The sequence below is a fragment of the Acinonyx jubatus genome, chromosome D1 (assembly GCF_027475565.1).
Source record: "Acinonyx jubatus isolate Ajub_Pintada_27869175 chromosome D1, VMU_Ajub_asm_v1.0, whole genome shotgun sequence".
Taxonomy (NCBI): domain Eukaryota; kingdom Metazoa; phylum Chordata; class Mammalia; order Carnivora; family Felidae; genus Acinonyx; species Acinonyx jubatus.
The window spans coordinates 52,825,450-52,897,538 of record NC_069390.1 but is presented as its reverse complement, the minus strand read 5'-3'; the positions used below and the strand labels follow the sequence as shown (position 1 = coordinate 52,897,538).

Below are 72,089 nucleotides of genomic sequence, written 5' to 3'. Positions count from 1 at the left end.
GCACTGGCCAACTTCACCACAGCCATGTGCTCACAGTAGGCATGACTGATGACATATTTAGTATAACATGGTAGCCTTTTAATAAGAAGAGGACAGGGCAAAACCATAAGGATAGCTCGGGTCATACCAGCTAGACCCATTTTAATGACCGTTGGTGTTGTCAGGATGGTTGTATAACGCAATGGGATACAAATAGCTACATAGCGGTCAAAGGCCATGGCAACCAAGAGGGATGATTCAATTATGCAGAATGTGTGAATGAAATACAACTGCGTCAGGCAGGTGTCAAAGTCAATCCAATGTGCATCCATCCAGAAGATACCAAGCATCTTGGGGGCCGTGGAAGAGGCAAGAGCCATGTCATTCACTGCCAGCATACAAAGGAAGAAATACATAGGCTGGTGGAGGCTTGGTTCTAGTTTGATGGTGATGATGATTACACTGTTCCCCAGCAGGGCCAGGGCAAACAGGAGGCAGACGGGGATGCCAACCCAGCAGTGAAAAGCTTGCAAACCAGGAATACCAACCAGGAAAAAAGATGAGATGTAGCGATGTGTAGCATTGTCTGCCATGTTAGAACTGGAGACTTTGCATGCTCAGATACAAAATAGCCAGACTAATCCCTATGCACAGAAAGCAGGTTGACAGAATGATTGGTTCTGTGTATGGAGATTCCATGCATACTAAAATAGTGCATCTAAAGGGCTGACTTTTCTCTGAAACTTCTGTAAGCTGTTGGGTAAATCACTTCACCATTATCTTCATTTGCAAATAAGATCTAGTTAAGTTCTTTCTAAATTTTCTCTTCTCTGTCCAATTTTATTCTATTCTACTCTTTCATTTTTATTACCTACTAAGTATACAGGTAGTGACAAAATTTCTGCTTCTTTGTGCCTAGGATTTTTCTGTGTTTGTGATATAAACAGCTTTAAGAAAGGCAAAGAGCACTGTTCTTGGGAAATTTTCAATGACGTGTGGAAATGCATGCGGGAATACATAAGCACACACACACGTGTCCATATTTGCAGGTTATGTAAAAGGCATTTATAATTTTAATGATATGGTAGTCCACAGACAACTTAATCAAATAATCAGGAATGCATAACGAGAAATTCAAGCAGTTTAAATATAACCAGAATTCTTGGGAACATTAAAAAGTAATAAACTCTTATTCTCACCCCTGGTTAATGCTTTCTTATTTCAGAAAAGATCTTGAAGATAATCAGAAGGACAGGATATTAGAAGCATGTCTTGAAAGTGAGGACTATCAGCTGAATACAGTAGAAAAACACAAATCTGCCATTAGGGTTTTCACTGCATATTCTCCAGACATCAGGGTTTTTTGGTTTTTGCTTTTGTTTTTTGCAATGGCTATATTCCACAATTTTCTATATAATTCGAAAACAAGAACTTATATGACTGCATTTATCAGCCCATCCAAATTTATTCATATTTTAATGAATATGTTAATTCTATATTAACACTATATTAATAAGGAAAAAATGTTTTTACTGAGCCATCCAAGAAAAGTTAACTTTATTCAACATCTTATAAAGTACCATACTTAAGTTTTAAAAAGATTTACAAGGAAATTAATTTAACATTTTAAATTAGGGGAGAAAAGCTGTAAATCAGTTATGTGCCCTCCAATTTTTTTGGGGGGGGATTTATTTCTTCACTCTTTCAGATAATGTAAATATTTCTATCAACACACATCTTCAGTTAATAGGAATAATGTAAGTCCATTTGGTGTTCTGCCCCCTCTGACTCCTAGCCTTGACCTTGGGTTTGCAACCTGCCTAATGGCAATGAATAGCAAATCAACATCAATCCAGTCCTCCTGGTGTCAGCGCCACAAGCATCTTTTCATGATCCTTTCCTGATCTTGTCTTTTCATTCAGATAACTGCCCTTAACCTTCTTCTGACGATCTAATTTCCTCCCAATATCATAATTTTGGATGCACTTCCCAGTCTTCATAACATACCTTTTGAAATTTGTAATTGTCCTCAATGGCTGCTCCTGAACTCAACCGATATGAAAGGTCAATAAATATTAATAAATATTCCTATTGACAATGCCTCTATGTTTGAATTTCCACCTAATATCTGTGAGGGAAAAACTTTCTGGTTATAATATGCACATTCTCCTAGCAAGCGCATGCTACTCTGGACCTGAGTAAGTATCTGAGGTGTTTCTTTGTAAGGAAGTGAGAATTCAAATTTTAGTTAATTATTGTAAACATCTCAGAAGAATTTAGAATTTAAACATACAAACACCCAGATTTAGTGGATTGCCACATCGGATGTGAGGCCCACAACTTCAGGTAGAGATAAGATACCCTGGGGCAAGAAACTGTGAGTATCGAACATTTAAACTATAAAAAGTAAGTTTAATAAAAAGAGTACTTAATACCTTTACAGGTTTGTCCATGTTCCATGATTTTTCCTCCTTAGTGTAGAACCAAAAATTCAAAAGGACGGTTGGCAGAGAACTAAGTATGCAGCAATCAAAATAATACACCTAGAAATATAGACATGATTTCTAGCTAGAAAAAATTACATAAAATAAAAAAATAAGCTTAATTGCTTTGTGATACGTACATACTTACTAACCAGAGTAGGTCTACAGGCATCAGTAAATTTACTTATAAGACAATGCTAAGAGAAAGATGTTAAGTTGTTTCAATTTATAGACAGCCAGGCTCCCTTCAGGGCACTAGAATGTGTAACACAGGGAACCACAGAGAACAAACTCCAAGTACATGTCAGCCTATTCTGAATGAACTCAGCAAGGTTGTTCATTACCTTATATTTAGCAGATTGCCACGGAGGTCAGAAAGTCCCCACACCCTCCTAGTTTCCTGTTCTGTTTTTGTATCTGTTTCTGAAACATACAGATACAATGTTCCTTCTGCCAGCTGGGTTCTGGCATTTTACCTGCATCTGGGTTAGTTAGCAGAATCCATTGCCTTCCATCTGCCATTCCAGAGAGGATAGTGGTAGTGGCCATGTAATGCTTTCTGTATGATCTGTCATATATATAAATATGTCCCACACAACATTCACTATTTTCCTGAAAGCTCCCCTACCATCTGTCTGTATCTCATTTGCTGGTAACAGCAACCACACAGTCGTTGAAGCCAAAAATCTCAGAGTTATCCTTGACCCTTTGCCATTTGTAACCTTAATAGTACAATCAAGCAGCTATTACATCTTGACGAATTTAATTATTTGATACCTATCAAATACGGCATGTGCCATCATCTCCATCTCCTTTAGCTGTGACATTCATTAACTTCCATGTAGTCTGTGACCTGGCCTTCTAATTATTCTTCCTATTTCAGGTTTTTCCTTAGTCCATCTTCTCACATGATCAGCTATCTTTCAAAAGTTAGATATGATTAGTTTGCTCCAAATCTCATCTTTGAAAGCATCATCTTATTTTAAAAAATGTTAACTCAGTTTGTCACTTGTGTTTACCTTTTTCAAGCCCCCAATCTTGCCACTGCTTCGCTTCAATGTGTTCCAGAACTTCTAGTAGTTCTGGGATCATACTATACAGTTTTTACTTTTTTATGACTTTAAACTGACCGTACCCTTGGATTTGACTAATTTTTCCCTTATTAGCTTGATAAGCTTTTATCTATCTTTTTAATTCCTGCTGAACATTCTCTGATTCTCTGAAGTGTTTGCTATCTACTTCAAACAGTTAATCACTTATCCTATGCAATACTCCTATATCTTTCACACACATTGATGAGCACAAGTGCTACATCTTTTGGTAGCTATTCATTTACATAATTGTTCTAAGTACTCCACTATCACATGAGACACGAAATAAAAGGACCACATATTAAGGACTTGGTGTCCCCAGTGTTTTTGCTCACTTCCTGACACAGTGGAAGCAACTAGACTGTCAGTGATTTGACATTAACTGAGATATTCTTTCTGCCAGATAATGTCACATTATAATAGCGTAAAGGTGGTTTTGAATCATGGGAGCACCTTATGTTCTATGTTGGCAAATGGGAAAACTGGTGGTTCTAGACTTTCTAAATATCCCTTCATCAACAAATACAGTCCTCCTCCAGCCTAATCAAAGATAGTACATTCTTTTAGTTTTCATCAATACTGTGCTTCCTTTCAAAAAGCAGCATAGAGTGGAAGTGTAACATCACGTCCAAAGGACCCCTATGTGTTAAATCTTAAATGGGTACAGAAGGAATTATTTTGAGACATGGAGAATAGCATTTCATAATTGTTTTTAGTGACAGACATAAATTCAAAACCTACTTTTTTTTCTCTTCATAAAGGAATATATATATATACATATATAGAGAGTGTATTATGCGTATTACATGTATTATGTGTATATATATATGTATATATATGTATATAATCTGCATTTTGCTTTCATTCTTTCCAGAAACTACCATTATTCAAAATTTGTGACCATTCAAGGAACAAATGTATTAAAATAGTTGAAAGCAACATATATGTGCCAAACCTATATTTTCAGCACCTTAAATGGGGGTAAGGGCTTGAGGGAAAAAACTTACGTGTATTTTGGAAGATAACAAAACCAATTTATCTTTTCCAGCAACAAAAGCCAAAGAAAAGAATGAAACTCAAGTCTTCATCCCATAAAATTCTATCCCATTTTCTATCTTAAAAAAAAAAAAAGAGGTGGGGAAAAAATAAAAAGGTGTTTTTCTTACGTAGGTGATTCTCTTAAATTGTCGTGATCTGGAGTGTTCATGAGACTCACCCTTGCACTGCTGTATTTCATTTCATGCACTTTCATACCTCCTACTCCAAACAAAGTTCATCATCAGAACTGATGTCTAACTGGATCTCACCCATATTCACTGACTTTGCCATATGGCTTGTGTTTTATGTTTCTACTTGCATTGCTGCTATATTAATAGATGAATTTGAAATATATATGCATAGACCCTTTCTAACCCACTGGCCATTCATCATTCCCAGTTTCCTTCCTCCAAAGACAAACTCACTACACTATATGTCATCCCACATGCATTTATCATCATCTACAACTGGATCTCCCCTGAAAACTTAAATTCCAAAAAAACTGCATCTATTCCTCTCTCATACTCTAGCACACAACATTAATTCTTGCTCTCTAGATAAAAAGATTTTGTGACACATCACTTCAAACTTTTATTCATCAGCATACCCAAATATCTCATTCCATTTGCTTTTTCAGGGACCAAGAACAGGCTATCCCAAGATGGGCCACTTTGGCATGAAGACTACCCTGAGCTGAGGATTATCAAGACCCTACAGGCTCAAGAGAGCCTTCTGTCCCTCCATTAAGTACCTACAACAATCTAAACTGGGAGCCTCTCCCAGAATATGGGTTATTAACAGAGAAGGATTTTATCTGAGCTATCTGTATGGCAGGGCAAATATCTAATTACCAAACATCTGTTCTTTTTCTTATTGTCCTGTGAACTGCATCCTTCCCTCTGAAGTCCCAGACCCCTAAGACCTTCTCTTTAGTTCAAGGTAGCTTTTAGACCTCATTGTACCTGACTGTCTCTGGAATTTCCATGTCTGTATGGATTCCCTGTATGCACACTATTATATTTGGTTTTCTCCTGTTAATCTGTCTCATGTCAATTTGATACTTATTCCAGCTAAAAGGACTCTTGAAGGGGACAGGAATCCTTCCTCCTGGACACTTTCCTTCTCATCCATTTTGCCATTCTCCCACTTTGTTTCCAACTCTTTTGCCTGAGATATGGAGCACTACTGGGGGAAATTATAGCTGTAGGGATTAGTATTACTTAAACTGTATCTCAGTTTTCTAAACTCTAAAATGTGGGTAGTAAAAATATATTTCATTTTATTGTGTTGTTTTGAGGAGTATATAACCTAATTATAGGAAATGTTTAGTCAGCCACCTGGCGCATAGTAATCACCTAACAAGTGCTAGCTAATATTATGAGAAATGCTATTCAAAGAATAGCATTCCACAGGTAGAAACTCTGACTATGACACTCAATAGGTATTTGATTTCCACCTCATAAAAACTATGCCTTTGTTTCTTTAACAGTGTGACAGAATAACAATAGGAAGCACTCATTCAACTGGTTTCTACAAGAATTGAACAAGACTATTCACATAATAAGACCATATTAACATAATTGAAAACTGGCATTTAGAAAAGTGGCTGGAACATAGTCAACACTCACAAATGTTACCTATTAATAAGTTTAATTGACTTACACTTGCTGTGTTGTCCTTGTACCAGATTGGATACTTGCTGCTTAGAAGGGAAAAGTGTTAAGGATTATAAATTTCCTGAGAATTCCTATTCGACTTGCAAACACTCTTAAATTATATTCACTTCCACCACTCCCATCCAAAGACATCAAAGACATGAGAGAAGGAATCCTTCTCCATGTCCTTGGTTAATGATCCACTCATCTATCCTCCAAACCAGTAATCTGCTCTTAGACAGATTCACTAAACCGATAACCTGTGTCCTCTTAAATTTGAACTTCCTCACCACTGTATCCTCTTAGTTCGTTGCATTAACTTTAAAACTCACTAATGTTTTGCTGTTCTCCATTTACTTCAGCTGATTTCTGACACATTTCTTGGAAGAAAATGGAAAATTCCTTATTTCTTAACATTAGTGTGGTGCCCCCTACAGATAAGAAAACTGCTTTTGCAAAGTTGGTTAACAATCACTTAAAAATGAATGAGACTATCCCTGACTTGTTTGTGACCACTTATTTTCATGTTCATCTCTTTCATGAGACTGTGAGCATCATACAAATAAAGATACTGAAACTCAGTAAACTACTAATAAATTCTGAGTGCAAACAGTATGTTTTCGTACCTCCTCAGCAGTCTTAAGTAGTTCCCATATTTTTGTCCTGTAATTCCTGCCTCTGACCCACTAGAGATGGCCAATAGCTCCATAGTCATCTACTACTTCTGCTCTTCACTTTCTTCAACTGCTTTCTGAAAATATAATCCTTTAACATTGTGACCACCATGAGTTACACAACCAGAAACCAGTATGTAGTAGGAGGTTCTTAGACCCTTGCGTAAAAAGAAAAAAGAATTAGTACTTTTTTAACATTGGAGAATATTCCCCCCTTATTCTCTAGTACCAGATCACATTACTCCTCCTGTCTCTTGGAAACATGTATTGTGATTTCTCTGCCTAAATACCTTCTTTTCCCGTTTGACTGCCACCTGCTTGATCTAAAATAATACCGCATATAATGACATGAATTCTTGTTCTCTGCAAATCTTCAAATGATGATTTGCCATTGCCATGTCCAGACAAAACCACTTACCTAGGAATGGTTAAAAGGTATGACAGTGGTGACTTCAGGGGCACTGAGGCCTCTGCGGGCAAGATGGTATCCATGGCTGCCTTGCAATGGGTTATTACGATGTTCAAGGGTCTCATAAGGTTTCGGAAAGCCAAGAAGTCCTCTGATTATATACACAGGAGACATCAAGATGGAGGGAAAATAAGACAGGCCAGAACTATACACAGACATATTAACACTAGGGCAGACATAGAACACTGGGACTCCCCAGAGTTCATGTGTGGATAAAGCTCATATGTTTCTATTTTGTCTCTACAGAGACAGGCTTAAAATGCCCAGTGTCCCTGGACTGTTAATCAAATGATTAGTCCATATAGAATGTTGTAAGAAGACCAAGAAATAAAAATGACCTTAGTGTAGACAGTCTGACAATTCCTATTGACTCGGGAAATAATAAGGTCTGAATTGGTTATGATCCAGGCTATTTCAAGATCCCCATTTTATTATTCTTTTCTCTTGTTCCATTTACTGTGACATGATATCCATATATGTGGTTACTTTGTAATTCTTCTCACCATGTTCATGGGTCCTCATACACACTCACAGACTCGGGTGTATTCTCTGTTCTCTTATCAGTTTTTCACAAATTATATTTTCATTGCTCGGGATTTTAAGCCTCTGATATTTTCTGGTTTAATATGGTAAAAAATGATACTTCAAATATTCATAGATTTCAGACACTGCATTTCTTCTATTCCTAATGCAGCTGAGCATCCTTGCCTATGCTGGAGGGTCACCGTAATGTCATTTGTGTTTTTTTTCTCATGTTAAGTAGTTGTTTTCACTTATTGACTAATTTTATTGTTCCTTTTGAGTTTTTCTTGTTGATTTTCAGGTTCTTCTTACATATTCTAACCTAAAACTAGTGATAAATTCTGCCAATGACTTCTAATTGGGTTTTATGTGTTAACATCGTCCATAATGCCTTTACCTGAAAAAGAAAATCCTTCACTTCAATGTAAAGTCATCCAAATTTTGCCTATTTTTTAAATAGTTCACCCTGATTTTAACATTTTCCCCACCTTTTCCCTTGGACTTTAACCCCTAAGATCTATTTTTGAACTCATTTCATGCTTAATCTCTGAAAATCTAGAATAATGACCCTATACCTAAGTGTTGGCTGCTCACCCTCCTTCTTTCCCCACTTGGATTCTGAATGGTGTCTCACTCCTGGCTTTTTTCAGCCTGGCACATTTCACCCTCTGAACACTAGTTTTATCATTTTCCTTAAAAATTCACCGCAATTCATTCTTTCTTTCCATTTCTTGTTCTTGTTCTTTTCTATTTGTGAGCCAGTGCCATTAACTTCAAAATAACCTTGAAAGTGCATAAAAGTAATTATCTTTCATATTCTCCACAACATTCATATCATCTTGTCCATCTATCCCGGTGTGGTTATCCCTCCTGTGAATAATATGAATGTGCTCTGAAATGAAACTAACAGGTCTCTGGGCAATGTTAATAAATTTTATTGCAAGAAAACAATCAACAAAACTAAAAGACAACCCTTGGAGTGGGAGCAGATATTTGCAAATGGCATCTGATAAAATCCATAAAGAATTTATCAAACTTAACACTCAAAAAACAAATAATCCAGTGAAGAAATGGGCAGAAGACATGATAGACATTTCCCCAAAGAAGACAGACAGATAGCTAACAGACACATGAAAAGATGCTCAATATCACCGATCATTAGGGATATAGAAATCAAAACTGGTAAGATACTACCTCACACCTGTCAGAATGGCTAAAATTAACAACAAAAGAAACAACAGATGTTGGTCAGGATGTGGAAAAAAGGTGAACCCTCTTACACTGTTGGTAGGAATGCAAACTGGTGCAGCCACTCTGGAAAACAGTACAGACGTTTCTCAAAAAGTTAATAATAGAACTACCCTACGACCCAGCAAATGCACTATCAGGTATTTACCCAAAGGATACAAAAGTACTGATTCAAAAGGGCACATGCACCCCAATGTTTATAGCAGCGCTATCAACAATAGCCAAATTATGGAAATAGCCCAAATGTCCATCAGCTGAATGGATAAAGAAGATGTGAGATATATATAGATATAGGTATAGATATAGATATATGATTATTACAATATATTATTATAATTATATATATACATATATTATATATATATATATATAATGGAATATTAGCCATAAAAATGAAATCTTTGACATCTACAACCACATGGATGGAGGTAGAGTGTATTATGCTAAGCAAAACAAGTCAGTCAGAGAAAGGCAAATGTCATATGATTTCTCTCACATGTAGAATTTAAGAAACAAAACAGATGAACACAGAGGAAGGAGAAAAAGGAGAGGGAGGCAAACCATAAGTGACTCTTAACTATAGAGAAAAAACTGAGGGTTGCTTGGAGGAGAGGTAGGCAGGGGATGAGGTAGATGGGTGATGGGTATTAAGGAGGGCACTTGTGATGAGCGCTGGGTGTTACCTGTAAGTGATGAGTCACTAAATTCTACTCCTGAAAACAATTTTACACTATATGCTAACTAAGTAGAATTTTAATAAAAACTTTAAGAAAAAAAAGAAAACATATGTACTTCAGTTGCATAAAGATGTAGTTTCTAGTCTATTTAAATATAAAGACATGCTTTGGGTAAGTTTTTTTATCGACTCACATAAGGAATAATTTTGCTTTCAGTAATTGTATATCGAAAAAACACATTATGAAAAATACAGTGGTAACAACGTAATAATGAATGAGCTGCATATTATCAATCATAGCATTTATATACCTTGAAAAACACTTATATGCATGTAAAATTGTATTCAAACAATCTGCAAAAGATGCTTGATAAATGCTTGGACTTATGCATCATTTGCAGTGAGTTTATTGCTCTCTAGGCCTCAGGAGTCCATAGGTTGGGAACCACTGTTATAATGGATTTTTTTTGTCTTCTTGATCTCTGCCTTTCATCACCCCCCAAATTTTATTTTCCTCCTTCTACTTAATTATCAATAAGTCTATTTTGGCACTGTATTAAATAAATAAATAAATAAATAAATAAATAAATAAATAAATATTATAGCAAAATAAATGTGATAGCCTAATTTTATGCCCATAGAACCAAAATCATTTTGAATAAGTGATACGTGGTCTTCGGGTTTGAGAGGAATCAAGATGTTCTGTGACAATTATTGCTCTAAATGAAAGAAATTGGTCTTGATTTTAATTATATCTGAGTTTGGTTTTACATAAGTTACCATATAACTCTACTAGGTTATGTTGCAAGCCACGCGGAGCTAGTATATTTCTTGACAGACATTTAGACCAAAATCAGCTTCTTCCATTTAGCTCACATGGACATAACTTTAATTAATGAAAATGGAGACTCACGTTTGCATCCAAAGACATATGAGCTAATCATATCTAAATACCCTGTGGTGTTTACCATGACAGAACATTTTGTCTCAATTTTTAAAGCTATTCTGTGACCAGTGTTCACTTGCCACAAATAAAGTGTTGACTATACCAGGGGCTCTTGGGTGACTCAGTCGGTCAAATGTCCAACTCTTGATTTCCACTCAGGTCATGATCTCACAGTTGGTGAGTTTGAGCCGTAGGTCAAGTTCTATGCTGAAAATGTGGAGCCTGACTAGGAATCCCTCTCTCTCTCTTTCTCTGTCTCTCTCTCTCTCAAAATAAATAAATATTCAAAAAAATTTTTTAATAAAAAATAAAAATATAGAGTGTTGGATGTCTTAGACCCCAGAGGTAAATTTACTCCAAAAAATTATTCCATCAATTATTTACTAAAATTAAATATAAGCTAAGTTTCTTGAGAAATCTTATTGACAATGATTAACCTTAAATTTATTCAGCCAAGATTTAGTGATGTGTGGAACTGTTTCTGTAACAAACTAAAGCCTTATTCTGATTTCTTTCTGTTGTTCCATTTTGTCATCATGGAAATATAGAATATATTTAGAACAAGCATAGTGAATTTTAGAGTTCATTTAATTAAAACTTTTTGTTAATATTTTGGGAAATAACATGGAATGGCTCTTCAATACATTAAAATAAAGAGTATATCTTGACAATTTTATTGTCATAAAATTAATAAATATTAGCTACTGAAACACAAAGGTATACAAGTTATAGAATAGCATTTATTTTAACAGCTCCCCATCTACCCTAAATAAGAGATTTTGGTGTTCAAATATGTGATATTTATCTCCAAAAATCTTTTGCTGACTTACACTCATATTAAAAGCATAAACGAGCTTCTGTATCTTAACAAGTTCGGCAACACTAGATCCTGATAACTGTAATTTATTTTTCCAGTAGTGTATCAAATATTAAATTGTATTTGACCTATTATTTTAAATGTTGTAGTCATTTAATTTAATTTATTTATTTGTATTTAATTTTATTTTTTATTTTTTAAAATTTACATCCAAATTAGTTAGCATATAGCGAAACAATGATTTCAGGAGTAGATTCCTTAATGCCCCTTACCCATTTAGCCCATCCCCCCTCCCAAAACCCTTCCAGCAACCCTGTTTGTTCTCCATATTCAAGAGTCTCTTCTGTTTTGTCCCCCACCCTGTTTTTATATTATTTTTGTTTCCCTTCCCTGATGTTCATCTGTTTTGTCTCTTAATGTCCTCATATGAGAGAAGTCATATGATTTTTGTCTTTTGTCTGACTGACTAATTTCACTTAGCATAATACCCTCCAGTTCTATCCACGAAGTTGCAAATGGCAAGATTTCATTCTTTTGGATTGCCGAGTAATACCCTATTGCCCTATTGTGTGTGTGTGTGTGTGTATATATATATATATATATATATATATATATATATATATATATACCACATTTTCTTAATCCATTCATCCATCGATGGACATTGGGGCTCTTTCCATACTTTGGCTATTGTTGATAGTGCTGCTATAAACATGGGGGTGTCCCTTTGAAACAGCACATCTGTATCCCTTGGATAAATGCTTAGTAGTGCAATTTCTGGGTGGTAGGGTGGTTCTATTTTTAGTTTTTTGAGGAACCTTCATACTGTTTTCCAGAGAGGCTGCACCAGCTTGCATTCCCACCAACAATGCAAAAGAGATCATTGTTCTCTGCATCCTCACCAACATCTGTTGTTGCCTTAGTTGTTAATGTGAGCCATTCTGACAGGTGTGAGGTGATATCTCATTGTGGTTTTGATTTGTATTTCTTTGATGATGAGTGATGTTGAGCATTTTTTCATGTGCTGGTTGGCCATCTGGATGTCTTCCTTGGAGAAGTGTCTATTCATGTCTTTTGCCCATTTCTTCACTGGATTATTTGTTTTTGGGTGTTGAGTTTCATAAGTGCTTTATAGATTTTGGATACTAACCCTTTAACTGATATGTCATTTGCAAATATCTTCCCCCATTCTGTCAGTTGTCTTTTAGTTTTGCTGATTGTTTCCTTCGCTGTGCGGAAGCTTTTTATTTTGATGAGGTCCCAGTAGTTCATTTTGGCATTTGTTTCCCTTGCCTTGGGAGACGTGTTGAGTAAGAAGTTGCTGTGGGCAAGATCAAAGAGGTTTTTGCCTGCTTTCTCCTTGAGAATTTTGATGGCTTCCTGTCTTACATTTAGGTCTTTCATCCATTTTGAGTTTATTTTTGTGAATGGGGTAAGAAAGTGGTCCAGGTTCATTCTTCTGCATGTTGCTGTCCAGTTTTCCCAGCACCACTTGCTGGAGAGACTGTCTTTATTCCACTGGATATTCTTTCCTGCTTTGTCAAAGATAGGTTGGCCATACATTTGTGGGTCTATTTCTGAGTTCTCTATTCTGTTCCAGTGATCTGAGTGTCTGCTCTTTTGCTAGTACCATACTGTCTTGATGATTACAGCTTGGTAGTATAGCTTGAAGTCTGGGATTGTGATGCCTCCTGCTTTGGTTTTCTTTTTCAAGATCGCTTTGGCTATTCGGGGTCTTTTCTGGTTCCATACAAATTTTAGGATTATTTGTTCTAGCTCTGTGAAGAATGCTGGTGTTACTTTGGTAGGGATTGCATTGAATACGTAAATTGCTTTTGGTAGTATCAATAGTTTAACAATATTTGTTCTTCCTATCCAGGAACATCGAATCATTTTCCATTTTTTTGTGTCTTCTTCAATCTCTTTCATAAGCTTTCTATAGTTTTCAGTGTGTAGATATTTCACCTCTTTGGTTAGATTTATTCCTAGGTATTTTAAGTTTTTTTGTGCAACTGTAAATGGGATTGATTCCTTGATTTCTCTTTCTGTCGCTTCATTGTGGGTGTATAGGAATGCAACCGATTTCTGTGCATTGATTTGATATCTTTCAACTTTGCTGAATTCATGAATCAATTCCAGAAGTTTTTTTGTAGAATCTTTTGGGTTTTCCATATAGAGTATCATGTCATCTGCAAAGACTGAAAGTTTGACCTCCTCCTGGACGATTCGGATGCCTTTTATTTCTTTGTGTTGTCTGATTGCAGAGGCTAAGACTTCCAATACTATGTTGAATAACAGTGGTGAGAGTGGACATCCCTGTCTCGTTCCTGACCTTAGGGAGAAAGCTCTCAGTTTTTCCCATTGAGGATGATATTGGTGTTGGGTCGCTCATATATGGCTTTTATGATCTGGAGGTATGCTCCTTCTATCCCTACTTTTTTGAGGGTTTTTATGAAGAAAGGATGCTGTATTTTGTCAAATGCTTACTCTGCATCTATTGAGAGGATCATATGGTTCTTGTCCTTTTTTTTATAGATGTGATGAATCATGTTAATTGTTTTGCAGATATTGAACCAGCCCTGCATCCCAGGTATAAATCCCACTTGGTCGTGGTGAATAATTTTTTTAATGTGTTGTTGGAGCCAGTTGGCTAATATCTTGTTAAGGATTTTTGCATCCATATTCATGAGGGAAATTGGTCTATTGTTCTCCTTTTTAGTGGGGTCTCTGTCTGGTTTTGGAACCCAGGTAATGCTGCCCTCAGACAAAGAGTTTGGAGGTTTTCTTTCCATTTCTATTTTTTGGAACAGCTTCAAGAGAATAGGTGTTAACTCTTCCTTAAATGTTTGGTAGAATTCCCCTGGAAAGCCATCTGGCCCTGGACTCTTGTTTTTTGGCAGATTTTTGATTACTAATTCGATTTCCGTACTGGTTATGGATCTGTTCAAATTTTCTATTTCTTCCTGTTTCAGTTTTGGTAATGTATATGTTTCTAGGAATTTGTCCATTTCTTCCAGATTACCCATTTTATTGGCATATAATTGTCTTAATATTCTCTTATTATTGTTTTTATTTCTGTTGTGTTGGTTGTGATCTCTCCTCTTTCATTCCTGATTTTATTTGAGTTCTTTCCTTTTTCTTCTTGATCAAACTGGCTAATGGTTTATCAATTTTGTTAATTCTTTCAAACAACCAGCTTCTGGTTTCATTAATTTGTTCTACTGTTTTTTTTTGTTTCAATAGCATTAATTTCTGCTCCAATCTTTATTATTTCCTGTCTTCTGCTGGTTTGGGGTTTTATTTGCTGTTCTTTTTCTAGCTCCTTAAGGCGTAAGGTTACGTTGTATATTTGAGATATTTCTTCCTTCTTTAGGAAGGCCTGGATTGCTATATACTTTCCTCTTATGACTGCCTTTGCTACATCCCAGAGGTTTGGGGTTGTGGTGTTATCGTTTTCAGTGACTTCCTTATACTTTTTAATTTCCTCTTTAACTGCTTGCTTAGCCCATTCATTCTTTAGTAGGATGTTCTTCAGTCTCCAAGTATTTGTTACCTTTCCAAATGCTTTCTTGTGGTTGATTTCGAGGTTCATAGTGCTGTAGTCTGAAAATATGCATGGTATGATCGATCTTTTTGTACTTACTTAGGGTTGATTTGTGTCTCAGTATATAGTCTATTCTGGAGAATGTTCCATGTGCACAGGAGAAGAATGTATATTCTGCTGCTTTAGGATGAAATGTTCTGAATATATCTGTTAAGTCCATCTGGTCTAGTGTGTCATTCAAAGCCGATGTTTCCTTGTTGATTTTTTGATTAGATGATTTGTCCATTGCAGTGAGTGGGATGTTGAAGTCTCCTAATATTAAAGTATTACTACTGATGACTTTCTTTATGTTTGTGATTAATTGATTTATATATTTGGGTGTTCTCACATTTGGCACATAAATGTTTACAATTGTTAGGTGTTCTTGGTCTATAGACCTCTTGATTATGATATAATGCCCTTCTGCATCCCTTGATGCAATCTTTATTTTAAAGTCTAGATTGTCTGATATTAGTATGGCTACTCTGGCTTTCTTTTGCTGACCATTAGCATGATAGATGGTTCTCCGTCCCCTTATTTTCAATCTGAAGGTGTCTTTAGGTCTAAAGTGGGTCTCTTGTAAACAGCCTATAGATGGGTCTTGTTTTCTTATCTATTCTGTCACCTTATGTCTTTTGATTGGAGCATTGAGTCCATTGATGTTTAGAGTGAGTACTGAAAGATATGAATTTATTGCCATTATGATCCTTGTAGAGTTGGAGTTTCTGGTGGTGTTCTCTGGTCTCTAATCGTTGTTGCTTTTGGTATATAAATATATATACATATATATATATATTTTCTTCATCTTTTCTCCTCTCAGAGAGTCCCCCTTAAAATTTCTTGCAGGGCTACTTTAGTGGTCACAAACTCCTTTAATTTTTGTTTGTCTGTGAACTTATCTCCTTCTATTTTGAATGACAGCTTGCTGGATAAAGAATTCTTGGCTGCATATTTTTCTGATTCAGCACACTGAATATATGTTGCAACTCCTTCCTGGCCTGCCAAGTTTCTGTGGATAGGTCTGCTGTAAACCTGATCTGTCTTCCCTTGTAGGTTAAGGACTTTTTCCCCCCCTTGTTGCTTTTATGATTCTCTCCTTGCCTGAGTATTTTGTGAATTTGACTATGATATGCCTTGTTGATGGACGGTTTTTGTTGAGTCTCATGGGGGTCCTCTGTGCTTCCTGGATTTTGATGTCTGTGTCTTTCCCCAGGTTAGGAAAGTTTTCTGCTATGATTTTCTCACATAACCCTACTAACCCTATTTGTCTCTCTTCCTCTTCTGGGACCCCTATGATTCTGATGTTGTTCCTTTTGAATGAGTCACTGATTTCTCTAATTCTTAAATCGTGCTCTTTTGCCTTAATCTCCCTCTTTTTTTCTGCTTCATTATTCTCTATAAGTTTGTCCTCTATATCTCTGATTCTCTGTTCTGCCTCATCCATCCTTGCTGCTGCTGCATCCATCCATAATTGCAGTTCAGTTATAGTATTTTTAATTTCATTCTGGCTATTTTTTACTTCTTCTATCTCTGCAGAAAGGGATTCTAATCTATTTTTGACTCCAGCTAGTATTCTTATTTTCATGATTCTAAATTCTGGTTCAGACATCTTGCTTGTATCTGTGTTGGTTAAATCCCTGGCTGTTGTTTCTTCGTGCTCTTTCTTTTGGGGTGAATTCCTTCGTTTTGTCATTTTGAAGGGACAAAAGGAATTAATGAGGTAGAAAAATTGAAATAAAAAAGTAAAATTAAAAAAGTACTGAAATTAAAAATTAAAAACAAACACACACAAAAATTGAATAGATGATGCTAGATCCTAGGTGTGTTTTGGTGTGGGTGTTGAATGTGGTATGACAGATTAGAGAAAAAAAAGGGTGGGGGGAAGAAAATCGTTTGAGAATTTGAAAAAATGAATACACTGACATAGACTAAAATGAGATGATGGGGTAAAATAGAATTTGAAAAAATATACACAAAAGTAAAGAATGTAGTTGAAAAAAATTAAAGAAAAATATTTTTGATAAAAATAAATATGATTTTTTAATTTTCTGTATTTAAAAAAAAGAAAAGAAATGAAAAGAGAAAAAAAAGATTAAAAAAGAAAAGAAAAAAATTGTTTGAAAATTTGAAAAAGTGAATACACTGTAGTAGAGTAAAATAAAATGAAGGAAGTAAAATCGAATTTGAAAAAATTTACATAGCAGCAAAAAATATAGTAAAAAATTAAAGAAAATATTCTTAATAGAAATTGAAAGTAAAAATGAATTTTTTCTCTCTCTGCATTCAAGAAAAAGAAAAGAAATGAAAAAGAGAAACAAAGAAAAATAAGGAAATTGTTTGAGAATTTGAAAAGGTGAGTACACCGAAGTGGACTAAAATAAAATGATGGAAGTAAAGTAGAATTTGAAAAAAATTACACAAAAGTAAAAAGTATAGTAATAAAAATTAAATAAATATATTTTTAATAAATATGAAAATAAAAATGAATTTTTTCTCTTTATTCAAGAAAAAGAAAAGAAGTGTAAAAGAGAAAAAGGAAAAAGAAAGAAAATTGAATAGATGAACCTGTTAACAGATTGAGTAGGACTGAAATTGCTTCGTTTTCCCCTAGAAGTCAGTCCATGTAGCGCTTTATAGTCCATAAATTAAGCTGGTGGTGAGTCTTGTGTTCTTGAAGAGCAATGTTGGCCTAGTTGGGCCGGGCTCAGTGTAACGGCTCTGCGCTCCACTAGGTGGCGCAGCTAGCCTGCTGGTGTGGGTTGTTGTGGTGCTCCTTGGTGCGCATGCGCATAGGCTGGAGCGTTGAAAAATGGCTCCACCCAGCCACACAGTCTGTTCTCCCAGATCAGCAATCGCACACCAGTGTTCCGTCTTCAGCTCTCATCCACTCCCTGCTTTTTCACTCTCTGTGACCAGGCCCCAAGCAGTACCTCTCTCCCAAGTTTTGTCTCAGATGCAGCTATTTTCCCCGGCCCCTTACTTCCTAAGGACTGCGGCTTTGACCCACTCCGCCCCTCTATGGGAGGGTCTCACCCAGCAATGGCCGAATATCCGCTGCACCCAGGAATGCCTGCTGGATGCTTTTGTTGCTGGTGCCCCAAGACTGTGGCGAGGTGCCAGCCCACCCCAGAAAATGTTCGGGAGACAGTGTAGCAGCAGCACTTCAGGGATTATGGAAAATCACAACACGCATCTGGCACCAGGTTTCACCCTTAATGACCTTGTTATAGCACCAGCGAATGTGGCCATTTTCTGGGGTTTGCTGAGACCAGGTGACTTCAACAGTCTCTACCAAATGTCCTTCCAGGAGTGGAACAGCTTTTCCCTGTGTGGCCTCAGAACCTGCCAGCTCCCACTCTGTTCCTGGGGATTCGCCCTTCCCACCAGAGCACCGCCAGGTATTGAGCTGTGGAGTTGCAGCCTTGTGCTTCCCTAGTTTACAGTCTTAATAGAGTTTAAACCCTCTTCTTTCTCCTTTCTCCCTTTTTAGTTTAGTCCCTGCAGATGATTCCAATTTTCTGCTTTCTCTCCAAGTGCTTTTGGGGAGGGGTGATTTTCCCATATTCTTTCCCCCTCCCCAGTCTCTGTCCTCTCTCTGCCCGAAAAAGAGGTTCCCTACCTTTTGGGGCTTCTTGCTCCTCAAGTTCAGCTCTCCACTCCATGTACCTGCTGAATTCTGTGGTTCAGGTTGTACAGATTGTTGTGTTAATCCTCCAATCAATTTTCTGGGTGTGTAGGATGGTTCAGTATTGGTCTGGCTGTATTTTATGGACACGAGACACAAAAAGCTTCCATGCTGTTCCGCCATCTTGGCTCCTCCCTCATATTTCTTATTGTATAAAATTTGTTGCTTTATATGTATTTTATTAATTATAGAAACTACTCCCAAGCATTACTTGAAGTGTTTTTTTTTTATTTGTTTTTATTTATTTATTTTTTTTTTGAGGGAGAGTGTGTGTATATGTGAGTAGAGTAAGGGACAGACAGAGAAAGAGAGAGAATCCCAAACAGGAAACACGCTCAGCGCAGAGCCCTATGCAAGGCTCAATCCCAAGGAACCTTAAGATCATGACCTGAGCCGAAATCACGAACGGGATACTCATCCAACTGAGCCACCCAGGGGCTCCTTAATTCTTTTATCTCTCTGACTTTTAATCTTCCCTAAGAAGCTTTAAAATATTTGTTAAGTTAAAAATATTGCCATTTGTTTAGTCACAGTGCAACTATGGAAATGTTTTAGGAGAATAGATACAGTTACATAAAGAATATATTTCTATTTCAGGTGTATGCCGTTACAAGCCCCATCAGAGTGTTAATGATTTCTACATGTGTTTATGTGCATTTATATCTACAGGTGCTGCATTTGTGAATGGGATTTGTCATTCTAGTTTGCTTTCTATTGTATTTCTGAATGTAAATAAATGGAAGGCTTATTTTTAGGGTGTGTTATTTGCTAAATGCTTATAATTTCAACAAATTGTTAGAAAAAAATATTGAATATCACATTTAGAATAAGTTTGAAGTAAATGAGAACATTGCCTTCTTCCATTTCATATGAACATTTAAATTAATGTCTGAATTCATTTCTTTGACTAATAAAGGAATACAATTAAATTATCATCCTATAGTGAAAATTCTTTATTTTTTCCATACTTTAAAGAAAATTGTGACATAATCTATGAAAAATCTGTTTTATACACATTGTTGTCTTAAACTCTCTCTCTTCGATTAGTAGTTGAAAGGAAAAAATGTATTCCCTATTCTATTTGGATTGGTGATTCTGTTCATGTTTATAAAGTCAAGAGGCATGTTTTGAACCAGATTCCTTTAGAGTATAGCCTCATTTACATTATAAAAATAACTTCCATGTTTTTAGTCATTTTACTATTTTTCCTTATTTTCAAGTTGTTGTGAACTTTTACCTTTTGATATACATGTAAATGCATGTTAGTTGGAAGTAGGAACAAAGGCCAATATGATATGCAAACCTGATGTCCTATTACCCTGGAAGATTGACAGTTATTTTTATTATCAGTCCACTATGTCATTAATGATTTGTTCAAATCTTGAGTTTCCAAAATAGTAAGGACTTCAAAGGAATTACTAACAAACATACATTTTCCCTAAGTAGAGATTTTCACCAATTCTTCCATCTCTATACATTTTCTGAGACTGAAATTTAACAGCTATCAATTTATACATTTATGTATTTTATCTTTTTTTTTTTAAAAAAACAGCTCTTAGTTTTATTGACAATTTCCACATTTCCATTTATTTTAAATCTCCATTTCATTTATTTCTAGTATGGCCTTTTTTCTTTCTTTCTCTTTGCCATCTTTGGGCTTAGTTTGTTCTGTTTCTAATTCCTTGAGATGAAAAGTGAGGTTTTTAAAAATGTTTTATTATTTATTTTTGAAGAAGAGACAGAGCGAGACAGAGTGTGAGCTGGGGAGGGGCAGAGAGAGAGAGGGAGACACAGAATCTGAAGTGGGCTCCAGGCTCTGAGCTGTCAGAAAAGAGCCAGACACAGGGCTTGAACTCACAAGCTCTGAGATCATGGCCTGAGCGAAAGTCAGATGCTTAACTGACTGAGCCCCCCAGCACCCCAGAAGAGTGAGGGGTTTTATTTGAAATATTTCTTGTTTCTTAATGTTGGCATTTATGGCTATAGACTTCCTCTTAAAACTGCTATTGAATCATTGCATATGGGTTTTTTATCTTTATTTATTTTGACAGAGAAAGAGAGAGAGAGAGCAAGAGAGCATCAGCACAAGTGGAGGAGCAGAGAGAGAGGGAGAAAGAGAATCCCAAGCAGGTCCAGCACTGTCAGCGCAGAGCCAGATGCAGGGCTCCATTCCATGAACCTTGAGATCGTGACCTGAGCTGAAATCAAAAGTTGATGGCTCAACCAAATAAGCCACACAGATGCCCTTTATTGTCCCATTTAATTTTACTTTTAATTTTTAAATGTTTATTTTTGAAAGGGAGAGAGAAAAAGCACAGGTGGATAGGGACAGAGAGAGAGAAGGAGACACAGAATAAATAGGCTCCAGGCTCTGAACTGTCAGCACAGAGCCCAACGCAGGGCTTGATCCCACGAGCCATGAGATCATGACCTGAGCCAAAGTCAGATGCTTAACCGACTGAGCCACCCAGGCATCCCAATTGTCCCCATTTTAGATGCGAAAATTGATATAAGGTTAAGTATGTTGCCCAAGGACACAGTACTCACAGGAGTTGGAGAAGGGTTTTCAACCCAGAAAGTCTGGCTTTGTAAGCACATTATTTATCTCTGTGGTCTACTGCCTATGAAAAGATATAATCCTTAAGTAATTCTAGAAATTAAATTAATAACAGAAGTACTCTAATTCTGAGAGTTAAATAATGCTAAGATTCCTAGTACATAGTAAATGCAAAAAAAAAAATGCTCGGTAACATTACTGTTATGAAAATAGAGACTCTAATTCAAGCAGTTTAAAAGGATTATCAACCGTATACAAATCTGTTATGACTTACAAAACAACGTTTCATTTGCCAGCACACAAACTCTTTGAATACTGATGGCATGAGTTCAAATAAAAAGAGAAAAGTTATACTGAAATGAAGGGAAATAAAATGAAATTTTATGTCAATAAGAATAACCTGTCTTATTTAGGATGTATGTGCCGTCCTTCAAAAAAAACATGTAAAGACCAGTGAGGGAGGAAGCAAACTACTACATGTTTCTGGAACTGTCTGTCCAGTACTCATTTCAAAATCTCCCTGAATGAAGGAATTATTTTTATAAACTTGCACTTGTAAGAATATTCAAAATTTAGTGGAGTGGAACATCTGCTCTACAGATACTTCCCATGGGTTTTCTCTCACTCTCCCAAAGAAGCACAGCCCCTATATGTTGCATCATTCACTCTCAGAACCTCCCAGGGTTTGGGATTTACTCCAGTGATTCCTAGACCTACATAAATCTTGCTTCTTCTGGAATATCCATGCCACCGTGACAAAGAGAAAAGAACCAGATCCATTTTCAAGATTGGCAAGACCATCTCTGCTGTGAGCGATAGTTATTCTTTATTAAGTCCATGAAATATCCAAGTACAAATGGACAACATGACTGAGAGATGACTTCTATAAATGACTGAGTGTCTTATGTAATAAGCAGAGGTGAATCTTACACGCTACGGCAGTGAATTGCAATTCATTTCATGAAGTTTTAAAGGCAAACACTCGAATGTGTTTTCCTTTTCTATTTGGTGTACTTAAACTTCATTATAATACCTTCACAAGCCGGGTATTTTCTCTGTTATTTGTAGTGTGTGAAGCACTGAGGTAGAAAGTGACAGTGAGATTATGGATATGGACACAATTCCTCTGATGGGGTCAGTGAACGAATAAGAAGGTTTCATATGGAGGCATAGTCTCTGTTTCAGAGCAAATGAAGCTTCTTATAAAATACAAGCATTGGTATTACGTGTAATGAGTTCTTGTGCTAAGTGCGATCATTCCTTTCACAGCTGTTACTTCAAACTTTATATTAAGGCAGTGGAGAACACATATGATTCTTAATAAGCTGTTTAGTATATTTTTTTCCGAGAGGTATCCATCTTTAGAGATCCATGTCTATTCAACCTGATTCCAAAATCAGCAACTCCACCTTTCTCCTTACGGGTTTCCCTGGCCTGGAACAGGAATATCCTTGGCTCTCCATTCCTTTCTCCTGTATCTATGCTATGGTACTCTTAGGGAATTGCCTGGTGCTGCATGTGATCCGGACGGAGCCCAGCTTACACGAGCCCATGTTCTACTTCCTGGCCATGTTGGCCCTCACTGACCTGTGCATGGGGCTGTCCACAGTGCACACGGTGCTCGGGATCCTGTGGGGGATCAGCCAAGAGATTGGTCTCGATGCCTGCATTGCTCAAACCTTCTTTGTTCATGGTCTGTCATGCATGGAGTCTGGAGTCCTTCTTGCCATGGCCTTTGATCGCTTTACTGCCATCTGCAATCCTCTGAGATATACATCCATCCTCACCAATATGAGAATCATCACCATTGGTGTGGCCATTTTAGGGAGGAGTTTCCTGTTCATTACCGCTCCCATTGTCCGCCTAAAGTTCTTCCATTACTGCCATCCTCATATCCTCTCCCATTCCTTCTGCCTGCACCAAGACTTACTTCGGCTTGCCTGCTCCGACATCCGCTTCAACAGCTTCTATGCCTTAGCCCTGGTGATCTGCACACTCTTTTTGGATTCGGTGCTCATTCTCATCTCCTACATCTCGATCCTGCATTCAGTCTTGACTATTGCATCCCGGGACGAGCGGCTCAAGTCCTTGAAGACCTGTGTCTCCCACATCTGTGCTGTTCTGGTTTTCTATATCCCAATTATTGGTTTGACTATGGTGCACCGCTTTGGAAAGCACCTCTCTCCTGTGGTCCACGTCCTCATGGGCAATATCTATATCCTTTTCCCACCCTTGATGAACCCTATCATCTACAGTGTCAAAACCCAACAGATACGTAGCAGGATCCAGAGATGGATCACTAAACAAAACTGAGTACTAGAAGTTAGTGTGTTCTAAGGAAGGGAAGGTCGTATTCGCAAGAGGAATGACTGATAATGATTTGTAGCAGAAATAATAAATGTATATGTAGTATTTAACAGATTAAAGGCATATTTATAGTCATTTCTTAATTTAGTTTTCCAGAGCCGGAGAAATAAGCGGAGAAAGTGTTACTGATCTCATTTCCTAATTTTAAAATTAAGTATAACGTTAACCACACTGACTTGTGTTCCCCAGTGTATCAGTGAGCACTTGCCTGGGTAGTTACTAAGTTTACGGTACCATCCATGCTTTCTGAATTCTAGTTCAGCATGCGATTTTATTTTTCATAGAACTGGTATATCGGTACATTAACTTGTATAGGACAAGTGGCCTTTACATATTATTCCCATGTGTCACAAGTTGACTCTGTTGAGTTTGTTGAGAAGGAAAATTTTACTCTACCCTTCAAGGTTCTTCTAAATCAGTCTAATAATTACATTGGCATGAGACAGATTAACAGGAGAAAAAAACAAAATTTAATTAATGCACACAGAGGTCCATAGTAAAATTAAGACCAAAGGAAATGACCAAGACATGAAGTTTTATACATTTTAGACAAACATCCATCTGTGAGGAATTGACGGGACAAAGAAAACTTATGCTCAGGAGCTTCCATTAGTAAAGAATTCTAAATGTGGACTAGAATTTGGGCTGGGGTAATAAATTTGTAAAAATTACAAGATTTATTTACATAGGGTACTTTGGCCCTGATTCCCTATCTCTGATGATAAGGATGTCTCTTTACCTCTTGATGCAGAGAAGGTACCTTTCACATGGGAGATGTGCTTCCTGCTTTCTGGAGACAAAGAGTCAGCAGTCTTGCACTGGCTGTTTTTTAAATAAGTTTAATTCAGCGTAATCTTTATGGTATTGTGGCATACTTCGGGGCAGCCTTCCCTAGGTCCCTGTAAGATCATTCACACCTCTTCTATATATGTTGAAGCAAAAGTGCCTAGAAAGCCTGTTCTGTCTCACCTAATAGAATGCAGGATTGGTAGATTAGATTACACAGTTTAATGTAAAAGATTTGGTGAACAGTGACTGAATCAGCTATCATATCTCTACATAGTCTACAATGTACCCCCAATTCTATATAGTTTACAATACTCATGAGAGTTGCCAATTGACTTTAATCTTGGTGTCAGTGTACATGAAATTTTAAAGACAGATCAACCTCTTTATCTTTAAGGTAGGATGCGAAGGCACATATATATTAAATAGAACATCTGCACCTAAACTGGGGATAGAATTATGGTTGTGAGAATCTTTTGAATGTATATCCCATTTTTTACATAATGTTTGTATTTATTTTTGAGACAGAGTGAGAGATAGCATTGAGTGGGGGAAGGGCAGAGAGAGAGGGAGACACAGAATCCGAAACAGGCTCCAGGCTCAAAGCTGTCAGCACAGAGCCTGACACGGGGCTAGAACTCTCAACCATGAGATCATGATCTGAGCCGAAGTCAGACGCTCATCCAACTGAGCCACCCAGGTACTCCTGTATATCCCATTTCTATGTCTCACCCTCTTCATGGATAAAATTAGGAAATTCAAGTCAATAACAAAATGCAGATATTGTTATTTTTTGTTGTTTCTTGCTTTTTAAAAAACCTTGACCTCCTCCCAAATTAAAAATCAAAAAGTAAAAAAAAAAAAAAAAAAAGAATCCCATAGTATCAGTCTCAAGATTGTTTTTCAAATTTCTTTAAATATTGTCACCTCATCACAGCTATATGAAGCCATGACTGGGACAGCAGAGTTATTAGCAGAGACTAATTACAGTTAGGCTACAGAGATGGGAGGAAGCATATTGTTGCACATACACCTTCAGGTATATGAAGTTCCATCATCAATATTCTCATAAACAGAGAAAAAAATCAATTTTGAACACTAACGTTTGGTTTGGTACCTTTAATTTATCTTTTAGTGTTTTATTAGAAAAGTGATATGCTTTTTAGATTAGAAGATCTCACATTTATGTTTGTTACTCTTGCCTTTGAGAAGTGTCACTGTGTAAAGCCCACACATCTCTAGATCTCAGTCTATCTAAACACCTCTGTCCATGTCGGACTACTTTTCCCTGATGGCTCCTTTCTGTTAGGCTCTCTGTGACGGTACTTTGTTTCAGAATGCCTGCCTCTCCCAGCAGTCCTATTTCTCTCTGTGTAGCTCATTTCTGAAAGAAACTTCTGGCCAAACATTGGTAATTGATCTGTTCTAGTTACAGTGGGAAATAACAGACCTTATTTCTCCTCTTTGTTAGGGGGAGTTTGAGAAAAAGGATGGAGAGGAACCTTCACATTATTATATCAAATATAATCAATATTACAATATTGATTGATGAAGAAAATCTAAGTGATCCCTAGTATATATGCATTAAGGTTTACATTAAACAAAATTTTGGGGGCGCGTAGGTGACCTAGTTGGTTAAGCATCCATCTTTGACTCAGGTTATGAGCCCCTGGTTCAAGAGTTCGAGCCCCATATCAGGGTCTCTGCTGTCAGCTCAGAGCCCGCTTTGGATTCTCTGTCTTCTCTCTGCCCCTCCCCCCCACACAAAAAAAACAAAAATAATTTTTTTTAATTTTTATGCATATTAGAAGTCAGATTTTGGAGTAAGAATAATTTGAGTTGTCCAAGGGCAATAATATTATCCCCCTTAACATGACAATAAAATGGGTGTGGTGAACTTTACATTTTGCGTAAGTTGAGCTTTTATTTTTCCCCATGAATATGTCTAAGAAGAGAAGTTTTCCTATAGTCTTCTATAAAATTTCAGTGTCTTAACTCTAAAAACTGAGCAGAAATATGACAGACTATAGTTACCCCAAGTGAATAATAGTGAAAAGGAAAAGTTTCAATAAGTGTTTCATAAGGTCAGAGTTAACATTCCGTGCTTACATATTTATACTGTATTTTATTAAGTTGTACCTAAAATGATAACAGAATTAGAAGTTAGCTATTAATGCATTATATTTGTGTATGTGGATATATATCAACATATGTATGTTTGCATTTATATATATATGTGTGTATATTCAGATGATACTTATTATTTACAGATTCTGTATTTGGGAATTCACCTACTTGTTCAAATATATTTGAAACCCCAGAATCAATGCCCCCAGTGTTGTCACCATTAGTGGACATATGCGAGGCAGCAAAAAATTTGAGTTGCCTAACACATATGTCCTCAGCTGAGGTTGAACAGGCTTAAGCTCTGCCTTCTTGTTTCATCTCTAGTATGAATAAATGAGTATACATTTTTGTGGTCTATTTAATGCTCTATTTTACTCCTTTTTGTTGGTGCTGGTGATGGTGAAAATGGCCCCCAAGCATCCTACTGAAGTGCATCCAGTGTTCCTAAACCCAAGGCTGTGATCCATCTTGCGGAGGTGACAGTGTGTCAGATAAGCTCCCTGTAGGCAGAAGTTACAGTTGCCTGTGAGCTCAATGTTAATGAATCAAAAATACTGAACATCCAGAAAAAAGAAGAAGAGTTTTACCAATCTGTGCATGAGGTTGCTCCTCCAATTGCTAGGGCAACGTCTAGAGTGTGTGATGAAACTATGGAGAGAATGGAAAGTTGACTAAGTTTGTGAATTCATGGTATTATGATCAATTAAATAAAATGTAGTGGATGGCACTGTTGCAAGTGTGAAATCCAAAGGAATCTACAGATCCATTATCCAAGGTCAGAAAGGGTGAAATCCTTCTTGGTTAATGTTTATTACAGGGAAATGCCACATGAAATGTATTATTTGTAAGAAATGTGTATTGAATGTGTTTGATATATATTAAAATGTGTCTTTAAATTGAAACACACACACAGATTACGTATTAAATGGTTATTGAAAATGTGATCAGAGCTCAAAGCAACTTGATGCTTGTGTTTCTCCTAAAGAGAAATGGTTCAGAACTCAGTGACTTTACAGAACATAACTGCAGCAAATAATAAAAATAGACCGTATATATATTTATACTGTAATTCTATGTTTATTAATATATACACCAAAATTGCTTACACAGCTATGAAAATACATACATGCATGCAAAGTTTCATTACATCATTAATATGCTTCAAAAATATTCATTTAGAGAGAAATATTAATTGAATTGTAGTACTTCTACAACATTCAACGTCATTGGCATTTTAAAAATAGAAAAAGTCCAAAAGTTGTGATTTTAAAAGTTATCTGTGTTATTCATAAGTAGCTGAAAAACTATGCAGAAAAATATTCTTGATGTAATCTAATTTTTACTTAAAATAATTCTACATATATTCTGGTATAAAAAAGCCTGAATATCATACTTACTAACTAACTCTAATGAGAGAGTAGGGATAAAGGACGAAAAAAACATTTTAAATTGTTTGAGTTTTATACAATTAATGGTATTGTTTCAATTTAAAACATATATGTTTATCCAAGGAGAGAACTATAGGGATTTTTCATGGGGTATGGCATAATTTTAACTTGTCCACTAAATTTTCATACACGTAGGCATCACAAACAATTTTGTTTATATTAAAAGCCATACATAAATTTTGTGATTGGCAAAGTTTTCTAAGCATACCAAAAAAAGGTATTAAAAAGGGAAAAATAAGGTAAGTAAAACATATTTTGTGTACAATAAAATCTAAATTATTATTTAGCTCAAGAGGAGCAAGAAGGAGAATCTAAAGGCAACATTTCACTCGATGAACAAGTAAATAAAGTACGTAAAAAGAAATTAAAATGCATCAGAGACATCCTGAAGAAATAGAATTTCAGAGAGGAGTCTTTCCGAGGACAGAGAGAGCTCTTTCTGAAGCCACATCTGCCAAGAGCCATCTGCTATGTCTGGTCAAAAAGGACGATTCTCCTGGCATACAGCCAGTTTTGAGGGTCAGAAAACAGATTTTTGGAATTCTGGCAGAGCCTAAAAGAAAAAAGTAGAAAACCAAAGGATCTCTCTCCAGGTGACAATGGAGGAACAGAGACCTGAGACTGGCAATGTGTTAGGTTTCAGACAAGATATTTGCTAAACTCTGAAACTGCATGGGACTGGAAAGCCAAAAGAGTGGGCAGGGAACATTTGAACAAGACAGAGTTGTTTTCGGTACTCTTGTCTTCCTTGGCGCACAAAGATTACAGTGCAAGGTGTGGGTTGCACCCTAGCTCACAGTTGAAAGCCTGAACAGGCCAAGCCATAGGTGCAAAAGTGAAACCAGCTAATACAGTGGTACAACCAGCTTCCACTCAGTCCAAATTTTGATTAGGTCAAGGTAAAGATCCTATATGGGGCTTACCACAGAGCAAGATGTGCATTATCCCTGGAACAAAATATCACTTTACCTGGCTTTCATGATTTTTCTATATAATGTCAAACACCCAGTGAGAAACTGGTAGACATGGCAAGAGACAAGAACATGAGTTCAAAAACAAGGAGAAAAGCAGTAGAAACGGACCCCTCCACAGCTGTATTTATTGTAAATAGCAGTCAAGGATTTTTAAGGTAACAATGCTTAATATGTGCAAGGAAATAGAAGAACCAATGATAAATAATTTACTAATCCTTAAAAATGAAGAGTTGAAGAATTTTACCAGGAAATTAGAATATACCAGAAATTTAAATTAAAATAAAGAGAGAGAGAGAGAGAGAGAGAATGAATCAGATGAACATTAGAAAATGCTAAAGCACAGGAGTTAAACCTGATAATTCAGGAAAGCTGAATCAGAGAGCAGAAGACAGGATTACTGAGCTAAATGAGAGATTAGTAGAAAATAACAAACATGAGACTTTAGTGCCTTATTAGGGAAAGGAAGTGTTTCACGGTGATAAAAAGGTCAATCAACAAGGAAGATCTCTTTAAAAACTTCATGCATCAATAAATGGAAGTGCCTACCTACCCATAGCTTAAAAGTACGTAAATCAAAGACATCAGCAGCTGTAACAAGGGAAACAGACTAATCCACATTCATAATGGAACATTTTAACACTCTTCTATCAAAAACTGAAAACACAAGCAAATAAATCTAAGGATAGAAATGATAAAATGACATAAAATTAATAAACTTGATCACACACACACGTATAAATACAAAAAAATGGATAGATATAGATCCATAAATATGGGAATAGATATAGGTACAAGTAACACTTCGATCAACAGGTACAGGTGAACAAGAGTGACAGATTGGGTCATACATAAAGCTTTAATTTGTATTTTTAAATTAATTTTAGTGTTATATTAACAACTGTTTGAAAACAGTGGCTCAGTATTTCAGCTCAAGCGCAAGAAGAATGATGCAGATTCTCACAAGGAAAATGAAGATAAGCATGGTAACCAGAATAATCTCTACTGAGTACCTACCAGTTCCCAAACCCCATGTGAAGGGTCTTACATAAACGTATCCATTAAATTACAGTGACAATCATGTCTCTAGTTCCCAATAAATGTATGTTATTCTTCCTTATTTATACTTTAGGCAGCTGAATGTGTGATAGTAAATTGTACTCCAACGCCTGTAGTTAGGAACTGGCAAAATAAGAGTTTCGAACAAGGTCATTTTGACTCCAGAACTCAAGCACGTAACCAACTTCTTCAGCAGTTGTTTCTCTACCAAATTGAAATCTGCTTTTTGTATAAGATATTCTTGACAAATATTTGACTACCTGCCCTCATTTATGATGGACTTGCAAAATGCAGTTTCTCTATGAAATACTATTAGTATATGAGCATCTTAATGCAGAACAAAATGTACTTTGCTTTATAAAAAGAAAAACATACTTGGAAAACAAATATCGTGAGAATCCTAGCCTCCAGAATTTCTGTCCAGGTTTTTTAGGCCAAAGGGTTACTGTTGATTGAATCGGGAAAATAATTGAAAAGAGGTTTAGAATAATGTTGTCTCTAATCTAAATCTAAAACTTGTCTTCACGTTACTGAAAAAATAAATCACCAAATGCCAGAGCATTTCTCATGTTGCTTTTGTGCAAGTGAGAAATTAAATGAACACTTAAAAACAATAAATATAAGCCATGGTGTAAGCATGGCCTTAGTCCTAGATTTGTTGGAGCAAACATATTTGATGTCATGAGAAGCACCAAGTTGATTATAGCATGAATTACTTGATGAGGATAGGCTTTGTGAAGAAGGAGATATTTATAGATACTTATTTCAAACAAAGTTCAGGTTATATATAAGGAAGAGATATTCAAGGGATAAATTTTTACTGGACAAAGTAAACACTAAAGAAGATTTTAGAATAGTTGGAGAAAGAATGTAGTGGGACTTGTATATTATATAAAAGAATCTGATCTTGGAGCTCTAAGTACAAAAGAATCAGTGTGTCCCACTACAACCTGCAGAAGGATCTTTGATTTGTCTATTCCACACAGACCAGCTTCAGGTGGTAAGGAAAATCATGCATTCTGACTTTTCCTATAGCCAAGCATTTAGTTTTCCAGTATCTCATCTGATCTTCTATTTTCCTCAATTTCTTCTAATTTCCTTATAACTCCAAGTCAATATCCTATGGGATTTTTAACACAATCATTTATATGTTTATTAATTTATTCATAAAACATGATGATACTCCAAACTATTGACTGGACTTTCAGATCATATGGGCCCATTAGGTGAACAATTAAATCCATAGGAGGAAAACATGATGATACTCCAAACTACTGACTGGACTTTCAGATCATATGGGCCCATTAGGTGAGCCATTAAATCCATAGGAGGAAATATTTCCATCAAACGTCATGCCTGGTCTTTGGAACACAACATCTTTACTGCCTTATCTCGAATGTGTTTGGTCTTCACCCCATATACAAAGGGATTGAGGAAAGGTGGAACCAGTAGGTAAAGGTTAGACAAGATGATATGTACATATGATGGAATAGAAGATCCAGATCTGTGAGTGAAAAAGGAAAAAAAGGCAAGGAGATAGAATTGGAAGAAGATACATATGTGGGGAATACATGTATTAAAGGCCTTAAGACGTGCCTCTTTCTGGGACAGGTGAAAGACAGTGATAAATATTTGTACATAAGAGAGGGTGATTAAAAGGAAGTCCAGGCCACCAACAACAAAAGCTCCAAGGAGACCGTAGAATTTACTGATGGAAACGTCTTCAGTGGCAAGCTTCACAAGGGCCATGTGTTCACAGTAAGTGTGGGATATTAACTTGGTTCGGTAAAGTTTCAGACGACACTTTATGAGCAAAAGGCATGGGATTACCAAAAGGGCAGGCCGCAAGGTCACCCCAATTCCAATATGTGTGACCAGTTGTCGAGTGAATATGATAGCATGCCTCAGTGGATAACAGATTGCTACATAGCGGTCCAGAGCCATAGCCAAAAGGACTCCCGATTCAATACCTTGAAATGTGTGGATAAGCCACATCTGAAAGAGGCAAGCATCAAAATAGATCTCTGGCAAGTGGAACCAAAAAATTCCAAGCATCTTGGGGACAATGCTGGTGCTAAGTACAATGTCTGTGGCTCCCAACATGGCCAGAAAGAAATACATAGGTTCATGGAGACTGGGTTCAGATTTGATGATGATCAAAAGCAGAGAATTTCCCACCAAAGCAATGATGTACATAACACAGAATGGAATCCCAATCCAACACTGAATAGTTTCCAGACCAGGGATCCCAATGAAAGTCAGCACAGAGGGTATGAACATGGTGCCATTTGCAATAGGCATGGTTATTCAGAGGTCTCCTTAGCAAAGGGGAAAAGTTTGCCAAACTATGATGCTGTGTTCTCTGATATGTCTTGTTCTCATCCAGTCACAGAATTACTGAATGACAAAAATAGGAGAAACAACTACATCAGCTTATTTATCATTTTTAAATGAATGAGAAAATTTCGAAGGACAGGTTCACTCAGCAACATCATCCACCCATGCGCAGTGATATCCACAATGTGAAAACTGAGTATTTGCACACCATGCCTATGATGGGGTCAACGTGATCAGGCTGCTTAGTGGTGTTCTCCTTCCTCCCCCACTCCATCTTCGATTCCTTCTAACCTTGCCGCGGAAATTAGAAAAAAAAATTGAAACGATAACTTGAGACAGAGAAACATCAAAATCCGTGTGCCTTGAGCCTGACTTTTCTCTTGTTTTCTCTCTCCTCTCATTCCTCCATTCACTTTAGACTAGCAAAGCTGGGTATTTCTGCAGAACATACCAGCACTTCTTTGATTGCAGGTCCCTTTCTAAGGTTGTGACTCCGTTAATAAAATGATCTCTCCTCACCTTAAGCTTCCTTCTCACTGAAGAATTTGTCAATATGACATTGCTGTGGAACTCAGACTCCATCCAGACAGACATTGGCAGCTGCATAACTTTCAGTGGCAATTCTGATTCAGGACACAAGTGTTAAATATGAACCCTGTAGTTAGATAAGCACCCACAGCTCTTCACACTCTTTCTTCCACATATTAGAGAGGAAGGACAGTTTCAGTATATAAATAAATTAAAAGGGTTGAAGATTACCTGCTGTAAAAGAGAAACCTTGGCTGTCTCACCATGAGAGCAATGTGCAAGATGCTGAAATGATGTGAGGTAAGGTTGAGCGAACAAGTTTGGGAGCCCAGGTGTCCATATGGAGGCAATGTTGGCAGACACAATCCTTGTATATAAATTGGGGCTGCTTACCATTGAAGGGAAGAGAAAGTTCTAATATTTTACCTTCCACAGAAGCTGACACAAGACAAATATGAGGGGGTGGGGCTCTTTGAGAATTATCCCAGAGATTCCAAGGGAAATGACTGACAAACACATAGGTACATTCAGGTGGCAGTGCCTTGAGAGGCAGCAGAGACAGAAAGAGAAGCCTCCAAAACAGAATTCTCATTGCGGTAGAGGGACTGTTGCTGGGAACACTTCACACTTCCCAGTGACTGTATACCAGCAACGACCCATAGTTCAGTTGTGGGGCTGACAGGATTATGCGTGGATGAATTTTATTGTTTTAAAGTGTGAGCAGAAAGGTGGCTTCAGCGATTAGTTTCCTCAATCTAAGTCAAGCAACTAATTGCCTGACTTAGACAATGACTTGCACAAGTTGTCGCCTCCACACATAATCTGAGTTCTTCCCTGGTCCCCAACAACCCTAATTTCTCCTCAGAAATTTTAAACTTGGAATGATTTAGAGATTATTCTACCACATCACCCCCCAAAACCAGGGGGGTCCAGGCAGCTGACGATAAGTGTGCTGAGTCCTTTTCATGCCCGTCTATCTACTGTGCAACGCTCACTTTCAAAAAGACCTCCTCATATGAGGAGGTCTCCTCATATGACCACTGTCCCCCTATTATATCTTCAGATGTAACAGCACAACATTCAAATAACTCATGACCCGCTCTCCTTCTAGTAAAACATCTGTTGGTCTAACCATCTTGTCTGGTAGCATGCTGCTAACTTCCTCCACCTCCCAATTTCCTCGAGCAGATTCTCATTTTTATCATGACTGTTCTTGTATTGTGGTTCCTAAAACTTCAAAGTCATTCTCTATCAAAAACATATTTGCACTCTCTACTTTCATGGTTTGTAGTATCGCAAGTGGAGTCTAGACTCATTGACTGTACTTGTACTCATACTTCAAGACGTGTACTTTCATCCCCAGTTAAGCTCGCACTCATTCCTAACTACCCACTTACTTAGTATCCAGAAGCAGCAGTGGGAAGTGACTGGAGCAAGAGAAGTTGCTCTTTGCTGGTCCCAGCAGTGGAATATTTGTGTTTTCTACCATAATTTTCCTTGATGACCAAACTTCATAAGCTTCTTGCAAATACTAAGATATTTTTTACTCCCTATGGTAAAGGAGGAGGAGAACAGCTACCATTTCTCAAGACTAACCTCTTAGTCAAGTCCCAGGAGACGGATCTATTTAGTGCAGCCAGGAGAGGGCAATGTTGAAGTATCTTCTTTTGGTCAAACAAACAGTGCACTTGTGTTTCAAACTCCAGAGATTGGGATTCCTTGTGCTCACCTGGATGGCAGAGAAATGGAACACAAAATGGGGACTGCTTAGCACAGGACTCCACTTCTTGCCTGAGTGGAGTGGCCAGCTTTACCCATGGTTTTTGAGGAAAGGAAATTGGAAACAAAAGAAAGCATAGCCTCCTCTTATTTATTTCACTTATTTACTCTTGGCCATCCCATGGAGATTCAAAGGATTTCCAGACTCAGTTCAGTGATCCCAGGGAGGATAGTGTTTGGAATTTGTAGGGAGGAAGTTTGGAAGCTGTAAGGAGCTTATTGTATAGTAAACTCTCTTGTTCACCTGTCTGATTCCTGGGCTGTGCCATTTTTGTGTTCATCTCTAACTGAAAGCAATCCCTTCTTGCTCTCATTTCAAGCCTTTTGGAGTAAGTCCCTCATTCCTTGCATCATAGATCAGGCATATGTGAGTGTGACATATATCTCAACCCATGCGCTGGTACATGTGGTTGCCTGTTACCCTGGCATCTGCATCTAATTATCTGGAACCCTCAGTTAAAGGGAATCTCAAACTTTGGAGTGAAGCAGCTCCTCAGTGACTGCATGCAGCACCACTTTGGGGTCACATCTTCTTTATACTAACTTCAGAAGGTGATATATTCCCAAACGTGCAGCATGGGACAAGTGTGGTCTGGGAACAGGACTAAAAGGCACCCAAAATACCAAACAGATCCATGTGAGGACTGGGAGCATACCTGAAATCAGTTGGACCAGGCTATCGTGCTTCACATGGAAGTTCTCTCAATAAATGGACTGGGGTTCATTCAACAAAGAGGGCAGGAGGGATGGCATTGTGCTCTGAAAAACCATCTCTAGGGATAGCAAAAGGAGATTTAGATACCACTAAAATATAGGGCTCTCATTTCCTGAGAGGATCAAATACCTGAGAGGAGCAAAATTACCTTTGCTTGGAGTCTGAACCATATGCTAACTGGTGCAGACATTCCTGCACCAATTCCAATTAGAAATGAAATGAAATTCATTTCCAATTAGAAATGAAATGCCAGAGGCAAAATGTACATGAAATAATCCTGGCAGGTCATTTGAGCAGCATGTGGTGAGAAAGAGCCAACTTTGGGAAGGAAACAGCTTTGCCCCTTCTTAGCCAGGACCCAAATTCGGCCTATTTGTGCTTCTGGTCACTTATTTTAACTCTTCTGAGCCTCATTTCCATCATCTGCAAAATAAGAATAAAATCACAGCTCTTAGGTGACTTCGGGTGTGAACTATGGGACTTGGCACCACCCTTGCCCTGCCAGGCACACACCACCTGATGCTCCAGGGAGCTGAGCTGGTCTCCCCTCAGCCTTTCTCTCTTTCCCTCCCCAGCTGAATTTTGAGCTGGTCGGCAGTCAGCTGTTTTCCTCTAAATCAAAATATGCACATGTTATGTTTGTTGTTATAATTGTATGTGTCAATTAAATATTAGATAAACAACAAAAAGGAAAATCAGTCAATATAACTCCCCATGTAAACAAAATAAATAAGTCATGATATCATTTCAATAGCTGCAGAGAAAGCACATTAAAATAGTGAATATGCATGCAAAATAAAACCCTCCTCAAAATAGGAATAATAGAGAACTCATTAACCTAATTAAATGTATCCATGAAATACCTATAGTTCATACTGTATTGAAGACCATTAAACTAAAATTTCTCCATTAGATTGAGACACATGACAGGGTACCCACTGTCAATAGCTTTATTCAGCATTGTACACAAAGTCCTAATCATAATGATATTATCATCGTATTCTATTAGTTTTTATTTCTTTTTCAGAAATATCACATAGTTATCCTCTTTCTTTATCCTTTTTGTATATAATCTCTCAAAAATTCATATATTTGTCATTTTATCCTCTTTGAGGGATAACATCCTCATCAATTATTCCACAATAATTCCACAATAATGCCATAATAGGATGCAATTTCCTGAAATACCTAATGCTCTAATACAGGATTAAAATGAGTTACTTAAGTGTTTATTATGGCATTAAGCATCTCTTTTTGCCTGTCTGATGTGAACAAGTGTGTTTTATTCCTTCTGTCATGGTATTTGCCATTTCTTATTTTATATATTTCATGTTTACATAAATTTTATTAAACATTAAGAATATTATGACTCACACTTACTTATTTGATTCAACATGAATTTCCAAGAATATCCTCTACCTTTGCCTGTTGAATGCTAATGTCCCATCCAGTTTTGTAATTGTATGTTTTTTGAGTTATTTCTTTATTTGACTTTGTATAAGTCTGTAATTGGTGATTGAGAAGTTCTCTCTGTCTACTCATTTCTTTTGTTTTCTTTTCTTTTCTTGCCTGCTTTTTTTTTTTTTTTTTTTTTTTTTTAGAGAGAGAGAGAGAGTGTACAAGCAGGGGGAAGCACAGAGGGAGAGGGAGAGATAGAATCTTAAGCAGTCTCCATGCTGGCATGGAGTCTGATGTGGGCTCAATGTCACGATTCTGAGATCATGACCTGAGCTGAAATTGAGAGTTGAATGCTTAACCAACTGAGCCACCCAAGCACCCCCCCCAACTCATTTCTTTTTAATAGTCATCTTATTGGTTCCATCTTGAAGGTAGAATGAAGAAAATTAAACCAGATAACGTGTTGATGAAGCATCCTGAAAGAGGTTGAAAGTGTGTAGACACAGGAGCACCAAAGAGTAAAGATATGAAGTCACTATTTTGGGAGTCAGTTTCTCATATGCCAGTTTTGTGTTTGGTTCATACTTTATTTCAGCATTACATAATGATCCATTCAAGTTTATCTTATTAGTTTATCTCATGAATATCAGAATAAACTCACTTCCGTGCAGATATCCCGTACAATGATTTTGCATATTACATTAAGCCTCTAGATTGGGTCCTTTTGAAACATTGATCCACACCCGGAAAATGTTTAAATTGTTCATTATTCAATTTACCGAGGTTCTAAGAAGTCTCAGGCATTGATTGCCCTATGTGTTGTTGATACAGATATAAAGAAGATACAAGTCTTCTACTCAAGATACTTGCAGTAGGCAATTACTACATGCAGTCGTTGAATGATTTTTCAATTTGGGTGAAACTCTAATTGGGTAAAATTAATATGTGTGCCTCTAGAAGAATTGATTCTATGTAGGTATTGATCACAGTTTCATTTCTGAAAATAGGGTATTAGTGAGTTAAAGAAGACAGACCAAAAAGGGTTATGCACTGTATGAGTCAACTTTTTAAACTTCTTGGGAATACAAACTACTCCATAGTGAAAAAAATACATCAGTGGTTCCTAGGGGTCTGCCAGGGGTGTGAGGAGCGTCAGGAGGGATTGGTCACAGGGGAGCATAAGGAAAATTTTGGGAATGATGGTTAAGTTCATTTTCTTAATTGTAGTGATGGATTCATACATGTGTATATGCCAAAATTTACCAAGTTTTATACTTTATGTATGTGAAAGTTTATTATATGTGGATTATACTTCAATAAACTGTTTTTAAAAACAAACAAAAACACAGTGGTGAATGTGCTTAACTTTTCTATAAATCTTTTTAGTGTATTTTTTTCCTATACAAATTCATCACTGTTTGTATTCTATGTCCATATAGTTTTGGAGTTGCTCATATTATTATCACTCTTTTACATTATTTCTTTATTTACCAGTATTGCAGAGAGTGTAGATAAACATAGGGGGTGATTCCAAATTTGTCAAGATATGGATGCAAAAAAAATATTACAAAAGATATATATCTAGAACTATAGTTATGGGTTGGGTTACCAGTTTTAGAATATTGATATGAGACACGGTCTTGGAAGTTACCTGGAATTGTGCTATTTTCTGCAATTTGTTTTTATGTAGGTCTAAGTGTTGCCAGAAGGGAAGCTCTAGGAGTAAACAACAGGAAAAAAACCCCACAGGAATAAGAGAAAAAATTTGAAATCTCATCATAAGATAAGTTGGTTCTAACATGAATTGCAAATCATTTTTATTAAGTATAATATGGTTGCCGAACACCTCATATTTTGGAGCATTTAAATACTTTTTGAACATAGATATTTCTAGAAGATATAAATGTTTACTATACTGATGTTGCTACTTTGAATCAAACTAAAATGTCTGTAGAAAGAGCCACTAATGATCCAGATGTTCTTTGGAGAAAAACATTTTCAGGACATGGTCACGAATTTGTTTGGTCTTCACACCATAGACAATGGGGTTGAGAAAAGGTGGGACTAACAGGTAAAGGTTTGATAGGAGGATATGAACGTATGGTGGTATGTGAGAACCAAACCGATGTGTGAAGAAAGAGAAGAAAGCAAGGAGGTAGAACTGGAGGAAGACACAGATGTGGGCAATGCAGGTATTAAAGGCCTTGAATCGTGCCTCCTTCTGGGGCAATTGAAACACAGTGAGAAAGATTTGAATATAAGACAAGGTGATGAAGATTATGTCAAAACCTAAGATACTGAAGGCAACAAATAGACCATATATCTTGTTGATCCGGACGTCTTCAATAGCTAGCTTCACAACGGCCATGTGCTCACAGTAAGAGTGAGAGATGACCGTAGTTTGGTAGAGTTTCAGACGACATTTGATGAGCATAATGGATGGTCCTATAAGAATGGCAGCCCGGAGTGTCACCCCAATTCCTATGTGAGTCAAGAGTTGCTGGGAGAAGATGGTGGTGTGTCTCAAGGGGTCACAGATGGCCACATAGCGATCTAGGGCCATTGCCAGTAGGATGCCTGATTCGATTGCCTGGAACGAATGGATAAGCCACATTTGTAGCAGGCAGGCTGCAAAGGAAATCTCTGGCAAATGAAACCAGAAGATGCCTAACATTTTGGGAAGAATACAGGTGCTAAGTGCAATGTCTGTGGCCCCCAGCATGGCCAAAAATATATACATGGGCTTATGGAGGCTGCGTTCATATCTGATGATACCCAAGATTAGGGAATTCCCAATCACAGCGATGACATACATGACACAGAATGGGATCCCAATCCAGCACTGCACTGACTGTAGTCCAGGAATCCCAATGAGTGTTAGTACAGAGGGCATAAAGACTGAGCCATTGAGGAGGAGCATGATGATTTGGTCAGCAGAATCAAGTATTGGTTTTGCTGTTTCATCTTCTATACCCTGTCAAGACGACATGAATTAAAAATGAGAAGCAATTACGTTTGTTTTAGCAAAGTATATTTAATTAGATAAAGTTAATACCAGAGTGTCCATTCTCCTTTACTATTCAAATATAGTTGATATTTAATGTTTTCTAAGCTTAAGGTACACAACATGTTGACTTCATACACTCACATATTGTAATATCTTGTAGTGGTAGCTAACGCTCTCTTATGTCACATGATTATACTTTCTTTTTGGGAATATTAAGGACCAATCTCTTAACAGGTTTGATGTTTTGAATACAATATTTTTGTTTATGATCACTACCTTGTGCATGAGATCTTCAGAAGGTATTTATCTACTAGGAAATATCTCCTCCATTTTGCTAATTCGCAGCCCCTTGTACTCACAATTGTATCCGTTTTTATGAGTTGAGTTTTTTCAAGATTCCACTTATAAGTGATATCGTACAGTATGGGTCTCTCTCTAGAAGATCTCACATGGCACAATGTACTCAAAGTCCATCACTCTAGTCACAAATGGCAAGATTTGCTTCTCTCACTGTTAAGTAAACTAATCATTAGAGAAACCCAGCTAGAAACCACTGAGATATCACCTCACTCCTGTTAGAATGGCTGTCATGAATAAGACAGGAGGTAACAAATGTTGCAGAGGATGTGGAGAAAAGGGAGACATTGTAAATAGTTGGTAGGAATGTACATTTGTCAGCCACTATGGAAAGCAATATGGAAGTACATCAAAAATTTTAAAAAGGTATACACATAATCCAGCAATTCCACCTGTGGATATATATTCAAAGGAGAGGAAAACAAAATATCAAAGAGAAATACCTGATCCCATGTTTATCGCAGCATTATTCACAATAGCCAATATATGGAAACAACTTTAGTCCCCATCAACCTATGAATGGATACCGAAGATGTGGCATAGATGTGCAATAACATTTTATCCATCTTTTTGTTTCACTTTACTCCTTTCAAATTTTCTCTTTTCACAAAACTAGATACCTGGGCAATTCTCTATATTGTAGGATGCTTAGCAGCAACTGCGACCCCAACCCAGTAGGTGCCAGTTGTTCTCTCTTATCATGAAAATCAACACTGTCCTCTGCATTGCCAAATAACGTGCATGTGGGAAGATGGACACATCACATGTGGTTGCTAGCCATTGTTCTAGAGTTTTACTTTGGAGAAAAATAGTCTTTAATTAAATAACAATGTTTTGTAGGCTTAATCAAAATGTGCAGAATAAATCTGAATATCAAGAAGAATCATTCCTCCACTGGTATTAGCCAGATAAAAGAGATGGAAAGGCATTCGGGGTCCCTGGGTGGCTCTGTCGGTTAAGCATCCGACTTCCACTCAGGTCATGATCTCACAGTTTGTGAGTTCGAGCCTGGTGTTTGGCTTTGTGCTCACAGCTCAGAGCCTGGCGCCTGCTTCGAATTTGTGACTCTCTATCTCTCTCTCTGTTCCTCCCCTGCTCATGCACTCTCTATGTCTCTCAAAACTAAATAAACATTAAAAAATAATTTTTGAAAGAGATGGAAGGGCATTTCAAGAGGAAATACTTTGGACAAAATGAAAGTAGCATGAAACGTACAGTGGGATTGCAATTCAGTAAGTGATTTTCACATATGGATTTTTTAATAAGCAGAGATGATGGTTGTTAAGGCTAAGGAAAAGGGAATAATAACGAATGTAAAGTTACAGGTTTGAACGAAATAATTTAAGCCTTAGGTAGAATAACAGGTCTTTTGCCTTTAAAACTCTGCTCTGCCGGCAGATGGATGAATGTCTTAAAAGATGAGAGCTGGCATAGGGAGACGAAGTTAGAAGGACACGTGTGATAGTCCGGATGGGACATGATGAAGTGGCCTGGCCACATCGGAGGAGTCACAAGGGAACAATATCTGTGCTGCTCACTGACTTGCTGGAGGCGAATGGTGGGAGGACAGGCTAAGGTGTTCTTGGGTTGAGAGTAACAGCACGGGGTGACAAGGACAAGCTGGAAACAGCTGTGTGTGCACACATATGTGCAAGTTTAGAAGATGGGGGAGACATATCATAAGCCCTTGAAATTCATGGGCCAGGAAAACAATCACGGGTCTCATTTACAGCATGAATCGTCAACCATTAATGTTACTGACAACTCCAATTCTGACTCGGGCTGACTCGCGGAACCTAAAAGAATCAAAGGATTTAGGTCTAAACCACACACCCTACAGTCTCAGGAAAGCTTTCCCCCTGCAAAGTCACTGACATCCACCCTTTGTTCTCTGCCTCAAGCCCCCAGGGATAGGGTCTCTTTGTTTCGGAGATAGCTTGTCCATCCCAAGACAGCTGCAAATGTCAGATTTGGCTTCTTTCTAGTGATTCCCAGACTGCTTCCCTCTTCAGTTCTCATAAAAGTCCTCAACCCACCTTCTAAAGATACACATCAGCCATGGAACACGGTGGTTATGGCATGGATCTAAAGTCAGTCAGACAGTTTAAATCCTTAAGACACTGTTTAGCTTTGCATGTTCTTCAGGCAGTTGTAAAACTTATAATTGTCTCAATTCTTTCTTGCTGAGAGAAAGTGAATGGATGAAACACTCTGCAGAGTGACTGTGAGGATTAAGTGATGTGATTCATTTAAAATTTTCAGGAAGAAACATACAATATATTATTCTGTCTAAATGCAGTGATTTCTTTCATATAAGTGACTCTCTTTCCCATGAATAACTTCAGATGTTTGATGAACATTTAACCAGATGAGGTTTCCCCTGAATTCCTTAAGGGCATAATTTCTACTGAATCTTTTCCAGACCAAATATGTATAATTTTCTTACCTTTTAACCAATTAGATTTTTATACAGATCCTTCTCTACTGTCCTCCTATCTGTCAGGCTCACTTTAAAATTTGTCATCCACTGTGTGATAATATAACTGACACAAAAATATTCTAAATAGAAGCATGAGACAAAATCTTCTTCATGTTTAAACAGTCAAGTACTGTAAGGGTCTATTGTTTTTTAATCACCGTAGCATCTTATTGGAACATAGCATTACGTGTTCTCTTTGAAACCAATGCTCCATTTTCCCACACTTAAGCCCACACATAAGCCCCAAGACTTACCAGGAATCATTTGTGATATCATATGTAGAAGCCACAGAGTGAAAATCTTTTGGTGTTTCAGATCATGAGGATGGCTCTTTTGTACTATAGAAGCCACCTGGGGAATTCTCTTTCACCAATGGCTGGTGAGCTTTAAATTAACCTGGGACAAATGTGAAAAGGAGGGGCAATATGGTTCAAAACCTGGAAGAACTTGTCTAAAAGCAGATCTGCATGTAATAAAAACTCACAAATTGTGGTGTCCTTGGGGACTGGGAGCCAAAATGACTTCCTTTTAAAACTTATAATAGAAAACAGTGCCCCAAGACAACACAATCAATGACACTTATTTACCAAATAGTGAGCCAGAGAAGGGGAATAAAAACATCTGAAGGTATTCAGGCTGATCAGTATAGACATGCTGACAGGGGAAGAAATGCAATATATCTATGTAATATAGAAATTGTCCCAGTCATGTTCATATGTCCCAGTCATAGATACATGTGCATTTTTACATGATAACCTGCATTTTCAAAAATTTTAGTGCCAGTCACAATATCCGTATCAGCTTCCCAGCTGTGAACGATCATTCACGCCTGATATTTACTTAGCTGAAAAAAGGGTTTGAACCTCAAAAGAGATTTTAATCTTTGGTATCATGAAGAAGAAAGGAAAAGACTCCCGTTCTTTGTGTGATACAAGAAAAAGTCTAACAAGACGGCATTACACGCATCTGCCTGAGAGACCTGATGGCCTTACTCGGAGTCACACTGTGTTGGTCCTGTGATATTGGGTCTGGGCCTATTCAGTAGAACGGTTCTGGTTGCATTGGAAAGACTCTGACTCCCCTCTTGTCATTAAACTGCCATAAAATTACATTCATCGTAGAAAAAAAATCAGTGGTGTAGGATTGGCTGTGTTGTGTGCCGCGTGAGCTCACGGTGGCTTAGGAGAGCATGTAGTGTTCATCTCTTCCAGTTCTGCCCCCAGTGATATCACGTTGCCCAGCTGTAATCAGCCATCCCCAGAACAGTCACACCAGAAAAAAAAGGAGCAAAGTACATCAGAGTATCAATCACCCAGCAGGATAACAACACATGAGCTCAATTAAAATAAAATACTTTTGGAGAGAATATGAAATAGGCTGAGGTGAGATCGGTAGGTTCTGAAATTTGTACACTACTCTTTGTATAGAGAATAATATTATGAACATATGGAATGACTCACAAGATACTTTTGGGAAATGCAAAATATATTTGAACTTCACAGACCGTAATGCTATTGAATGATAGAGACAAAATTACTCTTGGATACTGTTTAATTAAAACCCTTTAGAGCTAAAGGGTGACAAGATGTTTGAAAAACCATGTGGCTCCTTATTTGGTGACAGATGTAGTCCCTTAGAATCCCTAAGAATTTTATTTAACAGAGGAAATTACCTCTGAGAAATATAATAGGGAATATAGAATGCAGGTTTTGAGAAATGGCTCTTTATTCTGCATGTGTTCTAGAGAAACCCAAAAAACAAAAGTGTAATTTTTAAATACAACAGTGTTACAAATGGAGTTGAATACCAATCACTGCAATGTGTGATAAAATTCATCAGTTGTGAAAGTATAAATTTAAATGAATTATGAGAAATACAAAACAGAAGGGCCTGGCCATGCCTGTACTATTTGTGAAACTGTCTGAATTAAAATGGGGGTGCTTACGACATAGAGAGGAGAAGGATCATGGAAAAGTTTATGTGGCCAGAGTATTGACTGCCAGTTTCAAAAGTAGACTTCAGTATATCCACACAGTGACATTTCATTCAGACATAAAAAGAAATGAAGTTCTAGGTAATTATATGGTAATAGTGGTATATGGAACAGATGGTTTTTATATTTGTGATGAACATAGCATGATATCAAATCACTATGCTGTACACCTGAAACTGTGATATTGTGTCAACAATAAAATAAAATAAAATCGTAAATAAAATAAAACTTCTGTTCATGTTCTGACATAGATGAAATAGTAAAATAAAAATTCTGTTCATGTTACGACATAGCTGAAATAGTAAAATAAAATAAAAGTTCTGTTCATGTTATGTCATAGATGAACCTCAAAAAACTTTATGCTAGGTGTGCCTTTGTGGCTTAGTTGGTTAAGTGTCCAACTCCTGATTCACTCAGGTCATGATCTCACAGTTCATGAGTTCAAGCTGTACATCAGGCTCCACTCTAACAGTGAGAGCCTGCTTGGGATTCTCTGTCTTCCTCTCTCTCTGCCCCTCCCCTGCTCATGCTCTCTCTCTCTCTCTCTCTCTCTCTCTCTCTCTCTGTCTCAAAAACAAATAATTAAAATAAACAAAACAAAACAAACAAAACTCATGCTAAGTGCAAGAAGCCAGACATAAAAAGCCATGGATTGTATGATCTACTTCCTTGAAATGTCCAGACTAGTCAAATTCATAAAGAAAGTAGATGTACGGTTTCCATAAACCGGGGAAAAGATGAGTGGCAACTGCCTGTTAATAGAATGGGGTAACCTTATTGGGGTTATGAAAATGTTCTGGAATTAGAGAGTAGAGACAGTCTCACAACTTTTTAAATATACTAAAAAAACAGTGACTTGTATACTTTATGAAAGGGTGAATTTCATGGCAACCCATGGGCACTTTTATACTAAGAAGAGGAAGGGGGGAAAGGAGCCAATTGTTGCAAGTTATTCTTTCCAAGTTGGACATTTAGATAAGGACGTGCAAAACCCCAGAAGGTGCAGGCATATCAGCCCCTCTGTCAAGTCTAGTAGTCTTTAAACATTAGCAAATGCTCTTAGCCTGTGTAATTGATTAATCTTTCTTTGTACTTGTATATATCATGCATTCTTCCTTGAAAGAACAGAGCACTCTTGCATGTCACAAAGCAGAGACCAGACCCCCCTGCACAACCTCCAGGCACTCGGGAACCAGATCCCCCTTGCACAACCTCTGAGCACTGAGATAACTTCTGTAGCTGGCACCATCGAGTCTGCACATAATCAAGAAATGTTACAGACCATGGCACTCCCTTTATTGATTCAGTACCCTAAATCCCCCCCTAAAAGTGTCTGGGTCAGGCAGAAACCTTGTATTTGGCTTTTGGACAAGAGTCTACCTTCTCCCCAGGGATCCAGCTTCCTGAATAAAGCTCATAAACCTTTCCAATCAACACTCCTCTCTTGAGTAGTGGCTTTTCCAGACAGGTAGCCAAACTTGGGTTTTTGCCACAAGGGTCAATGCATTATTGCTCCCTCACCTGAAAGCCAACATCAGGAGTGAGGAAAGTCAACTCCTGCACCCCATGGGTCGACACTCACCATCATTAAGACCTCTTTCTTCATCTGCAATCACTCCTCCTAGGAAAAATCCATGGCCTTTTGGAAGCTCTCTCATGAAGTCTTGAGGAATACAACCCTTGAAAATATTCATTTGATATTTATTTATCATATTTTAATCACACAAAGAAAATACTGGGCCCAAATCAGAAAATGATTAAACGAAACAAGAAAGTACTTCAAAGTAAGGATATACAAGTGGAAAAAAGAAGCAAAGGACTGATGCAGTCTTATAAATGTTAATTATGAAGACAAGCATCTTCCATCAATCAGCCTATCAAAGCTTAAAAATCTCAGTCATAACCAGTGTTTTCGAAAATTCAGACATGAAAGTGCTGTTAGTCGTTGTAAATGATGCAATCTCTCTGTAGCATCATTTTGAAGTTTCTAGAAATCATTAAAATTACTCTTTAAATGTATATATATTTTTCTTTTTCAGTCAGCTTTATGTTCAGGAATGTATTCTGGCCACCTGCATGGCTCAGTTGGTTAAGCATTTGATTCTTGATTTTGGCTCAGATCACAATCTCACAGTTCGTGAGACTGAGCCCCATGTTGAGCTCTGATCTGTCAGCATGGAACCTGCTTGGGATTCTCTCTCTCCCTTTCTCTTGGCCCCTCCCCTGCTCGCTCTCTCTCACTCTCTTTCTCAAAAATAAATACATATTTAAACAAAGAATGTATCCTATAATTGTCCTGGCCAAGTTTGTGGGAGGATAGAGAGTCCTGGTTACCTTATGTCCTTGCAATAACCCATTTGTTTTTCTCTTCCATTTTTAGGTGTCAGGTTGGAGCTGGTCTTGAAAACTTGGAGGCCATAATAATGGCTAATCTGGACTCTAGGCCTGATTTTGTATTGAATACTGACACTTGAGGATGGTGCAACTAGGTTCCAGTTTCACATTCTATCTTCCTGTCGTTTTCATATTCCCGTATTTTTAGGATAACTGTCAGGACTAGTCATTGTTAGATATATTTCGAACTTCTCCAGATAAGCTTGGAATTCTAGTGGACCACCACAAGCTGCCTGCTGCCTGTTTTTGTATAGTTCAGTAGCTAAGAACAGTTTTTACAGAATTCTTTCAGTCAGTGTGGTGATAGGGAAATGTAAGGTTCAGCAGAATATTATCCCCCAGAAAAAATGAATTCCACTCTTTTACTTAGTAGAACTTAGCAAAAGGAAAACTATAGAATTATGACTATTGCTAATATTAGATTTTGAATGTCATCAAAATTTTTGTGGAAATATATTTTCTATCTTGCTACCTAAATACCTACTTAATAATCTTCAACTGTCTCTTTGTCCACAAAGCCTGAGCTATGTATTTGTCCCTTTCCATAAAGGTTGTTGAACCCTGGCTAAAGCACGAGGAAATTACTTCCGATGTTATTTCAGCTTTGTTCCTAAATAAATTATGTTACCTAAGAAGAACAATTCCTACTGGCAACCTGTTCTAATCATAGGCAATAGATATTGATATTGAAAATATTTTCAAAACATTCCCCAAGATGGCCTTTAGATTTATAAGTAACCATCCTCAGCAGTCATTGATATGTGATGAGGCTGATTCCATGAAACAAGCCAGAGTTTTCCTCATTTATGTGACATGCAATCTAGTATATTTTATAGATGCATTGATTTTAATGTCATAAATCAAATTATGGGCATTTGCACACATGTGCATATTTTCCGTGACCATTCATTAAATGATCTATGAGCTGAAATTTTCAGGAATAGTCTGCTACCCTTAAGTGCTCAAGTCTTTAATCTCAGATAAAAACTCCATCTCTTCACTAATTTAGTAGCCTTTACTGATTAAAAAGTGTGTTGTCTTATATTCACTGAGAAGTATGCTGTCACAAGCACACAAAAAAAACATGTGCCCTTTTTACAGGGAAAAATTTATAATAACACATAGCTTTCATAATAAAGTTCAACATCTTTGCAGAGTGTCTATGGCTATTCCTTTTTTGTTCTTTTCAAGTATAACTGACACAAAATGTGACATTAGTTACGGGTGTACAACATGGTGATTTAGCACCTCTATACCTAATGCTGTGCTCACAAGTTTATCTACCATCTGTCACCATACGAGCCTATTACTGTACCCCCGACTATACTCCCGATGCTGGACCTTTTATCTGCCTAACTTGTTCATTCCATAACTGGAAGCTGTATCTCCTGCTCGCCTTTCACCTATTTTGCCCTGTGGGGCCATTCTTGATATTCACATTGCCTTTGTCTCTGCAAACTGTATCTTACATTAAAACAAACAAACCCTGTGCATTCACACGCCCATCGTTTGTACTATAAGTCTCATTTTCATTTACCTGACGTGGTGTGTCCTTACTTGGTCAATCATTCATGATTCCTTAAGAATCAGATTTCCTAACTAAATACCGAGAAGCACAATTTTCACTCTCCTGCTTACTACTTTCTGTTGGACTTCGGTATTTCATTCTCTCTGCTAATGGACAGTGTCCCTGAAAACCACCACAACTTCTCTCTCACTTGCCCTTCTCTTTCTTTCTCTCTGTTTCTCTTCCAGAAATATAAGGATATGTTAAGCAATGTGTCAAATTCCCAGTCTGTCTATATTGTCTAGTGTAATAATTACAATTTTCTGATTTTATTTTACTCTAAGATTTGTTTTTTACTTGTCTATGTATTTATTTTGAGAGTGAGAGAAAGGGAGAGAGAATCCAAGAAGGCTCTGCGCTGTCAGCACAGAACCTGATGCAGGGTTCAAAGTCATGAACTGTGAGATCATGACCTGAGCTGAAATGAAGGGTCAGAAGATTAACCGATTGAGCCACAAAAGAGCCCCTGTAGTTTGATTTTAAATTGCTGAATCAATAAATAAGCAACACAGCTGTACTGATGTGGGGGTTCCTCAGTGGCTCAGTTGGTTGAGTCTGACCCTTGTCAGCTCAGGTTGCGATCTCATGGGTTCTTGGAAACGAACCCTACTTCAGTACTGTCAGTGTGGAACCAACTTAAGATACTCTCTCTCCCTCTCTCCACCTCGCTTTCTCTCTCTAAAAATAAATAAATAACATTTAATTAAATAAGAAAGAAAGAAATGTCTTGATGTGTAAAATGGAACACTTCACTTCTCATGATTTTTTTACCTGTAAATTCCTGAATGACTCTGGAGATGTACTGAAATTTTTGTATTATTATCTCATTGCATCCATAAGTGTTTGGTTTTTATTATTTATATGTTTGTTTGTTTGTTTTGACACAGCATGGTTTCAACACAGCTTCTCAAAAAACATTTTTTAGTTGACGAAGAAGTTTCAAGACAGATCAACAACTTGTTTTCACTGAGTACCTGGACACTATAGACAAATGGTTTTGGATGCATTTAAATTCAGTGACTGATGCATATATGTGAATCTCTGGAAAATAATTCTTAGAGGAGGAGGCTCAACCAGGGACTAAAAAATAAAACAGAAGGGTGCCTGAGGGGCTCAGTCAGTTGAGCGCCTTACTCTTGCAATCCAATGGTTTGTGGGTTTGAGCCCCACATTGGGGTCTTCACTGACAGCAAAGAGCCTACTTGGGACTCTCTCTCTCCCTCTGTCTCTGTGACCCTCTTCCACTCTCTCTCTTTCTCTCAAAAGGAATAAGTAAGCTTTATGAATGAATGAATGAATGAATGAATGAATGAAATGATGAAAACAATGTATGTTCACTAATTTGTTCTTATGTTCCTTGTTCTCATGACCCAGTAGCATCCAAAAGCACACTGACTGATATTTGTCATGGGGTATGATGAGGTGAAAACCATAAAATGCCGACAAATTTAACAAAATAAATATGTGAAACTGAAGCATTGCAGATAATGTGGCCTTTTAACTATTATATTTAATTTTGAGAGATTGTTACTATTGCATAATGGGGAAGGCTGAAGATGTTAATCACAGTGCATTTTATGAATACAACATCTTTACCACATGAATGCGGATCTGCTTGGTCTTGGCACCATAGACAAGTGGATTGAGAAAAGGGGGGACCAGCAAGTAGAGGCTGGAAAAGAGGATGTGGATATAAGGGGGAACATGAGCACCAAACCTATGTGTGAAGAAGGAGAAGAAGGCAAGGAGGTAGAGCTGGAGAAAGACACAGATGTGAGCGATGCATGTATTGAATGCTTTCAACCGAGCCTCCTTCTGGGGCAAACGAAAAACTGTGAAAAAGATCTGTGCATAAGACAAAGTGATGAATGTGAGGTCAAACCCTGCAACTATAAATGCCACAAACAAACCATAGATTTTGTTGGCCCGCACATTTTCTGCAGCCAGTTTCACAATGGCCATATGCTCACAGTAGCAGTGGGAGATGATGGTTGTATGGTAAAACTGAAACCGACATTTTATCAGTACTAAAGATGGGGCTACGAGAAGGGCAGCCCTGAGTGTTACCAAAGCCCCTATTTGGGTGACTAGGCGGTGGGTGAAGATGGCAGAATGTCTTAGTGGATAACAGATGGCCACATAACGGTCCACAGCCATGGCCAACAGGATGCCTGACTCTATGCCTTGAAATGTGTGGATGAGCCCCATTTGAAGCAAGCAAGAATCAAAATAAATCTCTGGCACATGAAACCAGAAGATTCCAAGCATCTTGGGCACAATGCTTGTGCCAAGTACAATATCTGTGACTCCCAGCATGCCTAGAAAAATGTACATGGGCCCATGGAGGCTGCGCTCTGACCTGATGATGATCAGAAGCAAGAAATTTCCAATGATAGCAATGAGATACATGACACAGAATGGAATCCCAATCCAGCACTGCACAGTCTCTAGGCCTGGGATCCCTATCAGTGTCAACACAGAAGGCATGAAGACTGTGATGTTGGAAACAGACATAATGTCCTCCGGCCTCCAGATGAAAATGAAACAAGGTTCTCAGTCAGTGGCACTCTTCTTTTCTACTCCTGTTTTTATCCTGTCATCATAGCAAGTATCTCTGATTTTGGCAGAAAACCTTAAGATCATATCATCCATCCCATTTACATTATTGAAGGGGAAAGATAGATCCACAGATACACATTGCTGTGTTCAGGAAGGACATCCACGAGTAGTGTAGCACAATAAGAAGTTATGTAGAAGGCAAGCCAACTGCATTAGATCCCTCAGATCATCTGCATAAGGGAATCGCCTGCTGATCTGTTTGTTATTTGCTTCTGGGCCTATGGACAAAAGAATTATACCTGTTTAATTTGCGTATAAAGGGCATTTAAATCAGAGTTTGATGAATTTCTCCTTATCCCATGTCCCTGCTACTCAACAGTACTATTATTTTCTGTTGTCTCTAGGTCTGTAACTGTCAGTGTGAACCAGAAAATCTCTGCCCCGTACATTCATATTAAAGCTCCCTATTAAAGAACAGAGAGGAACAGCTGAAATCCTAGGGTGAAATATATAGAGATATCTATATCTGTCTATAGTTTCTGTGTCTATGTAAGAGTGCATGTCCTTTCAAAAGAATGTGAAGGAAAAGCTTTGGAAAAGATGATCTAATTCAATGTACTTTGGTGAGTTCTGAGTCAAAGTTCCATGCAAGTTTTACATTTCTAATAAGACTGCATTATGTTTTGTCTATATTATTAACAACTGAAATCCTGGAAATTAGTTGTGTGCTTAAAATAACTGCCATTCTCTAATACACATCACTGAATACCTAGAAGTGAGGAATCTGTAGGAGGCAAGAGGACTCATTCTTGCTGACTACAGAAGATAGGAAAATGGGTAAATGGGTAACTTGGAAGAATAGATACCAGCTTCCTGGGTCTAATAGTTCAGAACTTCCATTAGCATGAGATTTGACCCATAGCTTCATTCATTCTTAATGTATGTCATGTAATGTATGTAATGTAATATAGACCATATGAATGACTGTATCACTTTGGGAGCTCAGACATAGGAAATGTATAGACAATAAAGCGGTGAAAGATAGGTTCCTTAAAAGTGGTCAAATAAAGAAGTAGAAATGCAAGACAAAGAGCAAACCTTGGAATACCACAAATGAGTCAAGACAAGGCTGTAGATTAATTGAGGAACACTTAGTCACCTCTCAATTTACTAATGACTGTCTGAAACCATGGGGTCTTTGTCCTTACATAAAGTAATTCTTGGATCAAAACCATTGTTTTTTTAAAAAATTCAATATCTTGAATCAAGACATTCTCAAGATAAAACAAACGAATTGTTATATTGTAAAAAAAAAAAACAGGATTCAGTTATTTCATTCTTTCCTAGACACCTCCACCTTTGGTGCCTTATGTCAGCAAGCTCAAGGTCTCTAATCACATACTTATTGTCACCAACTATGCCAGTAATGCAGGAAGAGTTGTGATTTACATGGCTAACCCTAAAATGATGTAACCCAGTCAACAGGGGCCATTCTATGAAGAAAGTCTGTGTCAGCTGATATATATTTAGAATAGACTAATCAACTAAGTCCTTGATTTCCAAAGCTTTGCTCCCCAATGCTTAATTCTACAGATTCTAGATCATGGATACTTTCATTAGCCTTTTCATCCTAGACTTACTCAGAATCAGAATAGAAATCATTTAGTAACAATCACATTGTCTGACATATTCAAGAGTAGGGAGCTGACATGGGAGCATTACCTGACAGGTACAGATGGTGGGAAGGCAGGTGGGAGAGGACTTAAGTTAGTACAGGGCAGGAGGGATGAAGTGGCTATCATTGGAAAAGCTGGAAGTGAAACATTGTGGGGTGAACTTGGGGATAATGAGACTTCCTCACCCTTTGTTGTTGGGAGCCAGTTCTGCTCTTACCAGACACCTGAAGACCATGGCCAGTCTTCGTAGCACCATCACTCATTGTTTACCTCCTCTCTCTTCCTCCTCCTAAGATTCTGGTCTCATTTACTTGCATCTTGTGATGGGCAATGCCTCTTTCTTCCATCTTCACCCTCTGTAACAGCTCTCTTCAACGTCATGAACTCTGATCTATTTGCTGCTGGGGCCATCTGCCAATCTGTAGAGATCTGTGGGATAGTCTTTCCTGCTTTCTTCCGTCCCTGCAAAACAGGCATGCTCCCTATTCTGTAAATTTGTTTGAGATCATGTCGGTGTGTTCATCTCCAACAAAATTTGCAGCAAGGTCTGTGCTATTCTGAGACACAGCATAAATTTATTGAGGACAAATGTAGGAGGAAGCAACTGGCCGCCAATTGTAATGTTCCCCAGTGAATGTTAGGGAGCAGGAGGTCTGAACATGAACTGATAGATTTCCTAGCCACAAGCCCAAGCCACCAGGGACCCAGCAGCTCATAATAAAGCCCTCCTGGGTCTATCCACACCTAATGTCTCTGAAATCATTTCTACATTGGCAGAACCTCCTTGTTCTCTTCTGTTTTCTCCTCAAAGGAAATGCAGAAAAATTAATATATATACATTATATCTTATGAGTTCAGTTTCTTTCCCTCTGTCCTCATTATGAGAATAAGTAAAGAACACTTAAAGGTAGACATGATTCTATGCCATGAGTTAAATAAATATCCTTGTGACTCTTCTTTCACTGAGTCTCAAAAGAGAAAATGGTTTATATAATTGCCTGAGGCCCTTTAAATTTCATGTTAAATGGATTTTATTTTTCAGTTATGAGACCACTTATGATATGACTGACTAAAAATGAGTTTCCAGGAGTGCCTGGGTGGCTCAGTCAGTTAAGTGTCTGACTTTGGCTCAGGTCACTATCTCACAGTTTGTGGGTTCAAGCCCCATACTTGGTTTTTTGCTGACAGTGTGGAGCCTGCTTCAGATTTTCTGTCTCCCTGTTTCTTTGCCCCTCCCCCACTCATGTGCGCGCGCGTGCGCGCGCACACACACTCTCTCAAAAATAAACATTAAAAAATAAATAAAATATTTTTAAAAAAAGTTTTGAGTAGGACTGTCTAGTTTTGAAACCAGATTCTACCATGATTTAACTCTGTACTGGAGGCATTCTAGTAGACTTCTCTCTGTTTCTGTTTCCATATCTCTACCTTCATACATTTGTTCTATGGATTAAGACATCTTAGTCCGTACAAATTACTTAATATGGTACACTATATATATACAGCTGTTGTGAAATAAATGCATGGCTTTAATTATGGATGCTTTTGAAGTTATAATTAGGATACAAGGCTATTACTACCAGGCATTATAAAATTTTTTCTTTAATAAAGAAAATATAATATTTTAATATTATATTTAATAAATATTATATTTAATAAAATATTTCTTTAAGTTATTTGAGTTTGGAACACCTCTTCCTATATTTGTTCTTCCAGTTGGAGAATATATAAATAATGCTATGGTAAAAAATTAATGCTTATATATTACGTAAGTTTTGGTTAAAAATTTAATGTGTATTTATTTTCTCATACCTTCATTCAATATACATTTATCATTAAATATCCAGGTCATTAGCACAGGTAAATCAGATGTGATCTATATGGAAGAAGCAGTTGCATAAAGAAAAAATGGAAGGGGAAGCTAATGTGATATATGCTGTGAAAAGTTTAGAAGGGTTATAGGAAAAAAAAGAGAAATGGCCAATGTTCCTTAGTTAAAGAAACTCCTAACTAAATTCTAAAATCTGAATAGCAGTCAGGCTAGCAAAATTGTATATGTTTGCATATAGAATAGAAGAAAGAGATGCATTGAGCAGTTTATTTTCTGGAAAAAATGCAAGCAATTCAGAGCATCTTGAAAAAAATATTACATAATATATGGAGATATATCTGTTTTCAAATTTAGAAAGCTAATTGTCATAATTTTCAGAAGTGAGATGTATAAATAAATACCAATAAGTGAATGATGAAAAATATCATTCATTTCTCATGAGATTTCATGAAAGATTAAATTGGGAATAAGTACTGATATAAAAGAGAGATCGTATTTCAGAATTATTTAGTAGATAATCACTAGGATTGGTGATGGAGTAGGCATACAGTGGAGCCCAACATCAGAAGCAATGATTATATTTCTGGAATGGACAAGTAAGTGAGTGTTGCATCCTTTACTGAATTAAGAATACTTTCAAGAAAAGAGCTTTCTAAAAAGCTTTATATTGATATAATTCAAAGTGTACAGAATTGTGCAAGAATAGTCCAGATTCAGAAATTGTCTCTATTTTCCACATTTTGCTTTATTGTTTGGTAGCTAGATAGGTGATAGATGATAGATAGATAGATAGATAGATAATAGATAGATGAATAGATAGATATATAGATAGATAATCTTTTTCTGCACTATTTATGAGTACTTTGAAGACATGGTTGCTCCTAAGTAATTCTGTTTCTTGACCAAGAACATAGATATTCTATTGCATTAACTATACTATAACCAAGATCAGAGCACCTAATATTGCAATAAAACTATCACCAAATGTACTTGCCATATTCACATGTAGACAATAATCCAAAGAATGACTTCTCCTAGGTATGTTTTTTATTCCCCAGAATCCAATCCAGAATCTCACACTGCATTTTATATTGATGTCTCTTCAGAATCCTTTGATGTACAACAGGTCATTAGCAGATCTTTTCCTTCTTTCTGATTGTTTTATTTCATATCTGAGCACTTACGTAGCTAACATTTTAAAAATCGTTTATTGAATTCTAACATACGTACAAAAATCATATGTTGTCCAGCTTAAATAACTGTCACAAGGTAGATGTAAATCAGTAAGCCCCCCATTGAGGAGTACCGCATTACTTGCATCCTAGAATGAACCACCTTTCCCCTGTGCTCCTTAACACTCTCCATCCCAGTCGTCACTTCTTCAAGGGAAATGACTATCCTAACTTCTTTTCTTACTGTGGCTTAAAAACAAAAATAAAATGTCAACCCGTGTTTGTAGCTTATCTAATTTGTTGGCCTGTCATTTTTGATCAGGGTCTTTTATGATTTTTTTTTTATGTGATCTCAGTTGTAATGTCTCCTCTTTTACTTATGATTTACTTCTATCAGTCTTCTATCGCTCTTCAGGATTAAAGGTTTGTCAACTTTTCTAATATCTTCAGAATAAACAGCTTATTATTTCTGTATTTTTTTCCTATTGTTTTTCTATTCTCCACTATGTTTATTTTTGCTGTAATCTTATTTCATTTCTGCTAATTTTGGTTCACTTTGTTCTTCTCCTGCTAGCTGGGTGTAAATTTAGATCATTTATTTGAGGTCTTTTATCTTTTCAATGCAGACATTTATTCCTATAAACTTCTGTCTTAGTGCTACTTTTATTGTGTCCCCTAGGCTTTAGTTTGTTGTGTTTTAATTTCATTTGTCTCAAGAGATTTTCTACTTACCATTCTGGTTTCTTCTTTAAGCCATTACCCATCAGTTAGTTGTTCAAGACTGTGTTATTTAATTTATACATATTTATGAATATTCTGGTTGGCCTTCTGCTATTGATCTCTACTTTCATTATATGGTAATCAGAAAAGATACACTCATTATTATTGAATCTTCTTTAATATTTAAGACTTTCTCTGTGATCATACATGTAATCTATCCTGGAAAATGTTTCTTGTGTGCTAAGGGAAAATGTGTATTGATGCCATTGGGGGAAATAGTCTGTATGTGCATGTTAGGTCTATTTGGTCAATAGTGTTCAAGTCCTCAGTCGCTAATTGATCTTCTGTCTGGATGCTCTCATACTACTTTCATGTTGCTGTCTTTTTTCCCCTTAAGCTGTATTAACATTTGCTTCACCTACTTGGGTGCTCTGGTATTGAAAAAGAGACATAGCCAGGAGCACATAGCTACGTGCTGGTTTGGCTATTGAAGAATATTGACATGTGACATGGTCCTTGGATGTTACCAGGAATCAAGATTTGTCTTTCTCACGTTTTATTTCTATGTAAGTCTAAGTGTTGCCAGACAGGAATTTCTAGTCTTAAACAGAACAAAAACAAAAGAAAAATGAAAACAATTTGAAATCTCAGCCCAAGAGAACTTTGTTCTATATGTGAGTGGCAAACCAAAGTTCCCAGGTATTTCATGAGTTTTTAAATGCCTCCTGCAGTTGTGAGCATCTGAGATTTAGACATTTTTTTAAAGTTTTACTTATTTATTTATTTATTTATTTATTTATTTTGAGAGAGAGAGAGCACATGCACAAGCTGGGTAGGGGTAGAGAGACAATCCCCAATGGGCTCTGGACTGAAAGCACAGAACTAATGCCCGCTTGAACTCACAAACCTTAAGATCATGGCCTGAGCCAAAATCAAGAGTTGAACACTCAACCAACTGAGCCATGCAGACGCTCCAAAGTTTGAATACAGACCTCTGTAGAAGATTTGACTTTTACCACATTCATGTTGTTACTTTGAATCAACCTAAAATATCTGTAACAGGAGCCACTAATGATTAAGGTTTTTTAGGAAGAAACATTTTCAGGACATGGTCACGAATTTGTTTGGTCTTCACACCATAGACAATGGGGTTGAGAAAAGGTGGGACTAACAGGTAAAGGTTTGATAGGAGGATATGAACATATGGTGGTATGTGAGAACCAAACCGATGTGTGAAGAAAGAGAAGAAAGCAAGGAGGTAGAACTGGAGGAAGACACAGATGTGGGCAATGCAGGTATTAAAGGCCTTGAATCGTGCCTCCTTCTGGGGCAATTGAAACACAGTGAGAAAGATTTGAATATAAGACAAGGTGATGAAGATTATGTCAAAACCTAAGATACTGAAGGCAACAAATAGACCATATATCTTGTTGATCCGGACGTCTTCAATAGCTAGCTTCACAACGGCCATGTGCTCACAGTAAGAGTGAGAGATGACCGTAGTTTGGTAGAGTTTCAGACGACATTTGATGAGCATAATGGATGGTACTGTAAGAATGGCAGCCCGGAGTGTCACCCCAATTCCTATGTGAGTCAAGAGTTGCTGGGAGAAGATGGTGGTGTGTCTCAAGGGGTCACAGATGGCCACATAGCGATCTAGGGCCATTGCCAGTAGGATGCCTGATTCGATTGCCTGGAACGAATGGATAAGCCACATTTGTAGCAGGCAGGCTGCAAAGGAAATCTCTGGCAAATGAAACCAGAAGATGCCTAACATTTTGGGAAGAATACAGGTGCTAAGTGCAATGTCTGTGGCCCCCAGCATGGCCAAAAATATGTACATGGGCTTATGGAGGCTGCGTTCATATCTGATGATACCCAAGATTAGGGAATTCCCAATCACAGCGATGACATACATGACACAGAATGGGATCCCAATCCAACACTGCACTGACTGTAGTCCAGGAATCCCAATGAGTGTTAGTACAGAGGGCATAAAGACTGAGCCATTGAGGAGGAGCATGATGATTTGGTCAGCAGAATCAAGTATTGGTTTTGCTGTTTCATCTTCTATACCCTGTCAAGACGACATGAATTAAAAATGAGAAGCAATTACGTTTTTTTTTTTTTTTAGCAAAGTATATTTAGTTAGATAAAACATACAGGATCTTCTCTTTCCTTTAGTATTGAAATACTGTTACATCAAACATTTTCTAAGCTTACTTGCATACCATGTTGATTTGATACATTCACATATTGCAGTATGAGTGCCATTGTAGTGTTAGCTAATACTCTAAAATGCCACATAATTATGTTTTCTTTTCTGTGATGGGAATAATTGAAGATCTGGTCTTTTAACAAGTTTGATGTTTTCATATAATATTTTTGTTTATACTTATTATACTGTATATTAGATTGCTAGGAAGACTTATTTATCTACTAAAAAACTATGTCCTCTATTTCCTCAGCCTCAGCCCCTAGTACCCACAATTATATCTGTTTTTATCAAGTTTATCTGTTTTTATGAGTTTGGCTTTTTGTCCTTGTTGCAGGGGAGTTGACACACAATATTACTTTAGTTTCAGAAATGCAACATAGTAATTCAACAAGTCTGTACACTATGCTGTGCTCACTACTAGTATAGCTATGGCATGTCACTGTACATGTTATTACAAACCATTGACTATATTCCCCATGCTGTACCTTTTATCCACATAGCTTATTCATCCCATCATTGCAAGCCTCTGTCTCCCACTCCTCTTCACCAATTCGGCCAACCTGCAATCCCTGCCCCTCTGGCAACCATCAGTTTATTCTGTATTTTTGGATCTGTTTCTATTTTTATTTGTACATTTGTTTTGTTTTGTTTTGTTTTAGATTCCATATATGTTAAACCATATGGAGTTGGCTTTTTTTTTTTAAGATTCCACTTACATATAAGTGATAACATGCAGTATTTTTCTTTTTCTCTTTAACTAATCTGACCACAATGTACTCAAAGGCCATTATTACTGTTGCAAATGAAAGAATTTCCTTCTTTCTCATGGCTAAATAAACAATCAGAAACATGTAAATCAAAGCCACAATGAGATATCACTTCACTCCTGTTAGAAGACTTGAAATCAATAAGTCAAGAGATAATAAGGATTGGGGGATTTGATGGGGGGAATGTACACACTATGGAAAGAAATATGAAGGTTCAACAAAAAGTTTGAAAAAATGATCTACATATAATCCAGCAATTCGACTTCTGGGCATATATTAAAAGGAGAGGAAAACAGAATATTGAAGAGATATCTGTAATCCCATGTTTACTGCAGCTTTATTCACAACAGCCAAAATAGGGAAACAACCTTAGTCCCCATTTACGTATGAATGGATAAAGATGTGGCATATAAGTGCAATGGACTATTACCCCTATCTTATTGTTTCTTTTCAACGACTCCTTTCAAATTTTCTCTTTTCACAAAGCCATTGTAAGAACAACCATCAAGTTCTATGTTTCTACATGCCTTAATCATTTATAGTGAGAAAAATTAAATGAATCAGATGGCTGCTCTCTGGTTCCTCCGTATTTTATTTTATTTTATTTTTTAAGTTTATTTATTTATTTTGAGAGAAACCGAGACAGTGAGAGTGGGGGAGGGGCAGAAAAAGAGGGAGACAGAGAATTCCAAGCAGGCTTCCTGTTGCCGACACAGAGCCCTACATGGGGCTTGAACTCATGAAACTGTGAGATCATAACCTGAGCTGAAACCAAGAGTCAGACGTTGGACTGACTGAGTCACCCAGGCATCCCTATTCCTAAGTACTGAGAATAATGTAGACCATCTATATACTTAGACAATTTCTAATCATGTAGGATTGCCTAGAACACACCTCAGGTCAATTACAGGAGTATTTATTGCCTCATTTTCTCCAAATGTATTCAACTCCAAGAGAGGCTTTCCTCTTAGGTATCCTTTGTTCACAAATTCTTCCTTTCAACAAACATACAGTATGCCAAACTAGATCTTTCTCATCTTCACAAATAACATTATGACCCACAAATCAGAAGTTTGTATTCTAATAATTTTCGTCAGTAAATACTCAATGCTTGAGTATTTACTATGTTCCAAGGATTTCTTGAAACAATTGGAGAATAAGTAAAATATATCTATTCAATTTTTTGAAGCATCTGAATTATGCTAAGTCTTGAAATTCAAAGTTGCTATTCACCATTTGTTAAATAAGTACTACAGCATTCATCCTCATAAAATCTTTAGACATTTTAGGATATTTTATCTTCCTTAAATTTTATACCCACATTATTAACCTATATTATATTAATGAAAAACTAAGACTTATTGTTACAGGTAAATCTGCTTGGATCCAAATTCCATGACATACAGACCTAGGAAGAACAAAAAATAATTTGTGTCTTCTGAGATTTTATAATTAAACCTAAGTAAGGATTTGGGATACACAACAGTGTGAAACTACGTGAGGCTGGGTGGTACAAATATGTAAAACAAATTTTAATCAGTGGTGCCTGTTTAGAATCTTATGGAAAAAACTCTAATATTCCCTTTTCATTTTTACCAAAAAAGTACTATACACACATTACATACACGTTACCATCTGGTGCACGTCTGATACAAAACCACATATCCATGCCATGTCATCCGTATACCGGATAACGCTCTCTGTGACTTGACTCAAAAGTGTGTGCTACTGCCTTTATCTGGAATTTTCATTGGGGAGATTTAAATGGCCACGTGGGTCAGAGTTGCCCCAGAGAATCTGTAAAGGATGCTGTGCAAACTGAAGCTCATCAGAAATATGTACTGTGAATAACCAGAGGAAAGAGAGTAAAAAAGAGAGGAAAGAGAAATGTAAACAAAGTAGTGGGTAAATAAAATAGGAGCTCATGCCTAAGGTCTCAAACACCACACATCTTACAATGAAAGTAGTTACCTTCCTTCCTGATAGTTTTACATTTCCAGCTTCACGAGGCCAACTGGATATTCTTCTAGACCAGGATTTTTCCTTCTCAGCACAACTGGCACTGTGGTGAGATAAATTTTGGGTTCTACAGCAATTCTCTATATTGCAGGAGGGAGGTTCAGCAGCATCCCTGACTCCTGACCATTAGATTCCAGTTGTTCTCTCTTGTCATGACAATCAAAACCATCTCCTGCATTGCCAAATACCATCTGCATGTGCGGGGTGGGACACATCACACATGGTTGCTAACCATTGTTCTAGAATTTTACCCTGGAAAAAACAGAGTCTTCAATTAAATAAGAATTAATGTTTTATAGCTTTAATAAAAACCGGGAAGAAAAAGTCTGGCTATCAAGGGAAATCATTCTTCTGCAGGTCTTAGCCAGATAGAGGAGATGGAAGAGGATTCCAAGAGCATTCCAAGAGGATTCCAAAGATTCCAAGATGGAAGAGGATTCCAAGAGGAAATACTTCGGACAAAATCAAAGCAGCAGGAAACGTACAGTGGGGTTGCAGTTCAATAAGCAATTTTCACGTATGAATGATTTCATAAGCAGAGATGGTGGTTGTTGAGGCTAAGGAAAGGGGAAGAATAACAAATGTAAAGTTACAGGTTTAAACGAAATAACTTAAGCCTTAGGTAGAATAACAGGTCTTTTGCCTTTAAAACTCTGCTCTGCCGGCAGATGGATGAATGTCTTAAAAGGATGAGAGCTGGCATAGGGAGACGAAGTTAGAAGGACACGTGTGATAGTCCGGATGGGACATGATGAAGTGGCCTGGCCACATCGGAGGAGTCACAAGGGAACAATATCTGTGCTGCTGGCTGACTTGTTGGAGGCGAATGGTGGGAGGACAGGCTAAGGTGTTCTTGGGTTGAGAGTAACAGCACGGGGTGACAAGGACAAGCTGGAAACGGCTGTGTGTGCACACATATGTGCAAGTTTAGAAGATGGGGGAGACATATCATAAGCCCTTGAAATTCATGGGCCAGGAAAACAATCACGGGTCTCATTTACAGCATGAATCGTCAACCATTAATGTTACTGACAACTCCAATTCTGACTCGGGCTGACTCGCGGAACCTAAAAGAATCAAAGGATTTAGGTCTAAACCACACACCCTACAGTCTCAGGAAAGCTTTCCCCCTGCAAAGTCACTGACATCCACCCTTTGTTCTCTGCCTCAAGCCCCCAGGGATAGGGTCTCTTTGTTTCGGAGATAGCTTGTCCATTCCAAGACAGCTGCAAATGTCAGATTTGGCTTCTTTCTAGTGATTCCCAGACTGCTTCCCTCTTCAGTTCTCATAAAAGTCCTCAACCCACCTTCTAAAGATACACATCAGCTGTGGAACACGGTGGTTACGGCATGGATCTAAAGTCAGTCAGACAGTTTAAATCCTTAGGACACTCTAGCTTTGCATGTTCTTCAGGCAGTTGTAAAACTTATAATTGTCTCAATTCTTTCTTGCTGAAAGTTAACAGATAGAAACACACTGCAGGGTGACTGTGAGGATTTAACGAGGTAATGTATTAACATATTTAGAAAGAAATATAAAATGTATTATTTTGTCTAAATGCAGTGACTCATTCATAGAGGTGTTTCTCCTTCCCATGAATAACTTCCGATGTTTAAAGATCATTTCACCAGAGGAGGTTTACCCTGAATGACTTGAGGGCACCGTTTCTACTGAAGGTTTTCCAGTCTAAACCTATATAATTCTCTGACCTTTTAACCAATAAGGTTTTTACACACCGAGCAGCCCAGATCCCTCTCTAGGGTCCTGTCAGGCTCACTTTAAAAATTATCACCCATTGTGTGATAAACTGATTGGGAAATATTCTGAACAGCATGAGACAAAATCTTCATGTTTAAACTGCCAACTAGTGTAAGAGTCTATTGTTTGTTAATCACCATAGCATCTTATTGGATCTTAGCATTACGTGTTCTCTTTGAAACCAATGCTCCATTTTCCCACTCTTAAGCTAAGACATAAGCCCAGAGACTTACCAGGAATCATCTGTGATACCATATGTAGAAGCCACAGAGTGAAAATCTTTTGGTGTTTCAGATCATGAGGATGGCTCTTTTGTACTATAGAAGCCACCTGGGAGATTCTTTTTCACCAATGGCTGGTGAGCTTTAAATTAACCTGGGGCAAATGTGAAAAGGAGGGTCAATATGGTTCAAAACCTGGAAGAACTTGTCTAATAGCAGATCTGCATCTAATAAAAACTCACAAATTTTGGTGTCCTTGGGGACGGGAAGCCAAAATGACTGTCTCTTTAGAAACTTCTAAGAGAACACAGTGCCCCAAGGTAACACAATCAATGACACTTATTTACCAAACAATGAGCCAGAGAAGGGGAATAAGAACGTCTCAAGATATTCAGACTAATTAGTATAGAATTGCTAACAGAGAAATAAATGGACTATTTCTATATGATATAGAAATTGTCCCATATGTTTAGAATTCTCATGAAATAATAATATGCTTTTTCAAGTTTTAGTGCCAGTCACCTTATATATATCAACTTTCCCTATTAAATATTATTTATGACCAGTGTTGACTTAGTTGCTTTAAAAAATGGGTGTTATGATTTAAAATGGATTTTAAGCCTTGGTATCAAAGAGGGAAAAGGAAAAGATCCAAATCTTTGTATGTACAAGAAAAAGTTTAACAAGGCTCCATTCCATATATCTGCCTGAGAGAAATGATGGCCTTATAGTTACATGATTTTTCTCCTGAGTCATTGAGTCTGGCCCTATTTAGGAAACCGTTTACATTGAAAAACTCTCTGAGTCTCCACTTGTCATTAAACTACCATGGAATTCTATTCATCCTAGAAAAAAAAAACAAAAAAACAAAAACAACGGTATAGGATTGGCTGCATTGTGTGCTCGATGAGCTCACACTGGCTTTGGAGTGCTGGCTGTGTGCATCTCTTTCCAGCTCTGACTGATAACGTTACATGGTAGATTGAAATCAACAGAGCAGAAATCGGTAGACCAGAAGACAAACAATATATATCAGAATTCCAGTCACCCAACAGAGTAGAATCTGATGAACTCAAAGTAAAATGTTTTCAGGTAAAACGAAAAGAATACTTTTCAGATAGAGTATGAAGTAGGCTGAGGTGAGGTCAGCAGGGTCTGAAATTTGTACACGACTCTTTGTATAGAGAATAATAATATTATAAACATACATAATGACTCACAAGAGTGATACTTTTGGGAAATGTAAAAAGTATTTGAACCTCACAGAATCATAGTACTATTTAATGTTAGAGACAGAATTACTCTCGGATACTGTTTAGTTAAAACCCATTAGAGCTCAAGGGGAATAAGATGTTTTAGCATGAGACTTCTGGAGTAGCTGGGTAGCTCAGTTGGTTAAGCAGCTGACCTCAGGTCAGGTCATGATCTTGCAGTTCATGAATTTGAGTCCCATGTCAGGCTCTGTGCTGACAGCTCAGAGCCTGGAGCCTGCTTCAGATTCTGTGTCTCCCTCTCTTTCTGCCCCTCCCCTGCTGGCAATCTGTGTCTCTCAAAAATAAATAAACTTTAAAAAAATTTAAAAACCATGTGACTCCTTAAAATTCCTAATATTAAATAGAAATAATTACCTCTGAGTAATGTAATGGGAACTACAGAGTTCAAATTTTCATAAGCGGTTCTTCATTCCGCATATATTTTTGAGAAAACCAGAAACAAAGGTTTAATTTTCCCATACAACAGTGTTAGAGGTGGAGTTGAATATTTGCCTCTTACTGCAATGGTTGATAAAATTCATCAAGTGAGAAGATATAAATTTAAATGAATTATGGGAAATACAAATTAGGAGGACTTGGACGTGCCTATACTTTTTGTGGTAATCTCTGAATTTAAATGGGGGTCCTTACCAGACACAGAGGAGAAGGATCATGGATAAACTTATGTGGCTGGAGTCCCAGCTGCCACGTGCAAGAATAGACTCACATACATCCATGCAATGCCATTTCATCCACCAGAAAAGAGGAAGTTCTAATGTGCTACAACAGGTGTAAACTTGAAAACTTGACACTATGTGAAAGAAGCCGGATGTAAAAGGCCATGTGTTATATGACCTAGTTTCTTGAAATATCCACACTAGTCAAATCCATGGGGACAGAAAGTAGTAGTGTGGTCTCCATAAACTGGGGATAGTGAGAGGCAGTGCCTGTTAATAGGAATGGGGTATCTTTTGGGGGTCATGAAAATGTTCTAGAATTAGAGAAGAGACTGTCGCACACCTTTTTTAATATGCCAAAAACCAGTGGCTTGTACACTTTAGAGGGTGAATTTTATAGCAGCCCATGGAGTTTTCTACCAAGATGACAAGAGTGGAGAGGGGCCAAATGTTGCATGTTATTCTGTACAAACTGAACGTTTAAATAAGGGTTTGAAAAATCCAAAGGGTCAATGCATTATTGCTCCCTCAACTGAACACCAGCACCAAGAGTGACAAGTGTCAACTCCCGCACCTGATATGTCAAAACTCACCATTATGAAGACCTCTTTCTTTTTCTGAAATCACTCCTGAGGAATACAGCCCTTGAGAATATTAATTGATTATATAGCTGTTAGATTTCAAGCATACAAAGAAAAAAATGAACACAAATCAGAAAATAATCAAAGGACAAAATAAAGTACTTCAAAGAAAGGGTATACAAGTGGAAAACAGCAGCAGAGTTATTGCACTCTTTGTTAATGCTACTTGTAAAGACAATCATATTTCACCAATCAGACTGCCAAAGATTAAAAATCTCAATCATAACCAGTGCTTTTGAGAACGCAGACATATAGAGTGCTATTAGTCACTTTTGTAATTGATGCACTCTTTTCGAAGGATCATTTTGAGTTTCTAGAAATCAGTAACATTACCCTTTACAAAATATGCCTTTTTCTTTTCCAGGCAATTTTATATTCAAGAATGTGTTCTATAATTTTCCTGGACAAGTGTGTGGGAGGATAGAGAGTCCTGCTTATCTTCTTGTGTTTGCAATGAGCCATTTGTTTTTTTCTTTTCCATTTTTAGGTCTCAGGTTGGAGCTGGTCTTGATGATTGAAGGCTAAAATAGTGGAAACATCCACATCCTAGACCAGATATTGTATGACGACACATTGACAACTGAAGATGGTGCAAACAGTTTCCAGTTTCATGTCCTGTCTCATGTCTGTTTTAGACTCCCACTATTTTTAGTATAACTGTCAGGACTGGTCATTGTTACATATATTTCAAAATTCTCCAGATAAGCTTGAAATTATAGTGAACCATCCTAAAATGGCTTGCCGCCTGCTTTTGGAAAACTCACTAGCCAAGAATTGTTTGTACAGATGAACTCTTTCAATCAATGTGGTGATAAGGAAAATCTAAATTGAGGCCCACTTAAACCAAATGTCACCACCCCCCAGAACAATTAAATCCCTCTACTTCACTTTTTTTTGCAATTTTAATTTTATTTTTTATTTTTTTAAATTTACATCCAAATTAGTTAGCATATAGTACAACAATGATTTCAGGAGTAGACTCCTTAGGACCCCTTACCCATTAATCCCATTCCCTCCTCCCACAACGCCTCCTATAACCCTCAGTTTGTTCTCCATATTTATGAGTCTCTTCTGTTTTGTCCTCCTCCCTGTTTTTATATTATTATTCTTTCCCTTCCCTTATGTTCATCTGTTTTATCTCTTAAAGTCCTCATAAGAGTGAAGGCATATGATTTTTGTCTTTCTCTGACTAATTTCACTTAGCATAATACCCTCCAGTTCCAACCACGTAGTTGCAAATGGCAAGATTTCATTCTTTTTGATTGCCAAGTAATACTCCATTGTATATATATACCACATCTTCTTTATCCATTCATCCAAGGATGGACATTGGGGCTCTATCCATACTTTAGCTATTGTTGATAGTGTTACTATAAACATGGGGGTGCATGTGTCCCTTAAAAACAGCACACTGTATCCCTTGGATAAATGCCTAGTAGTGCAATTGCTGGGTCTTAGGGTAGCTCTATTTTTAGTTTTTTGAGGAACCCCCATACTGTTTTTCAGAGTGGCTGCACCAGCTTGCATTCCCACCAACAATGCAAAAGAGATCCTATTTCTCAGCATCCTCGCCAACATCTGTTGTTGCCTGAGATGGTAATGTTAGCCATTCTGACAGGTGTAAGGTGATATCTCATTGTGGTTTATATTTGTATTTCCCTGATGATGAGTGATGTGGAGCATTTTTTTCATGATGTGTCAGTTGGCCATCTGGATGTTTTCCTTGGAGAAATGTCTATTCATGTCTTTCGCCCATTTCTTCACTGGATTATTTGGTTTTGGGGAGTTGAGTTTCATAAGTGCTTTATAGATTTTGGATGCTAACCCTTTATCTGATATGTCATTTGCAAATATCTTCTCCCATTCTGTGAGTTGCCTTTTAGTTTTGCTGATTGTTTCCTTCACTGTGCAGAAACTTTTTATTTTGATGAGGTCCCAGTAGTTCATTTTTGCTTTTGTTTCCCTTGCCTCGGGAGACATGTTGAGTAAGAAGTTGCTCCAGCCAAGGTCAAAGAGGTTTTTGCCTGCTTTCTCCTCGAGGATTTTGATGGCTTCCTGTATTATGTTTAGGTCTTTCATCCATTTTGAGTTTATTTTTGTGAATGGGGTAAGAAAGTGGCCCAGGTTCATTCTTCTGCATGTCGCTGTCCAGTTTTCCCAGCACCACTTGCTGGAGAGACTGTCTTTATTCCACTGGATATTCTTTCCTGCTTTGTCAAAGATTAGTTGGCCATACGTTTGTGGGTCCATTTCTGGGTTCTCTATTCTGTTCCAGTGATCTGAGTTCTTGTGCCAGTACCATACTGTCTTGATGATTACAGCTTGGTAGTATAGCTTGAAGTCTGGGATTGTGATGCCTCCTGCTTTGGTTTCCTTTTTCAAGATCGCTTTGGCTATTCGGGGTCTTTTCTGGTTCCATACAAATTTTAGGATTATTTTTCTAGCTCTGTGAAAAATGCTGGTGTTATTTTGATAGGGATTGCCTTGAATATGTAGATTGTTTAGGGTAGTATTGACATTTTAACAATATTTGTTCTTCCTATCCAGAACGATGAAATCTTTTTCCATTTTTTTGTGTCTTCTTCAATTTCTTTTATAAGCTTTCTATAGTTTTCAGTGTATAGATTTTTCACCTCTTTGGTTAGATTTATTATTCCTAGGTATTTTATGTTTTTTTTGTGCAACTGTAAATGGGATCGATTCCTGGATTTCTCTTTCTGTCGCTTCACTGTGGGTGCATAGGAATGCAACCAATTTCTCTGCATTGATTTTATGTCCTGCAACTTTGCTGAATTCATGAATCAGTTCTAGCAGTTTCTTGGTGGAATCTTTTGGGTTTTCCATATAGAGTATCATGTCACCTGAGAAGAGTGAAAGTTTGACCTCCTCCTGGCCGATTTGGATGCCTTTTATTTCTTTGTGCTGTCTGATTGCAGAGGCAAAGACTTCCAATACTATGTTGAATAACAGTGGTGAGAGTGGACATCCCTGTGTCGTTTCTGACCTCAGGAGGAAATCTCTCAGTTTTTCCCATTGAGGATGATATTAGCGTTGGGTCATTCATATCTGGCTTTTATGATCTCGAGGTATGTTCCTTCTATCCCTACCCTCTTGAGGGTTTTTATGAAGAAAGGATGCTGTATTTTGTCAAATGCTTTCTCTGCATCTATTGAGCGGATCATATGGTTCTTGTCCTTTCTTTTATTGATGTGATCAATCACGTTAATTGTTTTGTGGATATTGAACCAGCCCTGCATCCCAGGTATAAATCCCACTACGTCGTGGCGAATAATTTTTTTAATGGAGCCATATGGCTAATATCTTGTTGATGATTTTTGCATCCATGTTCATCAGGGAAATTGGTCTATAGTTCTCCTTTTTAGTGGGTCTTTGTCTGGTTTTGGAATAGAGGTAATGCTGGCCTCATAGAAAGAGTTTGGAAGTTTTCCTTCCATTTCTATTTTTTGGAACAACTTCAAGAGAATAGGTATTAACTCTTCCTTAAAGGTTTGGTAGAATTCCCCTGGAAAGCCATGTGGCCTGGACTCTTGTTTTTTGGCAGAGTTTGGATTACTAATTCGATTTCCTTACTGGTTATGGGTCTGTTCAAATTTTCTATTTCTTCCTCTTTCAGTTTTGATAGTGTATATGTTCCTAGGAATTTGTCCATTTCTTCCAGATTGCTCATTTTATTGGAATATAACTGCTTATAATATTCTCTTATTATCGTTTTTATTTCTGTTGTGTTGGTTGTGATCTCTCCTCTTTCATTCTAGATTTTACTTATTTGGGTCCTTTCCTTTTTCTTCTTGATCATATTGGCTAGTGGTTTATCAATTTTGTTAATTCTTTCAAAGAACCAGCTTCTGGTTTCATTGATCTGTTCTACTCATTTATTGGTTTCGGTAGCATTAATTTTTGCTCTAATCTTTGTTATTTCCTGTCTTCTGCTGTTTTTGGGTTTTATTTACTGTTCTTTTCCCAGCTCCTTGCAGCATAAGGTTACGTTGTGTATCTGAGACCTTTCTTCCTTCTTTAGGAAGGCCTGGATTGCTATATACTTTCCTCTTATGACTGCCTTTGTTGCGTCCCAGAAGTTTTGGGTTGTGGTGTTATCATTTTCAGTGACTTCCATATACTTTTTAATTTCCTCTTTAACTGCTTGCTTAGCCCATTCACTCCTTAGTAGGATGTTCTTCAGTCTCCAAGTATTTGTTACCTTTCCAAATGCTTTCTTGTGGTTGATTTCGAGATTCATAGCATTGTGGACTGAAAATATGCACGGTATGATCTCGATCTTTTTGTACATACATAGGACTGATTTCTGTCCCGGTATATGTTCTATTCTGGAGAATGTTCCATGTGCACTGGAGAAGAATGTATATTCTGCTGCTTCAGGATGAAATGTTCTGAATATATCTGTTAAGTCCATCTGCTCTAGTGTATATTTCAAAGCCAATGTTTCCTTGTTGATTTTTTGATTAGGTGATCAGTCCATTGCAGTGAGTGGGATGTTGAAGTCTCCTACTATTATGGTATTATTATCAATGAGTTTCTTTATGTTTGTGATTAACTGATTTATATATTTGCATCCCTCCACATTGGTACATAAATGTTTACAATTGTTAGGTGTTCTTGGTCTATAGACCCCTTGACTATGATATAATGCCCTTCTGCATCTCTTGATACAGTCTTTATTTTAAAGTCTAGATTGTCTGATATAAGTATGGCTACTCTGGCTTTCTTTTGTTGACCATTAGCATGATAGATGGTTCTCCATCCCCTTATTTTCAATCTGAAGGTGTCTTGAGGTCTAAAGTGGGTCTCTTGCAAACAGCATATAGATGGGTCTTGTTTTCTTATCTATTCTGTTACCCTATGTCTTTTGATTGGAGCATTGAAACCATTGACGTTTAGAGTGAGTACTGAAAGATATGAATTTATTGTCATTATGATGCTTCTAGAGTTGGAGTTTCTGGTGGTGTTCTCTGGTCCCTAATTTTTCTTGCTTTTGGTATATATATGCACATGTATATATATATATATATATATATATATATATATATATATATGCATATATATGCATATATATATGCATGTATATGCATATATATGCATATATATGTATATATATGCATATATATGTATATATACATGTATATACATATATACACATATATACATACATATATACATATATACATATATTTTTTCTCCCTCTCCCCTCAGAGATGTCCCCTTAAATTTCTTGCAAGGCTAGTTTAGTGGTAACAAACTCCTTTAATTTTTGTTTGTCTGCAAAACTTTTCATCTCTCCTTCTATTTTGAATGACAGCCTTGCTGGATACAGAATTCTTGGCTGCATATTTTTCTGATTCAGCACATTAAATATATCCTGCCACTCCTTTCTGGCCTGCCAAGTTTCTGCGCATGGGTCTGCTGTGAACCTTATCTGTCTTCCCTTGTAGGTTAGGGACTTTTTTTCCCTTGTTGCTCTCATGATTCTCTCCTTGCCTGAGTATTTTGTGAAATTGACTATGATATGCCTTGTTGATGGTCAGTTTTTGTTGAGTCTCATGGGGGTCCTCTGTCCTTCCTGGATTTTGATGTCTGTGTCTTTCCCCAGGTAAGAATGTTTTCAGCTATGATTTGCTCACATAACCCTTCTACCCCTATTTCTCTCTCCTCCTCTTCTGGGACTCCTATGATTCTGATGTTGTTCCTTTTTAATGAGTCACTGATTTCTCTAATTCTTAAATCGTGCTCTTTGCCTTCATCTCCCTTTCTTTCTGCTTTGTTATTCTCTAAAGTTTGTCCTCTATATCGCTGATTCTCTGTTCT

General features: G+C 37.3%; 6 protein-coding genes across 6 annotated transcripts in view; 1 reads left to right on the top strand and 5 right to left on the bottom strand.

The window, feature by feature from the left end:
* LOC106966037 (olfactory receptor 52P1-like) overlaps positions 1 to 921 on the bottom strand; it is a 1,305-nt gene extending 384 nt beyond the window's left edge. Inside the window, exon 1 of the mRNA XM_015062120.3 lies at positions 1 to 921. This exon is cut by the window's left edge and continues 384 nt beyond it. Coding sequence (XP_014917606.1) covers positions 1 to 572 — 572 coding nt within the window. The 5' untranslated portion in view covers positions 573 to 921.
* A 19,046-nt stretch (positions 922 to 19,967) lies between these two features.
* On the top strand, positions 19,968 to 23,736 carry LOC128311686 (olfactory receptor 51V1-like). Its single transcript, XM_053202628.1, has 2 exons — positions 19,968 to 19,990; positions 22,791 to 23,736. The coding sequence occupies exons 1-2, from the start codon at positions 19,968 to 19,970 to the stop codon at positions 23,734 to 23,736; spliced, it is 969 nt and encodes a 322-aa protein (XP_053058603.1).
* A 7,795-nt stretch (positions 23,737 to 31,531) lies between these two features.
* LOC128311685 (olfactory receptor 52A5-like) lies at positions 31,532 to 32,769 on the bottom strand. The gene has a single exon (XM_053202627.1). It carries the CDS (start codon positions 32,480 to 32,482, stop codon positions 31,532 to 31,534), a length of 951 nt encoding a protein of 316 aa, XP_053058602.1. The 5' UTR covers positions 32,483 to 32,769.
* Positions 32,770 to 38,901: 6,132 nt separating this feature from the next.
* On the bottom strand, positions 38,902 to 39,858 carry LOC128311640 (olfactory receptor 52A5-like). Its single transcript, XM_053202533.1, has one exon. It carries the CDS (start codon positions 39,856 to 39,858, stop codon positions 38,902 to 38,904), a length of 957 nt encoding a protein of 318 aa, XP_053058508.1.
* A 10,452-nt stretch (positions 39,859 to 50,310) lies between these two features.
* Positions 50,311 to 51,249, bottom strand: LOC128311684 (olfactory receptor 52A1-like). The gene has a single exon (XM_053202626.1). It carries the CDS (start codon positions 51,247 to 51,249, stop codon positions 50,311 to 50,313), a length of 939 nt encoding a protein of 312 aa, XP_053058601.1.
* Positions 51,250 to 57,721: 6,472 nt separating this feature from the next.
* Positions 57,722 to 58,716, bottom strand: LOC128311683 (olfactory receptor 52A5). Its single transcript, XM_053202625.1, has one exon. It carries the CDS (start codon positions 58,714 to 58,716, stop codon positions 57,769 to 57,771), a length of 948 nt encoding a protein of 315 aa, XP_053058600.1. The 3' UTR covers positions 57,722 to 57,768.
* Between the last annotated feature and the right edge of the window lie 13,373 nt (positions 58,717 to 72,089).

Excerpts from the sequence above, each read along its gene's own strand:
- LOC128311685 (XM_053202627.1), bottom strand. The coding sequence starts at position 32,482 with ATGCCTATTGCAAATGGCACCATGTTCATACCCTCTGTGCTGACTTTC.
- LOC128311683 (XM_053202625.1), bottom strand. The coding sequence starts at position 58,716 with ATGCTCCTCCTCAATGGCTCAGTCTTTATGCCCTCTGTACTAACACTC.
- LOC128311686 (XM_053202628.1), top strand. The coding sequence starts at position 19,968 with ATGTTTATAAAGTCAAGAGGCAT. Across the intron at positions 19,991-22,790 it reads TTTATAAAGTCAAGAGGCAT|ATCCATGTCTATTCAACCTG; the intron begins GTTTTGAACCAG and ends CCATCTTTAGAG.
- LOC128311640 (XM_053202533.1), bottom strand. The coding sequence starts at position 39,858 with ATGCTCCTCCTCAATGGCTCAGTCTTTATGCCCTCTGTACTAACACTC.
- LOC128311684 (XM_053202626.1), bottom strand. The coding sequence starts at position 51,249 with ATGTCTGTTTCCAACATCACAGTCTTCATGCCTTCTGTGTTGACACTG.